The sequence below is a fragment of the Oryza brachyantha genome, chromosome 4 (assembly GCF_000231095.2).
Source record: "Oryza brachyantha chromosome 4, ObraRS2, whole genome shotgun sequence".
Classification (NCBI taxonomy): Eukaryota; Viridiplantae; Streptophyta; class Magnoliopsida; order Poales; family Poaceae; genus Oryza; species Oryza brachyantha.
In genome coordinates this window covers 8833532-8892180 of record NC_023166.2, presented here as the reverse complement: position 1 = coordinate 8892180, position 58649 = coordinate 8833532, and the positions used below count along the sequence as shown (strand labels likewise).

The window sequence follows — 58649 nt, the reverse complement described above, 5'->3', positions numbered from 1 at the left end:
AAGATATATTAGTTATCTTGGTGATACAATTAATTAGATAATACTGATGATCGACTGGCTACTTTTTCATATTTATATAATTTTTTTTCAGTCATCTGGCCGGCTGATGAGTGATGAACTGATGATGGATTAATTAAGCTGAAGCAACAAGCTAGTTTGGAGATAAACAGTGGGGTTTATTGTCTAGGCTATAATGAGTCAAATCTAGGTCGTACAAGTGGCCATCTTTAACGATTTTTCTGACCTGAATTGAATCATTTTTTTTATGTCTGATCCAATTGAAACTTGATTAGCTAGCTTCTTGTCGTACTAATTAAGCTTGCACCGGATGGCAAGGGATTTATGTCATCTTTCAGCAACTGGATCATAAATATTGTTAAACACCGATTTGCAAAGGGATCGAATTAAATTATAGACCATTCACACCTGAACTAACTGATGTTGTAATCTGTATGTGCAGTTACTCAGAGTGTACTAAGCTTTTTTTTTCCACTAAAAGAACGTGTAATTTTCTACCTCTTAAAATAGGGCCACTCTTTGGTGCACTTTACTACATAGAAAAATGTTATTTTGTATTTTGTTAATTGCTAAATTTTGTAATTTTTTACAATAAAGATCACAACAAAAATGATAATATTACCCTTCAAATTTCTAGTACACCTAATATTATTGGTAGTATAATTTAATCACAACTATCCGATAAAAATAGATCAACGATATGAATTAAATTCTACTGCCAATAAAATACACTGTAGTCGGTCCCATTAAAATAATATACAAGTAAAGTTAAGCCTGCACGATGAAAAAAATAATCAAATTTCCACTCTAATTATTAATTAATGTGGTTTTCTAGTTAGTGCCCTAAGGGGAGATGTGATCGTTTGATACGGACCTGAGGTGTTAAGTGGACGAGAGCTTCACGCGTGGAAAGGCCTACAGTAACCTGACAGCATCATCGACGGATGGGTTTAAGCTTCGAGAGTTAACTGACGCATGAACACGTGTAGATGCTAGAGAGAGAAATTTAACAACATTCGACCGGCCTGGATCATTCATGTCCATTTTGGCACAGGGATCCTCTTTCCTTTTCTTCTAAGGTAAAACATTTGATGGTGCAACTGAATCATATCTTCAGGGCCCTTCCAGGTATTTCTTCTCATCATCATCATCATCATCATCATCCAGGGGAACAACAGAAGGCCCCTGTATTTGTCCATCATAATTATACACAAAAAAAAGAACGGAACCGATGCTTAACACCAGCATGAAATATTTGTTCATGTATCTCTCGTGGGTCCCTCTCCGGTGTATTTTACTGGTAGTGTTATACTAGCAGTAGAACTAATCTCAGTCATTGATTGAAAAATGTATTTTTGTACTTTGTTAATTAATTGATTAGTAGTATTTTATAATTTTGTTTTTTTCTAATAAAGATCACAATAAAAAAAGGATGATATTACCCCTTAAAATTTTTACTACACCTAATATTGTTGGTAGTATAATCTAATCACAGTATCCGATAAAAATAGATCAACAGTGTCGATACTATCAGTATAATGCACCGGAGAAGACCTCATCTCACATGGTGTGTTTAGGAGGGTTTTGAACCTGACAGCTAACACAGATTTTGATTTGAATTTATATTACCTTCTGATGTCATGACAAATATCAAAATTGAAAATCAATAAATATGAATCTCTTCTAGGGGGGCCTCAATTTGTAGGAAAAACATAGTAAATTTGAAAGATTGGGTTCCTATAGTAAAATTTACTGTCTGATCATTTGAAACAAAGAGTTAGGATTTATAGAATTCTACGAAATTCCTATGGAATGGTTTAAGATGGAGAGATTTTGGTGCAAATTAACAGGAGCTCCAACCTGTCGGAAGCTTTCCATTGAGGCATTATCTCTCCTCTAATTTAATTATGTGGTTTTTCTCTTATCATATGAAACGGTCGTTCCTATGTGTTTCTTCATGCAATCCTTGCGTTTTTTAAAATCCTACTCCTCTGTCCCCAAAAAAAATACCATGTTTCTAGTTCGTAAAAAAATCTCTATTTTATTACTTACATCTCTTCGTTTTTACAATCCTTTTTACAATCCTTTGTTTTAAAAGGGCCTTACTGTTAGACCCAAAAGATAATAGGCAAGGATAGAAACATCAACAACAATCCAAAGGTGGTTTCGTGGGAACCCTTTTTTTTTTTAGTGTTTTAGCCCATGACCCGTGAAAAAAGATCTCCATTATTGATGTTTGGAATCAAATTATCTTCTACTCCCTTCGTGTAGTATTTTAAGATTTTTTGACATGTTTAAATTCATCCCTATTAACTAATTTACATGTTTACTGTACGTGTCTAAATTCATTAATATTTATAAAAATCTAGACAAGATTAGAAACCCCTACATTATAAAATTAAGGGAGTATTAAATTATATATATCCAAATTTCTGCGTTACAAACATGACCTAACTGGCGTTGGTTTGCCATGCCTACTTTTGTTATGTTTTAGGAGAGGATCGAAGCCATTTCCTTATCTAGCTAGGCATGATAGATCCATCAAGCTAATTAAACAGTCCACGAAAATAACGTTCGAGCAACTCCCAAGCCCAGCACTAATTAATTAACAGCAGCTATCTGACAAAACATTTATGTTGTTATTGCCAAGACTTTTAGACACGTGGACGGTTTCTGATTTTCTACGTTTTGATGCTGATGAGATCACAACTAAAAGTGAAATATTCTCTTCTCTTCTTGCTGGATCACGATCACCTACGACTGATTAGTGATTACCACGTGCACAAACAATTTTCAATAATTGGAAACTAGTTAATCGATCTATATGTCCCAAAATATAAAATTCCTAAGTTTTTTCATGACACTAAGTCGAAAGGTAAAATTAAATAAGAGATATTTTGTGGTGGTTTATATGAGAGAAATAAAATTTTAATGAGAGCATTGAAACAAAGGAACAAAAAGAGAAGTAGCTATATTATTATGAAACAAAATTTAAACGCCCATTTGAATGAAAGGATTTGTGAATGAATATTCTTAATATTCAAATCCTATAGAAAATTTCCCTATATAGTCCTTTAAAATAAAGGATTGGGATTTTCTAAATCCTATGAAATTTCTAAGAAATAAAAGAATGCAAATATATTTTGGAGAAAGTTAGTAAGAGCTCTATCCTCTTATGAAATTCCTTTAACTCTATATCTGATCTGATCGCTGGGTTTTTCATGTAATCCATTAATTTAAGTGACCATTTCTATTTCTTTTGTGTGTTTTGCGATCTTTTAGTTTACGCTTGCATTTCTATCAAAATCTTGTGTTATTTCTATTTTGATTTGTTCATTCTTGAATTTTAAAAGAACCCTAAATATTGGAATTAGCCACTCCCTCCGCCCCAGTCAAAAAAATTTGTTCTAAAATTAAGGGCATGGCCAATTATTTCACCTTTTTTTTTTGGGGTAGCATTAGCATATATTTCTATTACCAAAATGGTTAAATAATAGTTAATAAATTATGGTTAAAATAGTTAATAATAGGGGTATGTAGATTGTTTTACTTGAGTAGCACTAATTTATCAAACGTGCTAAATTAGTCATTTATTTTGGGACGGAGGAAACCAACAGAACCATAATTTAATTATTTCCTAATGCAATAATTTCACTTAGGGGAAGTTAACCTTAATTTTTGTTTAGAGAAGGGGCTTCCCAGATTAGAGAGACAGCCGGCTGAAGTCAACTAAAGTCATAGCGAGCTCTGGCTTAATTGACGGGGTTGCTGACGTGGCGTCGGCCGACAAAGCTGTATATTTTTAGGGTTTAGTTATATGCTTTGGCGATGCTTCATCAGCAGGCACGCCCCGGCCCGACAGCATGCTGAGCTAACTGACAATGACCCTGCCCTTTTTAGTACTACGACTAGTAGTAATATAGCTTGATTGATTACTGCTAATTGAATTGTCAACTGGCCAGTTAATGTAACAGCAATTACTTCTCTATTCAAATGCTGTTTTCAAAATTCATCTTTAGTGCAAGACAGGGATTGTCTGTTGCTTTGGCCATTTGTGCTGAGTTTTCCAAACATGTGCACACTTTGTAGTGTCCAACTCCGTTGTAGCTACTAATATTTTAAAGTGAAAAAAAATTTGAATTACATCGCTAAACTATTTGGTGAATACGAATTACGTCCTGACCTAAAAATCGGCCATTTTCCATCCTTAACTGACAATACCAGACGGAGAACCGTCTTGAATAGTTTTGAGGCCAGTTTTTGTTTAGATTAGTATATGTAACGGTTTTTGAATATCTGCGTGTTAATCTAAACCAAAACCGGCCTCAAAGTCATTGGAGTGAGTTCTACGTCCTGTATTATCAGTTGAGGTGAAAATATCTAATTTTTAGGTTAGAGAGGAGTGTAATTCATACTCGTTAGATAGTTTATTTATGTAATTCGTTTTTTTTCTCTCTCTTTTAAATGACGAATTACACATCGTTGGCTTTTCTTTTTAAAGGTTTTATTTAGATCACCGATCACCCAGTAAAGCATGTTCTCACTTCAAACCGGTTTCTGTCACCAAGTGTTATAGTTTAGACAAGTGGTTAAAATAGTAGGAGTGGAAAACAAAGGGGACAATGACGCAAAGCCAAGGAAGACGATGAAAGAGTCTGTGACCGATCGAGCAATTAACGGAGGTCATCCCTGTCTCCAGCAACCAACTCAGAGTCTGTGTTACGAGGCATACTCATGGCTAGGTAAATGTACAAGGGCCTCATCTTTTCTTTTTAGGAGCATAGACAAAATTGCTTATTAATAATTAAAAAATAATTTATAGATAAAAATTATAGGGTTAATTAGATTCATGTCACTGTAAATTTGCTAGTTTTGAAATATGTCATTACATTTTCCCTAATGGTAAGGATGTCATTATGATTTTAGAACTATTTCAGATATGACATTCTTGGACCATATCACCCTTTGCACATATCAAGGACACAGTGAGCAGTATAGGGGTATTATGGTCTAAATTATTTTAAAAATACACTGAAGGGGTATGGAGTAACATATTTCGAATAGTTCTAAAATTATAATGACATTCTTATAATTAGTCGAATAGTAATAGCATATTTCAAAACTAGCAAATTTATAATGGCATGTTTCTAGTTAATCCAAAATTATATATATACGTTCTTAGGCCCTGTTTGGCCGTTGGTTTATTAACCGGTGAAAAAACATAGAAACTGATTAGTATGAGATTAATTAATTTTTAACTATAAAAATTTAGAGAAATGGATTAATATGGATTTTTTAAGCAACTTTCATATATAACTTTTTGTAAAAATTATACCAAGCAGTTTGGAAAAGATTCGCATAGAAAATGAAGAAATATGAGTTAGTAGTTCTTATTGCCGAACGCGGCCTTGGTAACCTTAATAAAACTAAAAAAATAATCAACTCTAAAATTAAGTGTAAAATTAAGATTTTAGCTTATAAGTACAAGTGAAAAGACGAGGAGAGCATAACAGAGCGTGCGTATACGTATCTTCTATGCAATTATCGAGTAGAAAATGAAACTACTCCAAACTATATTGCAGATTTAGTAAAACAAAAGATTGCCCTATTATAAAGGGGGTAAATTCAGGTATTATCACAAGAGGTTCAAATTGGTTGCATTTTCCAAAGTTGACGAAAATGAACAAGCATTTACCAATGTCGTCTCTGCCGTATCTATCCAACCACTACGTCACGAATACGTCACCTTTCACGCGGAGCCGGAGGAGGGAGAAAACCCTTTATTTTACGCAATCATTAGGGTCAGTTAGCTAGGAGTAGTAGCGCCGAGAAAGCAACGGATAATATAAAAAACATCAGTAAGGTCATGTTTAGTTCTGAGAAGGTTTCTTAAAAATATCGTATCGATTTTCTTATAATTAAATAGAACATTAAATATATATGAATATTAAAACTAATTATACAGTTATGGGGAAAATCGTGAGACGAATCTTTTAAGACTAATTACTATGTGATTAGTATAAGTGCTACTGTAACTTATATGTGTTAATGACAGATTAATTAGGCTCAAAAGATTCATCTTGCAGTTTATTGGTAGAATCTGTAATTTATTTTATAATTAGACTACGTTTAATACTTCAAATGTGTGTCCGTATATCCGATGTGATGTTTTTGCAAAAAAAAAATTGCAAACTGAACAAAACCTAAATCTCCCAATTAGACATTATTAGTACCCCTCCTAATCTTCAGTCTGAATTGAATTCTTCTAGTAAGCAGCAATACTTTTCTTCTCAAATTAAGATATGATCTTCTCTTGTGACATACTAGCAGATAAAAAAGTATGGATTGCTGGAGTGGTACTTGCTATCTTTTGTACCTGCTTGCCTTCTCTCAAATGGTTATCTGATTAAATGAGGTGTTAGTACGAATTAATGATTTTTTGGTATCAAATGCGCAAGAGGCCAAGTGATATATTAACAGGACAGAAAAAAAAAAAGAGCCCCAGATCAAAAGCACAAGAGGCAAGAAGGAGTAGCCTAAGTGGCCAAATCACATGACAGCATCAAGCGTTATAAAATTTGATAATGCAAAGGTATTAGTTAAATTTTGACACGTGAGAAGGTTAGTTTGTAAGGATAAGATTTTTCAGAACAATTTGCAAATGATAAAAATTAAGAAGCACATCGGATTTCAAGAGGCCCAATAATTAATTAAATATTAACTTCTTAGTAATTATTCTCTATGATTAAACATGTGCGCATATAATATAAATAAAAAATTGTTACATGATGATAAGCACATACACATGAAGAGATTATTAATTATTCGGATAACCCAGATTTGGTGCAGATACTCAGATTTGTTTTCGAGCTGTGCAAAGTCCATTTCTCCTTAATTTCTCTTATCCATACCTCTGTGAAATACTGACTTACCTACTTGACAGTGCTTACAAGCTTTTTTAAAGTGGTTTTATCGATCCATATTTTCTTGGAAACTCTCTCGATTTTGCTGAGAGTTTAATCCTAATAAATTTCTAAAGAGTTTAGGTAATTAATTAACTCAGTGTCTATGATTATTACTAGTTAGAATAAATGACACTGGCAGTCCCTTCTAATCACTTGTGTCTAATCCAAAATATGTTTATATATACCTAGGAGATGAGATGATGTGTATATGATGGAGGCATGGAGCTATATATATATATATAATATATATATATATATATATATATATATATATATATAAAATATTGATGATGTCTATACACAATTAAAGTCTCTTGTGCCCTCATAATAATTGGAATCACAAACACATTAATTAAAAATATGATACCACTAGCACCTGTTGCAATTTTGTCTGGAAAAAAGAGGAATATGTCCCTTCTCATCTTCTCTAAGCTACCCTTGATCGCTTTATCCATTTAGGGGATAAGAGAGTGGATAAGAGAGCCGGTTTTATTCATACAAGGCGCTGCCACGTCAGCTGATCCTGGTATGGTCGCTGTGGCACAAGGTTAGTACTCCGTATGTGTGTGTGGCTGGGCATGATCCAGTGGTCTCCAACTACTTCCATGCATGTTATCACTGAGATCTTAATTCTTGGCTAATTTTGCCTTACTGGATTGACAGGATTATCCATCGAATTATCTAGTTTCTATCCCTCTAGCTTAGTTTGTATTTTTGATATGGTTAAAATGAGAAGAAGGTTAAATATCTGGCCATTGCATAGTCTACCATATTTGGGCACAATTTAACCTTTTAGATTTTATAGCAACCGAAGGAGAAAGTTGCTGAGGCTAGAAGCTCGCTCAATTAGGCTCTTAACTAATAATCTCAAACAACCCTTCATCTATAATAGTCAGACAAATCATTCAGTTTCGTAATTCTTGTCATTTTGGATAATGACATGGTTTTCTAAATATATATCTGATTGATAAACTATTATATAAAAAGAAAATAAATACTTAGTTTTATTAACATACTTCTATGACTTATTTATATGTATGGTACTAGTGTTTTTAAACTAAATATTTTAAAATTTATTTATAGTCAAAGCTTTAAAATTTTGAAAATATATTTGTCAAAACGACATGACTGAATTATGGAACCGGACGGAGTATCAATTTTCATCGTTTCTAACTACTTTTTAGTTGAGAAGCATTAAAGACCTGGCATACATTTCTAACAAAGAACGCCTAATTCGTTTCTGGTGATTATTTTTGATTTTCCTTGCCATGCGTGGCATATTAATTCCACCCCCACCACATGCAGCTGGCCACTCGTATATAGCCGTCTTTTCGTTTTTGATTGCGCTTATAAATCTAAATTTTTTTTAACTTTAAATTTGGAGTAGATTTTATGGTTTCTTCATGGTAGTTTATTTTTCAGTATTGACATTTAGATTGCCGAGAACACGTATGTAAAAGTTTTTTCCACAGATAACTTTTGATTTGAAAAAATGTCATTTGTTTTTCCACCAAAAATAAATACCCCACAACCAAAATTAAAGCTCTAAAACTTAATCTCAGAACTAATTTTGGAGCTTTTATCGTAACCCATATTCCAGCAGGCTCGTTTAAAACGCTAAGAACGCATTGTTTATATATAAACTTTTTTGTACCACAAACCATTTTTCTACCGCGAAATACGCCGTTTGACATAGCACCAACGATTGCCCAAACCTGCTCGTTGGCATGGCAACCTATGCCCCTTTTTCCATGGGTGTGAAGCTGTGACACGGCGGTTCTTGGAGGAGAGTTTGGAGGCCCATTGGAGGTCCAAGGGTCACTGTTCGCAAACCACAAGTCTTATTATTATTCCTCGGAACAATTAACGGATATGCTCATCTCCATCGGTCCATGGACCATGCACACGCGATGCTGTGGCCCCACCTGCTGACGTGTCCGTGTACACGCATGGAGGGAGACTGTGGGCATGTTTGGGAGCTTCTCCCAGTGTAGTTTTTCCCAAAAGCTGTTTCTTCTAAAAACTACCCCAAACGATCCACAACTTCTAAGAATATGTAGTTACAGATTCTGAAAAATAAAATGAGAATCCAGAAGCTGGAGAAGCTATGTTTAGGAGCTTTTCCAGATTCTCAAAAGCTGGCTACCAAGCAACTGCTTCTCAGAAGCTAAAGCTCTTCCAAACAGACTATGTGTGAGAGAGGGACTCGCAAGGCCGTGTGTGGTGGCACTCGTCCATGTAGGCGTCTGCAGGCCACGCGTTGCTTGCGTGGAGCTAATGAAAAGACCATCCCGTAGGCTTTTGGATAAAGGTATAAAATTTAATAAATGTTTTTATGGGGGTGTTTTTTTGAGAAATTAGCTCTTAGCACTTTAGCTCCCCCATCGGGTTGTTTCTCTTGGGGGTCTCTGCTGGAGGTCGGTCTGGCCGTATGCGATGTATATCAACTCTTTTTTTCTTCTAATATATTGATGTGTAAATCTTTTGCGTATTCGAGAAAAGAATAAGATAGATTGATATTCTTGGTACCATTCTAAAAACATACATGTTATATCATGACTTCTACTAGTTGTGAGAAAAAATAAATTTAACAATGAGATACATGAACTAGTCACTGCTTAATATGTTTATCTGCAAAACTTTAAACTATATTTAAACTTGTGCGTTTATAAAATGATATATCACATATTAATCAATTTTACTAATTTTTTTAAAAAAATTATAACTATTTAGATGACATATCACACCAATACGTTAAAATACTCTCCCTATTTATATTATTGAATTTCATATTTATGGTCACTACAAACTATCCCACTCCGCAACGATCCCGTGGACAGATTAATTTTATGCACGCTTATGTGCCCATCTAGACACACCACGAGATAATCAAAAAGAAGAAGAAACACAAAAAAGCACACGCTTTTCATATACATTAGGATGTTCAAATGCTTAGCTAGCTGCCACGGTGGCATACAAACCCTAAGGAAGATCACAGCATAAATACAAAAGTACATGTGCCGTGGCCCGGTGACGAACGTGTCCGCCTCCTCGCCGTGCCTCCATTATCCGCCGCCACAAGCCCACACCCACCAGCAGAGATGATTCCATCGTGCACCATTCTTAGGATCTCGCTCAGGCTAGACCACCGACGATGGCGACGGCGATAACAACGGTTTACAATAGAATCCACACGCACGATCTATCGGTCGATTCGTATCCGTGTCCACATCCGCCATCATCCACACCAGATCGGGTGAAACACACATGTCTCCACGAACGAGTACCCCAAAAGCAATCCCCTCGTTCTCGATCGATCGATCCACGATGTTGCTGCCACGGTCACGGTGCATGGGTTGGGAACCTGAGAGCGACGGACACGGACACGGGTCCTTGGGGATAAGCACGAAACGGAGCTTGAGATATATATGTTGGGAGAGAAAAAAAAAGAAAAGTAAAAAGAAAAGAAAAAGAGGAGATTATTTTTTTAATGAGAACTCAGTATACAACAAACGCTCATAACGCATGCCAACTCTCTCCTAAGAACTCACGCGCGTAAGCTCCTCCTATGAACACCTCTGAAGACTGATCGGTAAATCCTAGAGAACACTGAAGACGCCACAGGGGTCTCATTGTCGATGGGCATGTCGTCTCTCGCTGAAAGAGATTATTTTGTTTGATCGGTGTGCATACATATGTATATACATATACATATACATATATGTATAAACATATATCGTCTCGATCTACCTATCTGCTGCTAGAAGAGTAGAGTAGTACTCCCTCCATTCCATAATATAAGGCATAACCACTTTTTTTTCTTTGTCCCATAATATTAGGCGTGCATGCGAATATGCATTAACTAACACATTTTTCATCATCAAAACATCCAATCACATTACATGCATGCTTACATGCAAGATAGTCATAACTCTTTTTTAGTGTTCGGGTTAGTGGTGATTGTGCCTTATATTATGGAATGGAGGGAGTAGCTGTGTCCAAGTTGGAGCAGTGGCGACAGTGATGAGCTGCTTAATTAATCACTTGCTTGTGGTAATTAATTTCGGTGCTAATGTGTGTTGATTGATTGAAGTTAATTAATCACTTTTAGCAGTATATAGTTAACTAATCTCTTGCAAGAGTGCTAGTTCATAGTGGCTTTCAGATGTTGCTTGGGCCACTAATGGTAGCTACTTTTTTGTGCTTAGTGAAGATGGTCGGTTAATCTGACGTGTGAATTTTCTTGCTTACTTGCCAAGGCAGCTAGTTAGAGGTGAGATACTTTACTTCCCGTGCATAGCTGGTTGTGGTCGAGAATCTCAGCAACTTTGACATACTCCCTCTATATTTTTAATTTTTATGTATGGTACAGTTTGACTTTTAGAATCATATTTGACCATTCGTCTTATTTAAAATTTATATCCAAATATGTAAAATTATAATACATAATTAAAGTTTCTATAATAATAAATTATATTATAACAAAATAATTAATAATTATATAATTTTTTTTGAATAAGACGAATGGTCAAACGTGGACCTAAAAGTCAACGGCGACGTAGTACAAAAAGTAGTTAACTATGGAATCCGATCAGCTAATTAAACTACGGCTGATAAACCGTAATAGTATAAACAGAACCATAAAAGTGTCATGGATAAGCATATTTTTATATGTGTATTAATACTATTTATTCTTGGTTGGATATACATTAGAATATGATTAAAACACGAAAACTAACTTAAAAAAGATGAGTTTTAAAATTAATTTTTTTTAGTTTTAAATTTCAGATTTTGGTTGTGGCCCGATCAGTTGCATACTTGTCAGAAAAGGATTGCTCTGACTATGCATCGATACCTTTCGCGTATTGGGTACTACCTTTGATTTTCTTATTTAATGGGATCTACGTTTAATTATTTATATTATTAAAAATATATAACTATTAATTATTCTATTCTAACTTATTTTATTATGTAATACACTTTAAACATGATTTATAATTTTATATATTTATAAAAAATAAATAAGGCAAATATTAATCGTAAATCTAAAAGTCAGAAATACTAAATTTAAAAATGGACAGGGTATTGATCCGTATGCATCTGATGTGAACGTCCACGTAGGATATCTCTTGCCGATGGAAATATCTTTGCTTCTGTTTGACTTTTCAAGTGTTGAAAGTGGAGAGGTTTCACACCAGCACGCCGAGACTGGGAGATTGATCGACCTGCCCGCCCTGTTGGACCCAGGGGAGCACACAAGGGTGGATTAATCTCGCTGGTTGGAGTTAATTAATTCACCATTTGTCCAAATCACTGGGACTAATTAGTGCTCTTAACTACAGACCAAACAAGTGAAAAGCATGAATCGCGCGCCCCCTATACTTTGACGAAGGGCATATTTGGCAAGTTTTTTCTAACTACGGCTTTGCTGGCGGCCGTTTCTGTGAGAATCTATCTTAAACAGTTCACGGTTTCTAAGAATTTGTATTTACTGATTCTGAAAAATAAACTAAAAAGGTAGAAGTGGGAGAAGATGAGTTTCAGAGTTTTTCAGATTCTCAGAAGTTAACTGCCAAACATCTATTTCTCAAAATCTAAAACTTCTCCAAACCGACCGACCTACCTTCGCAACGACAAAATCTTCCCCATAAGTCTTTATTTAACTAACTAGCGGGTTTTTCATATACTGTAACAATTTTTTTCTTAAATAAAGCACTGTTATCATGGATATCTCTCACATCTTAATTTATGTATATACTTTCTGTTAGGTTATGACTCAAATATCCTAATCTTAGTCGTAGTAGTAGTCTTAATCTTAGTGCTAGTCCTATTCAATGCTAAAAATATAGACCACCCTCGTACCTGTAATCTGTTATTAGTTTGATTTATCTCCCGTGGTTTTTTCTCTCTATTTTAGAGAGGATTTTCCATGTTAAATCTTGTGCCTTGATCTATTATTCCTACCACTTTCGATCAATAGATACACGATGCAAAATTTTCCGATTATGAGTTTTTCATGTTTGGGGAAGGAGGTGGGAGGGAGCCAAATATTCACCATTCACCAATTAGTATACCGAACATGTTGATATTATAGAACATTCTTTAAATTTGCTCGTTTTCAAGAATTAACAAGTATTTTGTCAAAAAATTAGGATAATTAAATGACAAAATTTTACACGCACGCAAGTACAACATGGCAAAGTCATATGTCACATGTCGGGCTCGTTCGCAGCAGCAGGTGCGGACGTACCTAATCAGGACACACAAAACGTGAAACATCATTAGCATGTAATTAAGTATTATCTATTTTAGACTTAAAAAAATAGAATAATATGATTTTTAATAACTTTCATATAAACTTTTCTAACAAAAAAATATACCATTTACTACATCCGTTTCAAATTGTAAGACTTTCTAGTCTTGCGTAAATTTATCAATTAATGAATATATATAATTTATATATGTGTCTATATTCATTAGTATTCATATAAATCAGGTACAATAGCAAGCTATAAGCCAGCTACACGCATATTTTAAAGAGACAAGAGGGGAGAGAAAAGAGAGGTGAGCCACTAATTTATAGCCAGCTGCACGCGGGCTCCCAGACAAAACATGTGTATGACATGTGGGACCATATATTAATTTTTTGTAGTTACCTATTGTATGAATTAGTTATTAGATTATATAGATAAATTGGAGATAATAGTTGGCTATATTATTAAACTTGCTCTTACATTGTAGAACAGTGGAAGTAGCAATTTAGGCCTTGTTTAGTTCCCAATTTGTTTTTTCCAAAAACATCACATCGAATTTTTGGACACCTAAATAAAGCATTAAATATAGATGAACTAAAAAACTGATTACACAGTTACGTAAGAAATCTTGAGACGAATCTTTTGAGTCTAATTAGTCTATGATTAACCATAAGTGCTACAGTAACCAACATGTGCTAATGACGAATTAATTAGGCTCAAAAGATTCGTGTCACGGTTTCTAGGCTAGCCGTGAAATTCATTTTTTCATTCGTGTCCGAAAATCCCTTCCGACATTCAGTCAAACGTTCGATGTGATGTTTTTACTTAAAAAAATTTTGACAACAAAACAACACCTTAAAAGACGTGCATACGGAAAAAAAATACATTAGTCCCTTGGAAAGCACCCCTCGTAAGTCTTATCACGTCGCCGCCGCTGCCGCCGACCCCAACCGTGGATGCATTGTTCCATCCATATTCCCCCATGTGGCCATATAGCTGAAAAAAGAAAGCCAAAAAAGAGGATAAAATCAATCTCACGGCCGGATGGATCTATCGAGCTGAGGAAGAAGCGATGAGGAGCATGCATCGCTTTGTCCGCGGAGGATATGTCATACCTCGCGCGAGGCGAGGCCGCCAGCGAGCGGTGGCCGATGGCTTGCCTGACCAGATATAATGAATTGGATCCATTGATAAATTGATAAATGAATGAATGAAACGAGTGTAATTTTGATATTCTAGTTTTTTGAAAAACTTATTTTATAAATAAATCTTTTTAACCGTATCAACGTTATTAGCGTCGTCCTCTGGCCAAGATGAACACAACATTATTATTTGGAGGATGGTATAAATATCATTGATGTCGTCCTATAAAACGACGACGCCAATAACTTTAGCGTGGTCAAAAATATCCATTTATGCAATTAAGTTTTTTAAAGATCTACTTGTAAAATAAATTTTTAAGCCTAAAATGTAAAAATTCCCGTGAAACGACGCGGGGGCAAAAAAAAAAACACGGAGGTGCAGTTCAGTTGCTTGCAGTCTTGCAGAGCTGCAGCAGCCAGCAGCAAAAGCACATCTGTGTCATTCGTCACCCTCGCGTGAAAAAGAACACCCAAACCACACAAAAACACAAGCAAAAACAGTCCAAAACAACAAAAAAATACTTAGAAACGTGCGTCTGCCGGGAGTCGAACCCGGGTCTATTGCTTGGAAGGCAATTATCCTAACCGTTGGACTACAGACGCTCACCTACCTGCTAAAATACCTAAGGCTTATTGGAAAACAACCTCCGACACCCACGGCAGCACATATATTAAGTATTGACCATGTAACCAAAAATAACAGACGTCTCTGGAATTGTTTAGTCACCAAAATTTTTTGAAAAAAAGATTAAATTGAATGTTTGATCAGATGTCGAAAGGGTTTTCGGACACGAATGAAAAAACAAATTTCAGATTTCGCCTGAAAACTGCGAGACGGATCCTTTGAGTCTTATTAATCTATCATTAGCATATGTTGGTTAATTTAGCACTTATGGCTAATCATGTCTTAATTAGGGTCAAAAGATTCATCTCACGATTTCTCTAATAACGGTGTAATTAATTTTAATGTTCATGTATATTTAATGTCTAAAAATTCGATGTGATGTTTCTGAGAAATTTTTTTTGAACTAAACAGAGCATCTATATCGATGGATATGTCATGTAACATTGAAAAATAATTTTCTGCAAGTGCGAGAGCTCATGTCAGTCCTGAGTGTGCAGGTTCCATGACAATGGGCATTGCCAAGTTTTTAATGAGTATGGACGTAGAGGTTGGATAACAGTATTTGGTTTAATATCATACTATGCCAAAAAAACATATGTATGTGGGGGTATTCTAAAAAAATGATGGGTTAGCATTTCAAAGAAATCTCATCTGGTTTACTATCCTACAAAAAATTAAATTCCGGATGATTTAATCAATCAAACAGACAAAAGCCTAGAAAGCAATGGTCAATTTGAGCCCAAACATACAAAAAGCCCAGCTCGTCCATGCAACCTTATATGGCCTGGTAACATATCATGTTTTCTTTTGGGCCATAACACAAAGCCCATCTCGGGGCCCAAATTCCTCACTGACGACTGGGACCCACATGTCATCCCCAACGCGCGGCTTCTTCCTCTTCCTCCCAAAACCCCTCCTCCCCTCGCAATTTCCAAATTTTGGAGGGAAACCACGAATACCGATCAAAAAATCCAAAAAAAATGCGGCGCCGAAACCTAATCGTCACCTCCGACTCCGACGACGACGATGCGGCCACCCCCGCCTCCGCCTCGGCGTCCGTCTCCGTCGCGAGCGGTAGCGGCGGGGCTGGACGGACCTCGCCGCTAGACCCTAGACCCCTACCCGTACAGCCCCCCTTCCCGTCCTCGCCTCCCCCTTCCCCTCCCATTGAGATTTCAGACGAGGAGGAGCTCGAGGAGATCGAGGACCCCGATGGGGACTCCCCCTTCGTCGACGCCCCCGAGGACCTCTCCCCGCCGCCTCCCCCGCCTCCGGTGCGGACGCCGACGCCGACGCCGACCACAACCCCAGCCTCCGCTCCCCCGCCAGCGGCCCCTCTTCCGGCCCGAACCCCAACCCCGACCCATACTCCACCGGTGGCCCCATCCCCAGCTCCGGCTCCATTTCCGGCCCGAGCACCGACGCCGTCCCCAATTCCGCCGTCTGCGATGAGCGGGCCGCTGCGGCCGGTGGGCGAGTTCCTGAGGGGGCTCGGGCTGCGGCTGCGTCCGGAGTGGCTGGAGTCCTGCGCCGCGGGGGTCCCAGGGTTCTACAGCCTCGGCAGCGTGGAGGCGAAGGCCAGGCGGTGCTTCGAGCAGTTCCTATTCGCCGACATGAACGCGTGTGGCGCCGGCGTGCTCCCGGAGGGCGTTGGGAGCATGCACTGCGCCGTCCTTGATGGCCCCTTCGTGCTCCAGGTTTATTCGTCTTCTCTACTTGGAATGCTCCAGGTTTATTCAGCTGTAGGTTCCCCCGTATCCACTGCTGCGGTGCCGCCTTGTGCGGCATATTTGTGCTATCTATGAAATTTCACACCAAATGTCTGCTAGTTTTTTTTTCAGTAAATAAATATATGCTTCAAACTTGAGAACGATGATGTTTATTTTATTTTAGTTCAGTGGTTCATTGTTCATCTGAAACTCACCATAGTCGAAAGCTTTGCTGTGTCTCTCCTTTTTGTATATCAACTTATCAGTTGTGCCAGGAATGCTCAATTTCGTAGCAGAAATGTTGTATAACGCTGAAGTAAACTCGATTTTGATCACACATATGACATCCAATGGGCTATGACATCATTCTCTTTGACTATTGATATTGAATTGCTTACTCATTGTTTCAAGAAAAATGGTTGTCAGTTGCTGTGTATTTCTTTTCTATAACTGATGCCCATATATGTCTTGTATGTTCCATTTCCAATCTCCATACAGACATGCACTAGTTTCATTCCGTATTCATTTTTTTTAACTTTAGCATACCCTAACTGTACATTATCTCAGTTATGCACATATATTCAGATAACATGTTCTGGGGTTTTCCTTTTCTCCCTGTGGTCTGACTCTTAAGTTTTTAAGGTTGATGAAATTGCCAACTTGTCAGCTCCTTTAAGGGAAAGATATCGCGATGCACATGCGGGGCCCAAAAGATGTTTAAAGTTATTAATGACAGATGGGATCCAACGCATATATGGAATGGAATACAGGCCAATCAAAGATCTGGAAGTTCTTGCTCCTGCTGGTTTTAAGGTCATTGTTTGCTCTGCTCATTTTTCCTCAGATAGTTCTTGCTCCAATGCTCCTGCTGGTTTATAGATTATCAGTGACATTTTTTATGCAGACATAGTTAGATGCATTCATTAGCTTTCAATGTAGCAACCAATGATCACAAAACCATGGCTTCTCCCTACTAGATAGTAACTACCATGGCCACTGGTGCTCTGTTAGACTCTTAGACTCCCTGCCTTTTCAATATACTTTTATCTTAAGAAATGGTAAACGATAATGCAAAATAGTGTGTAATTATAAGGTACAATTTCCATTTGGCTATTTTTTTTATCAATAACTCATAACCTGTCAGCACATCTCAGATTGTTATAAGAAATGTGCACATAAGGAGAGGCCTTTTTATGCTGGTACCGGAGGTTATTGAGATACTTGGGGGTGTCGATGACGAACTGGAAGAAGCACGTAATAGGCTTGTCGTGGAAGTAAACAAACCACCACGTGGCAAAAGGTATATGTTGTGCATTATGATCCGGCAGATTTACGTACATGGCGTTTCATTGCAATACATGCTTCACGCTTGATTTTAAGCAACGACTTGAAGGTTATTCTTTTGAATCTCCTAGTAGTTGGATAAATCAGATATTTTCAAATGCAAATGTGCCTGTTTAGGATCTGTGTTTGTGGCCTTTATGAACAACAGAACTTTCTTTACCTTCTATTTCCTTTCAATTTCATGGAATTTAGTTACCTTCTAAGTTTAAACAAAACTAATACTCAATGTTCACATTTATCCAGTCAGCTGCATGTGAGAATTTTGTTTCTCAATGTATATATAACATTTCTTGACAAGACACTTGTTTGTTCACAAGTTACAACTGTTCATGTGCAGGAAACAAGGTGGATTACCATTGTCATCGAGAGCCACTCTAGCAGCCTGGCCAACTAATGTCAATGTTACAAATGATGCCGAGCAAGGAACCTCAATGCCAAGAACAGTGGATACCCCTCATCCAACAGGATCAGGTATTATTTGGATTTCATTGTTAGATCAACTGTGTGGCAGGTTAGCTTTTATTCTTAGAAATAATGAACTAAATTATAAATGAGTACTGTCTGCTTTGCTTATAACACCCATCCCAACTCACAGGGAAGCAGTCAACTTCAATAGTCCATGCATTTTTTCACTTTAAGTTGATTACTTTATTTGCTTATTGAAACTATTCTGTGGATAGATCTTTTACACCTATAAATTTGTTTACTCCAGCAGCATAATAGCCACTGAGTTAGCTTCCTAGCTGATGTGCTCCTCCATATATTCTAATATTAGGTGTATGTCCTATTGTTCCGAGCATTCCCATAACATGTATGGTTTTTTCATCGATCGCCTTTCCATGCTAAGTTGGGCTAGTTTGGTCATGATTGCTGCAACAAGCCCTCTTAGTAGCCTACCTGGTAGAAATTTTACATTCCCCATTCATGTGGTATTGACGCACTGTGCTTAGCCAAAGTAAATGGGATTAACATTATAAATCCTCAGTTTTATATAATATGCTTCATCATGTATCGTGATCCCAAAATTTCAATTTACAGGCAATGCTTCCCATGCTTCTCAGGCTGGTGGAACTACACGACCTATGGTGGCCAATAATTTTAACCATCATGTTGTAGAAAGCACTGCCCAAGGGCAAAGCCGTCATGTCCAAGAAATCAGCATGCAGGGCCAATCTACTTCTCTTAATAGGCACAACAAAGAAGCTTCTGCATCTATTTCTTATAGAAATAATGCCCAATACAGCATTAGTGGAACTACACGAGCTATGGTAGACGAATATGCTGAGCCTTCCTCTGTGGCTAACAATGTACATGAACAAATGCAACGTGTCCAAGATATCGCCATGCAGGACCCTGTTACTGCTTTTACTGGGACCAAAAGGGAGTTTTCTGCGTCTACCCCTTCTGGATATGATTCCCGACTTGGGCCACATGGTGTTGGAAATACTGGCAGAAACAGTGTGGAAGCCACACGATCTTCAGGCGTGGATGACGGGATCAATAACATTGAACATCCTATCAGTCTACGTGGTGAAAATGAAAAACCTTTTACTTACATATTCAACATGTTAGCTGATTGGGGTGTTCAACAGGATACAATTCCATATATTCAAGTAAAAATTAAGGTTTGTTTGCTTCTTAGTACATTAATTGTTTATTTCTGAATGGGTTTGTTGACCAAAATTGTTTTTGGAGTACTTAAACTGCATCAGTTCCATGTTTTTCAGTTTGACCAAAGTAGTTTTGAGTGGCTCAAGAATGCTGGAATGTTCTCTTCCACTCATATTATTTTTGTATAACATATGGAAATGAGTAAACTTGATTAATGACAACTGTTACAGGGTTTGATCACTTCGGTCAAACAGTTCCAATACAAGCAATGCATGCGATATGATCTTTATGTCTACATAGATGATGGAAGTTTTATTACAGAGGCCTTTGTTGACCGTGATGTGAGTAAATCTGTTTGTATGAGTAATTTATCCTAGTATGCTTGTGATTGCGACCTTACCTTGTTGCATCATCATGTGTTCTGCTGTTCTGTTTGATAGATTGTACGGAACATGATTGGTCATTCCACTGAGGAGGTTGCAGCTGCTATTTCTTCTGGTGGCCCAGCACAAGCAAATATAAGAAAAGCTATGAAAGGATTTGAGCATTTTCTGATGAACTTTGAGGTCAGTTTATTGCTCACATATTCTTGTGCCTGTTCTCATTGTGACATTATTGCATTGGTAAAAACTTGCATTCTAATTGCGGGTGCTCATCAACCATACTAGTTGAGCACCGTATACAAAAGTGAATACATAATCTTTCTTTGTCCTATTGAAACAGGAATAGACGACTATGTTGAGCTATTTCATAAAAGATTCTTCATTTTTCCTTGTTCAGATAACATAGGTGGGCATAGAGATAGACATACTTTAGCGAATTGAAATTGAAAGAATGCTAATAATACTATCTCAGGCTTTGGAAAGAATGCTAATAATACTATCTCAGGCTTTAGAATTTAAATGAATGATTTAGAGTTTTTTAAGAAATTATTTGTTAAGGATATTAATAATACCAGCACACAGAACCTATTTGTTGTTGCTTATTCTTGAAGAAAGCCAAATCTGATCATCTTATAGCTCATAAGCCCAACAAGCTATTTCGATTAAGCAAAGCTCATAAACCCTTGCAAACTTGCATGGTTGATATAATTGCTGTCGGCTCTTTTTGATGGACTGCTTGCATTATTCATATATGAAGTTTTCAGTTACTTCCGTACCATGCCTGAACCATTAGAATTCTCCTGCGAGTACATCAATATCATTTCATTACATGGAATTTTAGGCGTTTAGTTTTGTCCGTAGCATTTTGAAATATGAGATGTGTTTTGAGCTCCACTTCCCTCGATTATAGGGCATAATGCTTATTGAGTTGAACAGAAACTCTTCTGTTCCTATTGTACGCGAGATGAATAAAGGTTGTTCAAGTTCTGATGCATGGCTGCTCCTTCGGAGGGTGAAGACATTTTCTGGTCAAGGCTACATGCGAAGTCTGGATTTTATGGATACCACTCCATGAATATATCGTTCAGCTTCTCTGACACTCTTTGCAGAAGATAAGATCAGTCATACGATTGTGGCCTTTATATGCCAAGCCAGGTGCATCTGAGACTGAGAGGTACTCTGTTCCAGCATTCAGCGGCTCTGTTTCTCGGCTCCTTTTTTTGGGTATATGCACTTGGCTCAATATTATGTCTCCATTTTGTTAGCTAGGTCCTTATGATGTACTCTTCTCGAGCAGCAGTTGCAGCGGTATGCAGAGAAGCTGGAGGATTGAGTAACGGGATGCAGAGAAGCTGGAAGACATTTGGACAAACATGTGGTGGGCAAAAGGGTGGCCATCGAAAAACGAAATCGGTAATCGACGGGTATGGCACCAAACTTGCCTTTCTCTACATCAAGAGATCTCTCTGCTACGATGGCTATTTTCCCCTCAGATGCCATGCGAAACATTGTTAAAGACCAAGTGTTTTTATCATGTCCTGGTTAGTAGCTACCCTCAACTCTAGCAGTGTCATGTATACTCCTTCTGATGAGGTACTATAAGTACGGCTGGGTCAGCACTTGGCTTTTCTCTCAAAAAAAGTGAAACGACGTATTATGCAAATAAAAAATAATTTATAAATAAAAATTTTTATATACATGTTCTTGTCGATCTAAAATAAAAAACAACATAAACTGTAATGAAACAACTTCAAAATTAATTCTAAATTTAATTTTGAAAATTTAAATTTTAGCTCTTAAGTAGAAGCAAAATTAATTCCAAAGCGACGTCGACTGTGGTGGCGGCCGAGAACAGCCGGCGACGACAACGATAATGATGACGAGGATTCGACGACTTTTGGATGGTATTAACCGAGTATCAAATGTTACTGTATTAGTATCATTTGGTTAGTGTGGTATCATATCTGATACTAATAAGGTAACATGTTTGATACCTGGTTAAAATTATCTTGTTCTAATATCAGATCTGGTACTAATAAAGTATCATGTTCGATATCTTGTCGGAATCATCTCGTTTTTGGTATTAGATCTGATACTGATGAGGTATCGTGTTTGATACTCCAAATCGTCTATAGTCAATTTAATAGTCAATTCACACAATAGTTATCTATGAACATATATCACACAATTAATATTTGATCCTATATATCATACACATATGTCTTACAGTTTGTGCTGTAGTTGGCTACAAATCCGTAGCTGCTGTTTGTCTCTCATCTTCTTAAAATATATTAATAGCTGCTTATAGTCTACTATTGTACCTACTCTTACCCCCTTCGTTTTGTTCTGATTTGGTTTATAAGTAAATATTTAAATTTTTAATCTTAAATTTAGAGTTAATTTTATAGTTTTTATAAAGTTTATTTTTAGCCTTAGGTTTTAGATAGTTAAAAATACGTATATAAAAGTTATTCATGAATTATTTTTCTTTTGACAATATACTGCTAGGTTTTTTCATGAAAAAACTAAATATTTTTCTTTTGTAAATATATCACTTCAATCAATTGCTAGATTCAAATCCTCGTATTTACCAATGATGGAAAGTCTTACGTAGGCTCACATGCGTTGTTTATTCGTAACCCTTGCTAAATATGAGGTGAATAGGATCTTTCTTTTAGTAGTATGTGGATAGGATATTGCAAACGGAATTGCTATATCTCATTCGAATGAAATTTGAGGATAAAATCTTACAGATTTTGAACCATTGGATGCGTGCCAAGATTCGTGCATGGGCTTCTCTCCAACTCCGGTGGGCTCCCCTTCTTCGGCGTCGGTGACACCCTCAACTCTGGCAGGGAGCATACGGGTTAGGGTTTGGGGTTGGGAAAGAGGGGGTTTCCTCGAGGCTTAGAGGGATGACCGTGGACGCGGTGGACTCCGGTGGGCGGTGAGGGTGCCACCGGGATGGAGGAGGGCGGTGGGTTGGTGTTGGCGGCAGGGGCAAAGCAGACGTGAGATTAGGTGGCGGCAGCCAGTGGTGACGGATCCGGCAGCAGAGCAAGGCATCTCGTCGTCACCGCCCTAAGAAGAAAGAGAGAACGGAAGGGAGAGCGGGGAGTAGGAGGAGGCTCATCGGGGAGGAGGGCTCGTCGGTCCCGTTAATTCCTATCGATCAGCCGGCGAGGCGGGTAGCGGCGCAGGGATAGGGTGGCGAAGGCGTGGGGGATCAGGGACGCATGGGGGTTGGGGCAAAGTTAGGGTTTAGGGTTTGATGCACGGGGGTTGGGGCAAAATTAGGGTTTAGGGTTTGCACGAATTTTAAAGCATATCCGATGGTACAAAATTTAAATGACAGGGGTTGGGGCAAAGTTAGGGTTTAGGATTTGCACGAATCTTAAAGCATCTACAAAATTTGAATGACAGGAGGTGGACGTGATATATAGACAGCCCCTGTTTCAAAATGCTACTATTTCAAAATGCTAGAAGTTCATCAACTGTAGAATGGAGGAGGTGGTTAGAAGAAAATGACGACCCGTGGCATTGCTTATTAGTGCTAAACACCGTTTATTGCAACATTTTTTACAGCAGATTTGGAAAAGGTAGCAGAATTTTCGTCCATGCAGAAACATCAAAGGCTCCGGATATCGCAACTGTTTCGACTGAAACCATATCACGCGGTTTAACATAAACTTTTTAAATACGTACATAAACATCTAGGTACTCATTATTACAGAAAGATCACCAAAAGGAATCCATGTATTTATTGTAACCCTGCAGGGGACAACAGCGATGCACAAACCCTGCAATAATAATCCCGGGGGTCCGGCCCTCCTCACCGCGCCTTGATCTCCGGCGACCGGAGCGACGCCGGCTGGGCGAGCCAGCGCTGGCCGGGCAGGCCGAGGAGCCACCGGCCCACCGTGTCCGTCGTCGCCGGGCCGACGCGCCTCACCGCCAGCAGCCGGGCGCTCCACTCCAGGGCCTCCGGGAGGCACACCCTCAGCAGGTACGCCGCCCTGTACCACCGTGGCTCGAACACGTGCCTCTGCCCCCGGCACGCGCCCCGCACCGCCGCCCTCGCGAAGTCGCCGGCGCGCTCCGCCGGCGCCGTTCCCAGGATCGCCTGGTGAATGGTTTCATCATCACAATTCTCAAGTACGCTCAGGTAAAGAAGATGATCACAATGCTTTGTGTGATTGAAAGCCACACGACAAAAAAAACGTTTATATATTTATTCTCGATGATCTAAAATTAAAAGTCTTAAGGTTGTAAAATACACTGGAAAAAAAACCTAAATCAACTCAAAATTTAAGTTCAAAATTCTAAATTTTAGCTTAGAGAAAAAAAAAGCGAAAACATAGAGGGTACGTGCTGCGCAAGACGGGAGGGACGTACGTCTCTCTCGGCTTGGTCTACTGCCATGGCGCCGTCCTTGGTGAGCATCTTCCCCTTGGTGATCTCCGACTCGACCACCCCGGGGACGACCTCGGTTACGGCGACGTCGCCGGCGAGCTCCATCCTCAGCGTGTCGTAGAAATTGAGCACCGCCGCCTTGCTTGCCTGCGGCATATATACACACCAGCCGTGCGTTAGCAAAGCCGATCCCATGATAAGAATTTGAGGGTATAATCTGAGTGCAGAGTACACGTAGACCGCTCGGCGTGATTGGTATAAGTTAACTTATAAAATATTACTACATAATTAATTAATTATTAATTATTAAAAAATATAATAGATTAATATGATTTTCTAAAAAAAAATTTTATAAAATTTTTTTAAAAAATACACCGTTTAGCTGTTCAAAAAACGTCCGCGTGAAAAACGAGTTATATAAGTTTACTTAGCCGGCTTGCCGAACACGGCAGTAATGTATTACATTGTAGAAGGTGTTTCTTGGTATGAAGATGTAGGACGAGTTGGAGGTGACGCCGACGATGCGGCCATGGGTCTTCTTCAGGTGAGGGATGGCGTACCGGGTTGGATACACGTGGCCCCAAAAGTTGATGTCCTGATTAGTGGTTAGTGCAACAACAGTCATCAATTAAGACTCAAATCAAAATAGCCACCCCCCAACCCAATTTCGTGGGGGAAATTGAGCTTACCGAGGGTTTCTTCCCGGAATTTTATTAAAATTTTAGAGAAAACAATTTAATTCCTTAATTTTTTCTCAGAAATCCTTCAAACCAAATATTTCTCTATTTTTTCTCGGAAAATCCTTCGAACCAAATAGACCTATCGAACGAACCATCAGTTTTCTGAAGTGATTGACATCGGTAACCTCTTCGAACTTGCCAACCTGCCAGATCGCCGCATTGTTCACCAGGTGATCCACTGCAAATAAAAAAAACGAGTTTGTTTAAGAAATTAAGCCCAGCTCATTAATTTTATTTTAGAACTACTAATCAGCTGGTTAGTCAGGTGCATGGCTAATGTGAATTCTTACATCTACCGAAGTAGCGGATGGTGTCGTCCACGAACTTGCGGCAGTCGTCGGGGCTGGAGACGTCGGCCGGCGTGACGAGGACGCCCGGCGAGCCGAGCGCCGCCGCCGCGTCGCCGACCTCCCGGAGGCTCTCCTCTCTCCTCGCCACCAGCGCCAGGTACGCTCCCCTCCTCGCGTACTCGTAAGCCAGATGCTATACTATATTTATAAATTACGCGCCAAAAAGAAGTGCAACAAAACCAAGTGCTGGTTCTTGAAAATTTTGGACCTCGCCGATGCCGGAGGAGGCGCCGGTGATGAGGACGACCTTGCCGGCGACGTCGTCCTCGTGCAAGAGCGCGCCGAGGAGGGAGGCCGTGAGCCTGTAGACGCGGTAGGCCGGGAGGAGCAGCGCCAGCGCCGCCGCGAGCGCCACCCGCAGCGCCGCTCCGGCGAGCCTGCCCGCCAGCTGCGCCGTCGCCGCCATGGCTGCGATCGGTCGTCTCTGGCGCCGTGGAGTGGCAGGGAGTCGGAAGAAGCGCGGCGCTATATGTGGCGCCCGAGGCGGAGACGCGACACGTGGAGGGGTGCGCCGCCACGTGGATGGACACGCGGGCTGCCGCTGAGCTCGCCCCGCCGCTTGCACACATTTTCCGTTAAGCTCGGAATATTTTTTTTTATTTTACAGTGAGGTCCCAGGTATGTTATTTTAAAAACACAACGAACGCGACGCTCACAGTACGCACACACTCCCCTCTAAAAACAACAAACCCTACCCCTAACAGTATCTCAGAAACTGGGCCGGTACATGTCACTACAAACGTCTCACTGTTGGTGAATATGTCGACTATCACTACCAGCACAAAGCTGTTAGAGATCTGAGATCAACATCTCAGAAGTCAGACCAGTACATTCTAAAGATTAATGAAGTCATGATAGATGTTTCGTCCATCACTGAAAGCAGCTGTTAGAGGAAAGCAGCTGTTAGAGGGTCAAGATGTTAGGGAAATCTTTGGGCAACAGTGGTAAGTTGTAAATTATGTACGTCTGAATAGGTAAATATAATTATTGACGTATTTTGGCATTTTAGGTTTACGGATCTTCGGCTTGCATTGATATTTTCGCAAGGAGGTGAGAAAAAAATTTCGGAAAAACTACCGTCTCGTCCTGGCGTCAAGTGTGCCCGTCTTTTGGTTTTTTATAGGAGTAAGCGAAATGATGTGTTTAGCTAGTAACATTACAAAAGATGAGCAAAAGTAAAATTTAGATGAAATTTACTTGTAATCTTAAATACAAAATATTTCACATTACAAGCAGATAGATACTACAGGCGCGTACATATTTTTAACCACATTTTATTCTTTTCCCCCAGCATCAAACGTGCAGCCAGCAGCATGCAAGAAGCCACCGCCTTCGTCGTCGTCGTCGACTACTCCATCTTGATCTCCGGGCTGCGCAGCGACGGCGGCTGCAGCACGGCCTTGGCGCCGGTGGCCTCCAGCGCCCTCCTCGCCCTCATCGGGCCGCCGCCGCCGGAGCTCCGCCGGTAGAACAGGCGCTGGCAGGCGCCCGCCACCTCCGGCGCCACCGCCCGCCACAGGAACAGCGCCCTGTACCACGCCGGCACGGTGACCCGCCGCCGCCCGCGCGCGACCGCGTCGACGATCGCCTCCGCGCACCGCTCGCCGCGCTCCACCGGGAACACCCCCACCTGAGCCTGCAGTGCCAGTGCACCACCAACACGAACTCAAAATCTCTCAACGGCGAGTGAATTTTATACAGATTTGGTACTCACATCCCTCACGTCTTGGTCGACCTCGACTGCGCCATGGCCGGACAGGTGCTTCCCCTTCGTCATCTCCGACTCGACCCACCCTGGCGTCGCCACCGTCACGCCGACCTCGCCGTGGAGCTCCACCCGCAGCGTCTCGGCGAAGCTGAGGACGGCGGCCTTGCTCGCCTGAGACATGCATATAGACAGAGTTCACGTCTAGTGCTGCTGTCCATGGCGAATGGTTTTAGTCTGAGTTCATGCGATCAGTCACTGAACATTGTAGAAGCTCATCCTTGGCATGGCGAGCTCCGCCGCCGCCGACGAGTTCACGAAGATCTTGCCGCCGCTCTCCCTGAGATGGGGGAGGGCGGCGTGTGTCGGGTGAACTGTGCCCCAGAAGTTCACATCCTGCAGCAGCCATGAACAAGTAGAGTACATTAGCTCAGTCGAACAAGAACAAGTTCTTGCCACATGGATCTCTGAACATACATGCGTTTCTCAATGGAAAATGGTAACATGGTAAATTCGTACTTGAAACTGCAAAGATTTATATAGACAAAAACTTCGATTCATTGGCTCGGTTGAATTATGGAGCAGAATAATACTATTTATGTTCGACTTGTATAGTTACAACATTCGATAATTCCTCTTATTTAAAAATTTAGTATAAATATAAAAATAACACGGATGATCAAACATTTTATATTATAAAACTATAAAACGAACAATACATCTTACATTATGAATATATTATAAAACGGACAACATCTTATATTATAAAACGAAACAATACATCTTACATTATGAATATATTATAAAACAGACAATAAAACAAAACATCTTGTATGTATTATGAAACGGAGGGAGTAGTACCAAAACTTGCTTGAAATTAGCTACATCCGGCACATCCTCGAACCAGCACACGTTGGCCAAGCCAGCATTGTTCACAAGATGATCCACTGCATGAACACCAGAAAAAAAAAGATAAATTGAGACTGTGAAATTCAGGCAAATATATGCAGGCCAGGTCAAGATGGTCTGTGAATTCAGGCAAAAACACATTCAAAAGAAACGACTTACGGCGGCCGAAGTGTTCGACCGTGGCCTGGACGAACCGCCGGCAGTCGTCGGGCCTCGCGACGTCGCCGGGGACGACGAGCACGTCGGGGGAGCCGAGCTCCCGAGCCCTGGCGGCGACTTCCCGCAGGCTGGCCTCCCTCCTCGCCACCAGCGCGAGCCTGGCCCCTCTCCTCGCGTACCGGTACGCGACCTGCTCGCCGATGCCCGAGGAGGCCCCCGTGACGAGGGCGACCTTTCCGGCGACGTCCTCGGGCGCGGCGGCGGCGAGCGCGGAGGAGGCGAGCCTGTAGGCGCAGTAGGGCGGCATGAAGACGGCGAGGAGGAGCAGCGAGCGGCGCGCCGCCCAGTCCATGAAGGCGTTGACGAGGTCCGTCGCCGGCGTCTCGCTCCGCAGCAGGGTGTACCCGACCTTGAGCATGCTCAGCGTCTCCATGGCGCCGCAGTCAGTCAGTCAGTCCGTCGGTTTCCTCCTTCGATCTCTTCTTCTTCGTCGTCGTGATGCTGCTGCTGATGCTGCACTGTGCAGCTCGCTCGCGAGTGCGGGAGAAGTGCCACTGCATGAGCATGCAAGCGTGACACGTCACGGGCGTTGGAACACGTGGCGCTGTGTTTCGAGACGAGCACGGCGAAGCTGTCAGCTGTGAGCTTCTACAGTCTACGCACAAACAGGTGTCGATGTTTGATCAGATCAGATCGGGCTGCGAACCAACGAATTAATCTAAATAAAATGCGATCTTTTGTGCGACAAGATTAAAGGATGGTACTCCCACCATCAGAATTTATCATTTAGGATAATTAAATTTAACTAAATTTTATCCTAAACTGTAAATATTTTTTACTAGAAGTTATAACCTGGTATTACTTCCGGTCTCGAGATAATTGTAGCCTAAATTTATAGGGCAAACATCGTACTCCCTCAAGTCAAAAGTACTTGAAGGGAGGATAAGATTCGATCAAATTTTTAATATTTTAATCATCAATTATCTCTTAAATGTTTAGTTTAGATACAAAATAAATAATATATATATATATTCCTTAAGTTATAATATCCTAAATTTATTTGATTTTATAAATTTATTTTAATAATAAATAGTTGTCAGAATTTTAAAGTTCGATTAAATCTTTTCCTAAAGTATAAATATTTTTGGCCGAACAGATTACTGTTCTGAGACATAACACTCGGAAAATATAAATATATTGTATCTAGGGAGAATAAAACCGGTTTTTTCAACATGTTTTCACTATGTATCGAATGCACAGACACTTGGAGGACCAGAATTTCTTGAAAATAAAGAAATCTCAAATGAATACCTTTTGAATTTAAACAGTTATTTTCTATTTTTACAAAAAAATCACCCGGAAACACGTCATATGACCTATTAAACCTGAAATTTCCGTTTGAAATTATGGAACCTGGTTTGAACACAGGTAGTGACAGCGGCAAACAGCCACACATTCATAATGTTGCTAACCCAAATAAGCAATTTGATAAGAGTTTTTTTATCATTCTTAAAAAAAAATATCTTAAGATGTGGTACCAAAAATTTGTACTAAAATTATTATTATTTTGAGGTACTTTTTAAGAATGGTAAAAAAACCCATTCAAGATAAATGTACGGTTTGTGTAAAATCTGATAGCAATTCTTAGTCATAGCAAATTCTAATAAGCAATTTATCTGTGAGTCTGTGAGCATCGTTTTTATAAGTACTTCTGTAGAATTAGATTTAAAAACATACTACTATTGTTTAACTATTACTTCTTATGGAACGATACGTAAATTTTATTGGAAAAAAAATGTTTACTTACAAACTAGAGAAGGCCGGAGATCTGAAACAATTGGAGAAAAGGCCTGTGGGTGTATTTACATGTACAACACATCGCTTCATTCTGCTCAATAGGGACAATTCTAATGGCCCATGCTCTTCACAATTGTACACCGAAGAAGAAACGACGAACTACACTAATCTACATTGTATGAGTGACCCAACAGCAACAATCAGTCATGCAAAAGCATGACCTTGGCACGGAAGCTGATCCATTCCTCTCACACGGAAGCTGAAGTTGGCCTGAAGTTCATGCAGATCGGTGGATCAACTCTCAGGATGGACAGAACAGCAGCTGGGATGCTCCAAACCCTATCTCCACAGATCAAGCCGGACGCAGCAGCGACCGCGTAGCCGTCGGCCTCTCTCCGGTTCATCTTCTGCCAAGCGAACAAGATCAGAGTCCCCATGAACATGTCCACACCGAAGTAGGCGCCAATGTAGAACGGCACGGCCATCGCCATCGGAATGGGGATAAAACTGGAGACATGGCTTGGCGTAGCATCCTTCAGGAGGCTGACGATCAGTGCAGCCAGGAAGAACACGCAGCAGATCTCGAGGCAGTGCTTTGGCAGCGCCGCGAAGCCCTCGATGCCGATGATGGCCATCTCCCTAAAGATGACGGCGAATGGAGCCTTGTACTCGCCATCGGGGTCACCGATGTCGAAGGCGGTCCAGAAGAGCCACAGCGCGAGTGGAGCGATGATGCATCCAATGGCGACACAGATCATCTGGAAAACGAACAATGAACGAGGCGAGGAGAGGGTGAGGTAGCTGCTCTTGAAATCCTGCATGAGATCCGCTGCAGAGCAGACGATCGACATGATTATGCCACATGCTGCAAGGCCTGCAATGACGCCACCATCGCTGCCGACAAGCGAGGAAAACACGAAGAGGGCAATCTTGCCATAGGTGGGTGCAAGGTTCAAGTTTGTGAGGCCCATCCCATATGAGTTGCAGAAAGCAATGGCAGGAGCAAGGAGGTAGCAGGCAAGGACAAAATACCACTTCAGCTGGGGAAATATGATCGGCACAGCCACAGTAGATATTACTGAAAGTACAATGTAACCTGAAACCACAAGCCAAGTAGGTATGCTGTCTTTAAGGAATATCTCGGTTTGAAGTTTCTCATCCACTAGTCACATTTGCTATCCATCAAATGCTTGATTTTGAGATCAGCTACCAAACACGGGCTAAACTGCTGGACGGGCGGGGCGAGTTAGTTTTTTTTGACCGGCTTTTTCTGGATCGGGTTTTTTCCTGGATCGGGTGGGGCGAGTTAGATGGGCTGATGGTATGGCCCCTTCGGCCTGGCACACCGCTATTTTTTTTTTTGGAAGATGGGCGGTCTCGGGAGGGGTAGAGTGGTTACTGTAGGACACCTCCAATGGTTATTGCATACTGACGTGCTTAACAACATAATTAAATTAAGCACTACACGTAAGTATCTTAATTATAGTGTTTAGCTTAATCATGTTGTTAAGCACCCCACTAAGCACTGAAGGTGCTCTAAGACCCGTGGAGGGAGGCATCGGTCTCTTCGGTATTCGAACCGAGACCGAATCTATTATTCTCGTTTCTTCCGGTCGGCTCCATCTATATCTCTCTTTTCACATCCCATATATGGTGAACCAGATTTATGTTTGGTTGGATGGATGAGACGATCTAATGTTTTGGTTGGTTGGATGGATGAGGATGGATGTGATGAGCATATTTAATTGCTAATAAATAATAATAATAATTAATTAACATAAATATTATCCTAATTAGTATAAATTAACAATGAAATATATATATCATCACTAATTAACGCTAATTTAAACTTGTTAATTACTAATTAATAACAAATCACGTTAATTATCACTAAACAATCACTAATAAACACTGTTACTGAAGGTGGATGAGCTCATCGAACCAATTTGACCGGATACACCCAACCAGTATCTTCATAGAATATTCTTCTCCTGTACCACCCTATCCAGCTTCGCTCGCGAACTAAACACATCAAAATACTGGACGACCATCTCTCATCCAGAGAAGTCCAGCCAACCAAACACATCCTAAGTAATTTCATGTAGCACTGGAAGTAACTTTTGCACAACGTAAAATATATCATGGGGATAGGAATGAATGAAAGCTAATTTACATGCTGGTCAAAATTGTAGCTAATATGTGTTTGCCAGCATAATTTTTTCTGTCATTGTAGAAGATACAGATTTTTGTAGGACTTTGCAGATTTACTTAATAAACCTTAAGATTAACCTACATATTTCTAAGAGTAACTGTACATATTTCAGGTATATGTTTGAAAACATATACAAGTAATCATGTAAGAGATTCAAAATTTGCAATATAATCTTTTCTCATGGTAGAAGTAAAGTTTTTAAGAGTTCTGGAAGTATGTTTAGCAAAATGTCAAAAGTAACTTATATGTTTCCAGGAAGTAACTTTTTATATATGTTTAAGATTAAACATAACTTACAAGTTCTTGTCCTCTTTTTTATTGTCTAATGCAGTATTAGAAAGGCAGATTAAATTTGTGATGTATTGTACATAACCTTGCAACTAAAAGGATTCTGGGCAGCGACGGATGCAGAAAAAATATTGAAAGAGGCTAGACGAAAGAGAGTAAAGATACATGAACGGTTAATGTCTACTTTCAACCCTTATTCTCTTTAGTAATAAAAAAATTTTGTTGGAGGGCTTCAACGGTGCCGACCGGGTAGGAGGGGCTGAAGCCCTCCTAGCCTCGGTGGTAAATCTGCCGCTGATTCTGGGTCCCAAGATGTAGCTTGATTTTGGTGGTTTTGATGGTTGTTTGTGCATTTTTTTTTCATCAATCTTATATAGATATATGAATCGAGGGGATGCAAACCTACACGTAAAAGTTCTGCTTTTACTCTACTCGTTGATACATTCTAATTTAATCTGATCAATTTTTTTACTCTTCCTTTCTTCATTGGATTTGAGTATGCAACCTATTACTACCTCCGTCCAAAAAAAATATTATTTTTCAGTTTTTTGATAAAATGTTTTGACTCTTCGTTTTATTTAAAATTCTTTTGTAATTAATATTTTTATTTTCACTAGATGATAAAACATAAATAATACTTTATGTGTGACTAATTTTTAAGTTTTTATACAAATTTTTTAAATAAGACGAATGATCAAAAGTTATTATGAGAGAAGGTAGTACCTTCCTATGTTATTACTCTTATCATCTGACTTGTCTCTGTAATTGATTTGTCAAGGGCTCCAGGTCAGCCTAGCAAGGAAAATTAAGGCTATGTGTTGGCACATAGAAGGAAAAACACATGAGCTCTGCTCGTTCTTTGAAATGTCCTTCGGAAAGGCACGCGCAGGAGGGTTTATGCGGCGTGGTGCCCTTTCGAATATATGGTGTCCTTTTTCAGTAAAACGGGGGGTCACTGATTAGTACGTACTATCGGGTGCACGCGCGCGCTGTACCTATAAAATCTGCTCGCTTAATTTGGGTCCGATGACGCTGAGAGTTTTACGTAAGGTTGTGTTATATACAACGGTAACGTACGTACTGTCTCCTGCCGTTGACTTGAGGATTATATCGTACTTAAACACCAATTGTGACTTGTGAACGGGTCTTGTGTTTGTTTAATTTGTCATTTTCCTAGGTGTAATATCACGTACTCTATCTGTTTCAATGTTTTGTTTTCTATATATATATTCAACAATGTATATATATATATATATATATATATATATATATATATATATATATATATATAGATATTTATTACTCCCTCCATGTTTAAATATATGACATTGGTTTGAACTAACCAATGTCATAAAAAAGATTAATTAAATCTATGCCATTAAAAATATACCAGTTTAGAAAAATAGCATCACAATTTCTGTATTTGTATAGATGCCATTACAAACTTTCCATTTTATACGGCATGGAGACCATTGGACCCACGGCCAATCTAATTTCGTATTGCCTAAAATACCCCTGTCTCCCGCTCCCTGCTGCGTGGGCCCTCCCACACAGCCTAGCCTCATCTCTCCGCCTAGCCCCGAGTCCACGGCGGCGCCCGTCGGCGCGTGCTTTTGGGAGGAGTCCGGAGCTCGCCGGCGAGGGATCCAGCAACTCCGGTGGCAGCGACCACGAGCGCCCGAGCCCGCGGCCTCTCCGGAGCAAGTCCTCGAGCGGCGACGACGCTGCGCAGTCGGTGGGGAAGCGGAAGGCGCCGGAGGCGGGCGGATCCGGCCCCGCGGCGACGAGGGAGGCTGCCGCATCCTCGAGCGGCGACCTTGCTGACATGTGGCGCAGGTGGGAATGGCAGAGGGACCCTACGCCGGCGACGTGGCGCTGTCGCTGCAGGTGGTGTCGTTCCCCTGCGGCGGCTTCACCGTGGCGTGGGGCACCAACCACGTCGTGGTGGACGGGAGCGGCCTCAGCTTGCTCGTCAGCGCGTGGTCCGAGCTCGCGCGGTCCGGGTCCGGGATTGTTGTAATTTTCATGTGTCTAACCTATCAGCTGCTGCTCTGGTCCTCTGCTTTCTGAAGATTGAAAGTTTTGGAACAGTAACCGAAGAACATACAACGATGACACACAGAAAATTTTGTGCTGCGTAAGTGGCAACTTTTTGGTTCATCTTGCTGTTGTTATTAATACTCCAAACTCCAGGAGTTAGTTACAACTAAAACTTCCAAAAATCCCACTCAGATCTGACTGGACCGCGCCATCCCACGGTCGATCCTCGCAGAACTTCAGCTACGACTTAATCACCGAAAAACAGAAACAAAACTAAGACTGACGGACTAATTCTACGTTCTGAAACTTTCTTGCGAACACAGCGCAAGTCAAGCTTACTTATTTGACTAAAGCAAAAACAAGTTAGCTACAAGATTATACATCAGGTGAGCTCGCCGCCGGAGCCAGGCCGAACCACGACCGCTCCGTGTTCTGCCCGTCCGCCGTCGTACCGCGTCTCCCTCGACAAGGCGTTCACCCCGTCGATCGGCGAGCGGCAGGTCAACGTCTTGACGATCGATGGGAGCTTCGTCATACGCCTGTACTACATCGAGGCGTCGGAGATCGCCCCCGCTCCGTGAGTCCTCGCTTCCCCCCGACGGGAATGGCCGCCCCTCTCCGGCGGGGCCGTAGATCTGGCGAGCGTGCCGCGCCGCTTCTACCTTCCGCCGCCGCAGCACCACACCACCGTCTCCCCGCCTCCCCCCTCAACAAGCGGCGCTTGCCGACGGTACACACACTGTCAGCGCCGCTCTGCCCTCAAGCGCGAGCGAGCACCACTCCTCCCCCTCCTCCTCCTCTCACGCTCCAGCTGGGTGCGTGGGGCGTGCGCTGAGTGGTAGAAGAAGAGAGGAAAGTGTGTTGAAGCGTGGGAAGGGGATGACGGAGCGACGTAGCTGGCCGGCGGCATCGGGGCTCAAGTCCGTCGAGGAGGAGAAGAAAGGAAAGACAGGCCCACGTGTCAGAGATGTTGAGATAGGGGCATTTCGGACGATACGGAAATACAGTGGACTGCATGTGGGTCCAGTATTGTTTACGGCGTAGAAAATGGCATATTTAAGATAGAGTAGGAATTGTAATGGCATATCTATAATTTGGTGAATTGTAATAGTATTTTTCTAAACTCGTAAATTTATAATGATATAGATCTAATTAAACCTAAAAAAAGGAGTAAGTAGAATATATACATATAAATCTACAAAATACCAAAATATGGCCCAAAATGGTGGTATAAGAGCAAACCCAACCGCTTATCTAAATTTCATCATCATATATATTATCATTTGAATGATCATCCGAAATAGATTATCTATTTATACCATGCATCACTTCAACAGAATATCTATTTTGCATCATTCATGTATATTTTATTAATATTTTACAACCATCTAATCTTATGTTGATATTGCTCTCTTTTCTTGTGATTTGATATTGAAATATGGACGGAGACGAGAGGGCATCCAAATTTAGAAGGTCTCTTTCTAATTTGGATGACCCTTTATTTTTGTACGATGGGATGATGATATATTGAAGCATGATGGGATATATGAGTTGTTGGATTTGCTTCTGATACCTTGTATCTTTTAAGAAAAGGTAAACGTAGGTAATTAAGTACCGTGTAATGATGATGCAGGAAGCTTTCTTGGTAAGTTCTGTTATAAGAATGAAGCTTAGCTAGCTACAGGCCTACAACCAATGAGCCAAGTTAATACCATATCAAATGTAGGTCGTCATTTTAAATTATTAATCTGCCCCTCTTTCATTGGAAAATAAAAAGGGAGAGGTGAAGTTGGAGGGCAACTTAGAGCAAGTTTAATAGCAAGCTATAAGCTGGCTATATGCTTATGTGGAGGAGAAAGAGGATGAGAGAGAGTGCAAACATGCTGTTAGCTTGTAGCCAGCTTGGGCACAAGAACCAAGAAACTCTATGAGAGTGACATGTGGGTCCTGCATTAATGATGAAGAGCTAACTAGTATATGGGTGAGCTAAGAGAAAACTATAAAAAGTCTTGTAGCCAGCACGTTGGCTATATTATTACTTATTTGTAAAGACAGTGAGAGCGCAACATGTTTTTATTAAATTAGGAAGGTACGCACTTTAATTAACGTTGACTAGACATGAGGAACGACCTTTAGCTAGACAAGCAAAACCGAAGGATTGAAAAATCAAATGCTTGCTTACCTGACGTCCTCATTTATTTTTCTTTTAAAAATCAGCCTAATTGTGGTTATCCAATCATCAACGCCACCACCACTATATAACCAGCGAAGTGGATCAAGCACAACCAAGAAAACGGGGAGGCGACAAGAGCACCAGAGTAGAGACAAAGGGCAAGGAAGACAGACTGAAAAATCAAGGTGCAAATTACTTCATTACATCTACTCTCTCTCTCTGTCCACCTAAACATTTAGCATATCATCACCAGGGAATGCGCACCGAATGTTAGAAAATGGCTTCCATACCTTCGTAATATCGCCATGTTGCAAAATCTATGTCACGTCTTACAACTTTTGCTTATGTACCGTTATACTCGTTCAGTTCCAAATATAAATAACTTTAGGTTATTTAACAAAACCGGTAAGTAAAATGGTTGTCTTAGTCCCTTTACCGACCAAATTTTGAATTCTTAGTTACTTGGATTCACTTTTCAAATACATGATTGGCAGTAGTTTAATGAAAAAGTCTATTATACTCTCTCCAACTATTTCATCAGACTATTAGAATTCCTATACTGTTTTAGAGTATCTGTAATAGTGATGCATCCTCATCGTTGACACTTGACAGGATAGGTGGAGGTAGGTAGAGAAGAGATAGGTGTCGGTGGTAGTTGGAGAAGGGAGGAGAGGGTAGGGTGTTAGAGTATCCCCAACAGCTCATCTAAATTTGGTCTCTATATCTTAGTTTGGATGATCATCTAAAATAATTTTATCCTCTATATATATGTGTGCTCTAACAGATCATCCATATTATAGCATCTATATTCTAGTCTATTATTTTTATTGATACATGTAACTACCATGCATTTGTTTTATGTTACATAGACTCATAGTGGCCAAAGTGGGGACAATTGAGTTTTAGATGATGGATAGAGAATATCTAAATATATATATTCTCTCTCCTGATATAGAGGACATCTAAAATAGAGGATGAAATAGATGTTCTGTTGGAACACTAATTTTACCCTTCAACATATATTTTTAGGATAGATGATGGGATAAAAAAATTATTAGGATGCTCTTAGGATAGGCCTCTATCCGTGCGACTTTTATGCCAGTTTTTTACGTAGTCTCTATGTTGGGCCGGCCTCTTATGTGCCTTTTTTACTAAGAACCGGCATACATAGCAACTTATATGTGCCGCTTTTTAATTTTGGGTTTGGGGAGAGCAGAAAAATCAACATATAGGTCGGTTTTAAATGATCCAAAAACACATATAACAGCGTCCCCTGTAACGTTTTTTAAGTAGCCGCGACCATAGATGCAATAATTTGTTGCCATTAGTGGAGTTGATAATTAAGTGCGTGCAATTAATATGGACTACTTGTTCCTCTAATTAAAGCATTCTCTAACACAGGACAATATAATGTTGATCCCATCCTGGACCGAGATGTCGTTACGACGACGAGTGCCGGTGCTTATCATCCTGAGCCTGATGCTGGCAGCAGGAGCCTCCTGCAGCTATGAACAAGAAGCACCGATCGGACTTCCTGGATGCCTTGACAAGTGCGGCAACATCAGCGTGCCTTTCCCATTCGGCATGAACAGGGGCTGCTTTCGTCTAGGCTTTGAGGTTGAATGCAACCATACGTTCCAGCCGCCTCGCCTCTTCTTCGCAAAGGGGCCATGGTCTCCAGGCAATTACGGTCCTACCCAGGAGACTCGCGACTGGTACACCCTGGCAGGCCAGGAGATACAAGAAATTGAGCAGTTCTTGCCACTCGAGATCCTAGGCATATCCCTCTCGGAAGGCCTTGTACGAACCCACGGCGACATCAGCCTCGACTGCAGCATCAACGAGACTTTCATTTGGGTCAGGGGCCAGCAGACCTACCTGAGCGGGCCGTACCTCCTGTCGACTCGCAACGTCGCCACGGCCATCGGCTGGAGCTTCGACGCCAAGCTCACGCAGTCGCTGCGCGGCTCGGGCTACATGAAATCGTGCAGCGTGCGGCTGGAGGCCTCGAACATGGGACGGAACGGGTCTTGCTCGGGCGAAGGGTGCTGCGAGGTGACGGTGAAGGAGAACCTCAACTCCGTCTCCGTCTTCCTCGTGCAGACGTCCCCCTACCCGGGCATCGAGCCCAACTCCTGCTCCTACGGCATGGTGGCGGAGAGGGGCTGGTACAACTTCTCGACGCCGGACTTCCATGGCTTCGCCTTGCTTCACAAGTACCCGCGGGGCGTCCCTCTGCTCGCGGACTTCGCCATCAGGGATGACCTTTGCCCACCGCAGGGACAGGGCCATGCTTGTGTCAGCAGCAACAGCTTCTGCGTCAACGTAACCAACGGGCCGGGCTACATCTGCAAGTGCCACCACGGGTACGACGGGAACCCTTACATATCGAATGGATGCCAAGGTGCGTCCCCCACCCCCCTCCATATTATATAAGACTTTCTATGTTTATCCATATTCATTCATATATTAATATATATGTTTAAATTAATTAGCACACATATGAATCTAAACAAGAATAGAAAGTCTTATAATATAAAATAGAAAAATACTGTCTTAAAATTAATAAACACCAAAACAAGGGAATAAAGGTGATGGTATTTGAATCTGCCTTACTATCTACTTATATAATATATTTTACAAATCTAGGAAAATATATTTTTATTTTCTCTATATTTTCTTTTATCCGTAGCAAAGCATGGGTATAATACCTAATTAGCTAAATTTATTTGTCTTTGCTCTATATATATATTATATATGCAGACATCGACGAGTGTGCTCTCCGAATCAAGCATCCTGAGCTTCAGGACATATATCCTTGTTCGAGTGGTGGAATCTGCAAGAATACCCCAGGAGGCTATGATTGTCCATGCAAATCCGGATTGAGAGGTGATGGCAAATCAGGAACATGCACAGAGAAATTTCCTCTACCTGCGAAGATTGCTGTGGGTAAGCTAGCATGGGCCATCCTGTTTTTCTTTTCCCGTAAAAAACACTAGCATCGACCATCTTTTCTGTGCACTTGATTTAATTGCATGAGATGTGCGCACATGATCTTCATGCACACGTACTGGGGTTCACATCCAGGTGTGCATATCCACATGCAGTCGTTGCATTTTAAAAAAATAATAATAATTCAAAGCTTTGCTGCATAGGCTGAAAGTTTCTTATATGTTATCGAGTTTGAAGACTTGATCATCTCGTTGAACTTCGTGTGGGATAGTATTGGGTTTTTTTGGTAAAATGTTTTTCAAGGATTCAATAATATGCACATTATTGCTGGCTGATTATCAAACCATTCGAGGAGTATATTGCGTAGCACTGCAATTTTAAGTGAATTAAAATTTGCAAATTTTCAGACACCTGAAATCTAACAAATATCTTAAATTAAGTATGCATTTGTATTGGCAACTTAATTTCTCACGCAGGGCAAGTTGGCAATTCATACGTCAAATTAACGTGGATCTGCATATGCTTTTGTAACTATTCGGCGACATGCTCCATTGATTTAGTATGACACTGTGATCTAACGGATTATTACATAAAATATTTTTACGTATAGTAATTCTAACAAAGTGTTGCGGCAGAAAGTAGTCAGAAGTAACACATAACCATCTTCTTTATTCCATAACTAGGTTTTTACATTAGGAATGGGCATTATTTATTATAAGCCCAACTCTAACACGGACACTTCTAGTGTTTCAAACCTAATTTACATAAGCACTACTTTGTAGGCATAGTCCTACAATCTCCTTGCCCTCAAAACCTTCATCTTTGGACTATATATATGTTGAAAGGTTTGTCTGGTTCTTGTGGCATCTAAGGACATGACCAGATAAAACACATCATCTAGCCCAAGTTGAAAGATATGATTGGAAGGCAAAAGGAAATAGAGAAAGGAGGTGAGTACAAGTTGTACTCGGTAAGTTAGAGGAAAAAGAAGTTGAAATGATATCTAAGTTAAGAATATTTTTTGTAAAATAGATTTATAGGAAAAATATCTTTATTTTATGAAAAGCTATATTCCACCTATCCACGGACCAGATTCTCTTAAAGGTCATTTTCCTGTCAGGAATGTAAGTTTCAATCTAATAATTAATGAGTGGATATCCATATTTTAGAATGCAGCGAGGTACTACTTTACCCATATATAGCTTCTCGCAACTTTTCACCAACAAGATTTCATGTTCTATCTAAATATGTAGCCTAGTTAGAGAATATACTATTTTTCACAGTTCATATTTCTTAACTTTTTCCCAACATAGTGATAACTGTGTTGCCTCTAAGTTGACTATAATCTTATTACACTATCATGGTGGAATTACTATAAAAAAATCCGATATATGACATTCCGTGAAATTCATACATCTACACGCTACAACTCGTCCATGAGAATATAGAATACAAAACTAAGATATTCGTTTAAATTGGGTGTACTAAAGTTGTGATCAGTACAAAGATACATCATAATAGAAATAGATGACAACAAGTTTTCAAACTTATATTATACCCTTATATAAAGGATCATTCTCCACCCAATATCACTCGTGCCAAGGTCTTCTCTATCAACCAATATTATGAGTATGGAATTTCCTTATCCAAACTCGCAACATAAAAAAAACTAGCAACTTCTATGTATTGTGTAAAATATAATATTTAATGCATGATATAATAAATTTTAAAAGAACTATGAAATCATAAGAAATATGGTCAAGGCCAACTTGCCTAAACTCCTAGTAATTCTTTCAGTTAATAAAAGATTGTTCTAAAATTTTTATTTTTTTCCAGTGTCTTGATTGCTATCGGCAAATCATATCAATTATATATATAAAGTAACAGAAAAAGAAGACACCACGTTTACTCGTGGGCTAGAAAATCCCACATTAATCGAAGGAAAATAAGAGAAAAAAAAGAAAAGATAATGATTTTGGAAAGAACGTGAATACTGGAAAATCAACTGACGTTCTATAAGATAAGGAAAAAAAAAGGAAACAACGTGAATTTTGGAATCGGACACTGGGAGGATTAGTGTGAGGAGAGGTGGTGGCACTGGCACCATGGGACACGGACACGTGGATAGCATGTTTTGTTTAATTTTTTTTTATACCATGTTTGACTCTATTTTAAAATCTCATATTAATTGAAGTAAAATAAGAGAAAAAAATAATGATATTTTGGATTGGACAAGGAGTTTTTCAATAGAAACATATGAAGGTATCATACACTGTTTCTGTAAGAGAAAAAAAAAGAAAGAATTGTCTCTCACGGGTAAAAAATTTCGAGATATAATCGAAGAAAAAATAAGAAAAATAAATCAGAAAAACAAAAAATATCAATCAGAGAGATCAATTGCAATAAAAAAACACGTCAATCAGACATAGGAGGAAAAAAAGAGTCGATGCATCAGGTAAATGGGGGTGTTCCTTGCCCCTGAATTGGATGCTTCCACTCCCTTCTACCACCTTCGTTTAAGTGCATTTTTAAAATTTAAATTTATCTCATAAAAAGTATAATTATGAAGTACTATGTCTAATCAATCACCTCATATTTAAATTTCTATCTATTTAACCTCTACCTACCTCTCACCCTATACAATCTCCTTATTTAATGAGTGATATTTAAATCATTCTTTTTACGACTAATTTACCTGAACCGTATTAAAAATACATTTATATTAAGATAAAGGGAGCATTTTTTTCTTCTTTCGGATGGATGGATAATCATGCTGCTTCCAATAGATGCTACTAGTTTCGGGGTGAAAAACTATGGGTACACAAGGTTTTGAAAGTTTCTGAAAAGTTCTAGGAAATTATAGAATTGAGATTGTTTGAAAATGGCTTTAGCAGGTTCTGAATGTGAAAGAAAATTCTAGAGACCCTAATGAGGGCTTAGGGGATGAAATTTACCAAATTCTAAGTGTTTTTTTTTTGTCAAAAGAGAAATTTGGAAGAAATGTGGGCTCAGTGCAAAAGTTGCAATTTACTCCCTTAAAAAAAAAACCAACTTTTCGGTTTTTGTCTCGAACATTTGACCATTCGTCTTATTTGAAAAAATTTTAAGAAATTTTAAAAAAATTAGTCACACATAAAGTACTATTCATATTTTATCATCTAATAAAAATAAAATTATTAATCATATATTTTAAATAAGACAAAGAGTTAAATATTATATTTAAAAACTGAAAAGTTGATTTGTTTTGGAATGGAGGGAATAAGTAGGAATTATCGGGTTTGGTTGGTTTGTGAAGATATCTAATACCCTTGGCTTGTGCAAAAGATCTTCAGAAAATGTCGGATGATGATACCTGAAATTTTGCGAGGGTTTAAACGCCCTAATTGATTGATTTAGCACTAAAAGGGTCTGACAGTAATTTTCAAAAGAAAAGCCTAATTGTAGTGTTAAGCAATTCAATTTTGCCCTAATTGTTAGAAATTGGGTATTTTGATGAGCTAGGTTTAGTCGCATTCCTTTCATACTACAAGAAAACTTATCATATATTGCCATGATTTTTATTGTCTGGCAATAGATAATTTCCTAGTAGTGTATTGCATTGTTGCCACAGTATACTTCTGTAGTGCATATAATTCTAGTAACTGTAGAAGTTGGATTGATTTTTCATTGCCCAAAAAAATGGTGTCTATGCCAATACTAGAAATGATACAATTCATTTGTTCTCCATATAGGTTCAATACTTGGACTTCTTGTCGCCGCATTCTTTGTGTTCCTTGTCCTTCTCCAGAAAGAGAGAAGGAAGATGGAAGATTTTTTTGTAAAAAATGGAGGACCTACTCTTGAGAAGGCAAAAATGATAAAGATTTACAAAAAAGAGGATCTCAAGCCTATCTTGAAAAGTAATAATTTTATTGGAAAAGGTGGCTTTGGTGAAGTTTACAAAGGATTTCTTGACAATCAACTAGTTGCAGTAAAGAAGCCCATTTTTAGTGGCAATGTGACAGATGTCGAGCAATTTGCAAATGAAGTCATCATCCAATCTCAAGTGATCCACAAGAACATCGTCAGGCTCATAGGTTGTTGCCTAGAAGTTGATATCCCAATGCTGGTATATGAGTTCCTCTCCAAAGGTAGCCTCGATGATATTCTTCATGGAAGCAGCCAAGTTCCGTTAGATTTGAATGCACGTTTAAATATAGCTGCAGAGTCAGCAGAAGGCCTAGCTTACATGCATTCAAAAACCAGTAATATAATCTTACATGGTGATGTTAAACCAGCCAATATACTATTGGATGATAATTTTGTACCAAAGATATCTGACTTTGGTATATCAAGGCTGATTGCTGTAGAGAAACAGCATACCAATTCTGTCATTGGTGACATGAGTTACATGGATCCAGTATATCTGCAAACAGGCCTGTTAACTGATAAGAGTGATGTCTACTGTTTTGGAGTTGTGCTCTTGGAGCTTATTAGCCGGAAAAAGGCCAGGCATTCTGACAACAACAGCTTGGTTAAAGCTTTTCTTGATGCTCACAAAACTCAGAAGGGGGCAACTGAGCTGTTTGACAAGGAAATTTTAGAACCAAAAGATTTGGAGTTTCTTAATAAGATCCTAGATATTGCTGTGGAATGCCTAGATCTTGATGTGGATAAAAGGCCAGAGATGACAGAAGTAGCAGAGCGTCTTCTCATGTTGAAGAGATCTCGAAATAAATAAGAGTTACAAGTCAATTCATCCATTAAAAAGCATGCTGCAGATAGTTACAAGTCAGTTGGCAGTGAAACGGTGAATACTATATTGTGTGATTGTGTTTGTGGAATAAGTTAGGTAACTATCGGTGTGATTGTGATCTAAGGTTGAAGCAATGGATGTTTCCTGGAGTCCCATGGTTCAAAATAAGTGTAAGCTAGTGTTGTGAGTTGTTCCTCATTCAGTACACTTGTGCAATTATTGATCAAATGTATTAATCAGTCTGCGCTGTTCTCTACATTGGAATTTACATGAACAATATGTAAATGTTGCTGTTGGTTGCTAACAAGCAGTGTAATGAATATGAAACCATACAATAAACAACAAATAAAATCTCTCCTAAATGCCTGTGTTGAATGCATTTACAGAGACGCAACTATAAGCTGTACAAGCACATTACCTTGGCTGCTTGACTGAAGCTTTGATCCATCATATCACACAGAAACTGCAGATGGCCTGAAGGACATGCAGATCGGTGGATCAACTCTCAGGATGGACAGAACAGCAGCTGGAATGCTCCAAACCCCATCTCCACAGATCAAGCCAGACGCAACTGCAACCGCATAGTCGTCAGCCTCTCTCTGGTTTATCTTCTGCCAAGCGAACAAGATCAGAGTCCCTATGAACATGTCCACACCGAAATACGCACCAATGTAGAATGGCACGGCCATCGCCATCGGAATGGGGATAAAATAGGAGACATGGTTTGGTGTAACATCCTTCAGGAGGCTGATGATCAGTGCAGCCAAGAAGAACACACAACAGATCTCAAGGCAGTGCTTTGGCAGCGCCGCGAAGCCTTCGATGCCAATAATGGCCATCTCCCTAAAGATGACAGCGAATGGAGCCTTGTACTCGCCATCGGGGTCACCGATGTCGAAGGCAGTCCAGAAGAGCCACAGTGTGAGTGGAGCGATGATGCATCCAAGGGCGACACCGATCATCTGGGAAACAAACATTGAACGAGGTGAGGAGAGGGTGAGGTAGCTGCTCTTGAAGTCCTGCATGAGATCCGCTGCAGAGCAGACGACTGACATGATTATGCCACATGCTGCAAGGCCTGCAATGACGCCACCATCGCTGCCAACAAGTGAGGCAAACACGAAGAGGGCAATCTTGCCATAGGTGGGTGCAAGGTTCAAGTTTGTGAGGCCCATCCCATATGAGTTGCAGAAAGCAATGGCAGGAGCAAGGAGGTAGCAGGCAAGGACAAAATACCACTTCATCTGGGGAAATATGATCGGCACAGCCACAGTAGATATTACTGAAAGTACAATGTAACCTGAAACCACAAGCCAAGTAGGTATGCTGTCTTTAAGGAATATCTCGGTTTGAAGTTTCTCATCCACTAATTGTCTGGAATTGTCATCATCTGAAAAATACCAACCAACAATTTCAGTGCTAAAAGCTAGGATAAATTAATGATGATATTCTGCACGAAAATATATGCAATGTAAAAGCGGAATAGTGTAAAACTTTTGAATTAGTGGGAAGAAACGCCAGAAGCAATAATTGATGTTACCTTGAAGTAGATCATGAAGAGGCAAGTCACATTGTTTTGATTGTGCATTACATATTTCCTTTGCAATAATAAGAAATATTTTTAGCAAGTTGTAGAGGCCATCACCAAGTATGACAGAAATCGCTATGAAAACCTGTGGGGATATAACACAATTTTGAGAAAACCAAGTATTATCATTTCCACAATTTTTTAATTTGCAAAGTCGCCAAATAGATCAATGCAAAAAGGATTCTTTGCAGCCCGTATTACTGCAGTTGCACTGACTACTAGCAGTAGGAATCTTGGTTGCCAGGATAATCTTTTCAAAGAGATACAGTGAATGATTTTGAACTTTTAACAGTAGTTGCAGATGCAGCTAGCAAAACTGACTCAGATAGAACCATCATCAATTTAATGGATATGAGAATAAATAGATGTACCTTATACCCATATAGGCCTCTGAAGTCGGTGCTACTAAGGTTATCTGGGTACCAATCACCAGCTTGCTTAGCAATAAATGGCCAAAGAAAACCCCAAGATATCACTGACCCAAGAAAAACAGAGCAGTTGACAATATGGGGGGAAATAAGACCATACCCAACATAACTAGGATTAAAATTGAAATAAAACCTGCCAGCATATAAGACAACTTCAGGCAAGTAAGTCATACTTAGTTTTTTGAGATATGGGATATTCACCAGAAAATGTGCATGATTATATCATATGGCAGACAAGAGTCATTGACTCATTGATAATGCACCTTCCTTTTTGTTTTCAAAAACAAAACTAGTACAGTGCAGCAATAAATTGAACAATCAAGTATGCACATAAGGAATTCTTCAATTGTTTTTTCTAGAAATGTTTAAAATGAATTAGTCCATCTGAGTTGTAAATATTATCTAAAAGAGTAGTGAGTCTGGTGATCACAGATATCCCTGGTGAAAAAAAATGTGATATTACAAATAAATGGTAGATATAACAGCTAGCAATAATAAGAGCATCCAACAAGCATCATCCTAGCTTATTGCCACTAACCAAGCAATTGAGGACAGTCACGTCAACAGTTAGTCGAGGAGAATAGAGAAAAAATGATATTGAGAACATACGTGTTCTTAAAAGCTTCAATTCCAAATGATGGGAGATTGTCAAACCCACAAGAATCACCAACACCACTGAAGAACCACTTAAAGAAGCTCCAGAAAAAACTAAGACCCAAATACTTGACAAGACAATGAACTTTCCTTCTGCAAAACAATGGAATAACAGGTGTAAAACAGGGGAAATGGCTAAAGAACTGATTAGAGCATCATTTTATACAACAAACATGCACCAAACTTTTTTGAGTATAAATAGTTCCCCTCCATCCATAAATATAAAGAATTTTGGAGTACTACTTCCCCCACCAACCACTGAATTTTGTTGCTACTAGTGCTAGTAGTTGCACTTGCATCGGTAGGCATCATCTTTCCCAATCAAGTAAATTCCCACAGACATGATCAAAGTAATTTCACCTCAACCTTAAAACTCTACTAAACAACTTATAATTCATTATATTTGTGAACGGAAATGGTACTTTGTTTTGTCGCTAGTGTAAAAGAATTCAGGCTCAAATACTAAAAGTTCTTATCTGCGCATATTAATTCAAATGTTCTTGGCCAGTGGTTTATAAGTGGTGCCTGACTGACTGGCACTTAAATTGATTTGACAATGGAGAAACTAAGTTAGACCTAAGGAATATCTATAAACTACAAAACATCTTTGCATTTGGATTCTGTAGATCTGTTCTACTCCAATTGGATATGACTGAAAACAGACCCAGTATGAACAGTGGAGGTGGAACAGTGTGCAGTGAAGAAGTATTTCCAAATTCCAATTAAGCAAATATGTTTTCTTTGCATAAATATGTAGCCATATCTAAAATTATATTTTTCTTTTTGAAATGGGATAAGACATGGCTTCTACATCCACTGGTGGGACACCCAGGTTATGCGATCACTTAGGATCGAACCCAGGTGGGTTGCGTGCACGATGGGTATGCTAGCCAAGTAAGCAATGCCTGGTTCCCCATATCTAGAATTCTAGAGGCAGCAGAGACAAGTTTGCATGATTTTGCGCCAAACACTAGGTTAGAGGATTCAGAAATCATGTGTCATGAATGACACGTCATACATATTCGCATGACCTGTTCTCCAATGTAGAATGAAAACATACTTGCAAAAATAAAGTGTAAAAGAAATGATGCCCTATTCTAAAAACTTTCTTGAGTACCCATTGCCTTACCCTGCAAGATCAGCTTCTGCTTTTCCATGCAAGCTATTGATCATTAAAGCTGTTGCAGTCCCACCAGGGAATGCGAGCTTATAATCAATTACCATTACCTGCAATAGTATACTGAATGCCCTGATTACTAATAAATAGAATTTAGAATCGCACAATGTAGCAAAGGCCTAAGAGGTCAAAGTTCTATTGTGGCATCTTCACAAAGCACTAGAATGTACAGGGTAACGTGTATGAGCATGCTTTGTAGCAACAACAGGTAGAGATCATAGAGTGGATTATTCGATGCTATCCTTTCCTTATATTTCATTTGCAGAGATTTCTACACAGGTAAAAATTATACCTTTCGCAGCATGACGATGCTAAATGGGCCAATGAGACCAATGAGGAACATGAAACTAATCATCCAGCTAAGAGAAGGATTTCTGATGTCCTCCGCGCGGTTACCTGGATAGTCTGGCCCAACGAGCTCATATGTCTTCCTGTCCATCGCAAAGATATACGACGACGAGCACCCTAACAAGGAAGAGCACATTCTCTGTAATTATACCCTGCATATCCGTTGTAAAATGCAGCAGCCAAAACTAGTACTACTACACTAGAAAACTCATCCAATTCGTAGTAATACCTCACAAAATCACTCTAAAATATAAACTTTTTGCAACATCCTAAGTAGCAAAATCACTCTAAAATATAAGATTTTGCAGTCTCCTAAGCAACAAAATAACTCACAAGATTGTCTTAGAAGATATGGGAGAATGAAGGTAACAAGGCCTTCTCTCGAGCTAGCGAATAAGATTCATGGGGAGCGAGCACTGAGGAGTGAGCGGGGAGACGCGCACCGCTGAACGCCAGGCTACCGCAGGCGATGGCGCAGGTCTGGATGACGGTGTTCTCCTGCCTGGTGAACGGGGCCCCGCGGCCGAGCCCTAGCCTCCCGGCGGCGGCCCGCCACGCCGTGGCGAGGAAGAAGGCGAGGAGGCCCGACGCGACGTTGAGCGCCGGGATGACGCCAACGGTGAGATTGAGGCGGTGGATGACCACGCACAGAAGCGACCCCACGACCGCCGCGACGGCGACGCCGCGGACGGTGAGCTGCTCCCGCCATGGCGGCGGCGGGGGAGGAGTGGGCGAGGCGGAGTCGCGGCCCCGCGGAGGAAGGAGGAGCGGGGACGCGAGGGGGTGAGGAGAAGAAGGAGATGGCGCCGCCGCCGGCGAGATCTCCGGCGGCGTCATCGCCGACGGGGCGAGGAGTCGCGCTGCTTGCCTTCAACTGCTTAGAGCATGTATAACTAACTGTTTATTAGCCGACTCTAGAACAGTCACGTATGCAAATTGCTAGCATGATGGAAGAAAGAGAGCGGAGGAGATTGAAAAACGGTTGTTACGTATGACAATAGTTTAAAGTCGATTTTTAATATATATTTAAATTTTTTTAGATAGATTAAAAGAAAAGATGAATAATAAAAACATAGTTTATTGTATCAATGACTTTAGCTTTGTACGCTAATAAAATAAATTAGAATTACTGAGGTAGACGAGGTAAGAGTGGATACTAGACTCTACCTTTGAACATGCCTTTATAAATTAAAATTTAAAATTTAAAATTTAATTTTGAACTTAATTTTATGGTATTTTTATTATGGTTTATTTTACCGCTATAGATAATATATAAAAGTTTTACTTAAAAATTATATTTTTAAAAAAAATGGTTTCGCTTATTCCTACTATGGAGCCTATATCACGCGAGGTGATTGCATAGATGATATTTTTAAATAAAAAATAATTAGCGGTATAAAAATTATGCTTGAAAATACACTTAGTTTAAAAAGTCCAAGACGAAATAAATTTTGAGTTATAAGCCGAAAAGACAAGCTACAGGATGGTGATCTTTTCGCTTATGTCTGCGTGTATAGAGTGAATTTTACTTCACCACACATTTTGAGTCAGTCGTAACACAAAGTGGCAGTTTTTACTATTTACCACAAGTTTTGCGGCAAATTAATTTATAAAACCCCATATTCATGCTTCAATCATGTTTTGGCTATGTTAGGGATGCCCCAAAACATGTGCTTTTATGAAATTTTAAACCAAAATTTAAATTTTTAACATTTAATTTAAAGTTGATTTTGAGAATTTCTTTCGTCGTAGCTTATTCGTTAGCCTTTGCTTCTAGGTCACTAGAAACCATGTATATAAAAAATTTATTTATAAATTATCTTTTATTTACAAATATGATGTTTGATTTATTTTCTAAAAAATTCCAAAAAAACGACCCCTCAAATTTTCAAATATTTGAAACTTTGTTGTTTAGGATTTCGAATATTATTGCCCAGACTTATTGAGACCCTAGACTTTCGTATAAACTCATAAAAATCTCAGTACATACAGAACACCGTTCAATTCCGTAGAATATGACAAAACTACGCATTTTAAGAAAGATTTTATTTCATTATTAGAAACAATATGAGATAAAAATACCACATTAAGAGACTTCTAAAATCTTTTTTCCATAAGTGGAAACGTGAAATAGTTAGAATTACAGCTTATGCTTATAAACCAAAATTTAAATTTTCAATCTTAAATTTACAGTTGATTTTATTCATTTTCATCGTAGTTTATTTTTCAACATTTTTTAAGATAACCAGAACACATATATAAAAATTTTATAAATTATTTTTCAATTATAAATATGTCGTTTGTCTTTTTGACAAAATGACAAAAGATAAGGACCGTGACAAACAGTATACAAATTTAATCATATGTATACTACTCCCTGCATCCGTCCTAATATAATCATAATATATAAAGGATTTAGATAAGATTGGTGTTTGTACATATTTACCCTTATCCCTTACATTTAAGTACAGAAGGAAGTAACAAATTACAAATCCTCCATTGACATCATCTCTTAATGGGAAAATTGTGCATAAGTTCACCTTTTCTGGCGTCTCCTGCCATCTACACAGGAGACTAGTAGTGGTTTGATCTTTTTTTTTACACAAAGAGGATTAGCAAAACAGAAACACCTCCACATCAGGTCTGATGTGGAGCTGTTTTATATTTAATCAAATTTTGGAAAGCAAAACATTTAATCAAATTTGTATGGACACTTTCTTATTTGTACAGCAAAGCATGAATCATAAGCAGAGTCAAACACCAACAGAATGAACAAAGCTACTGCACTTTTTGCGCAGTCTAATTTACACAGACTAAATATATATACACGCGCCATTCTGTTCTATCCTGGCATCCAAACCAAACAAAACAGCAGATTTCGCTCCAATCTTCTTCAGCTGGAAAGGGATGGCTTGAAGTACATGCAGATCGGCGGGTCGATCCTCAGGATGGACAGTACCGCAGAAGGAACGCTCCAGATCCCATCGCCGCAGATCAAACCGGATGCGATTGCACCTGCAAAGTCCTCAGATTCCTTGCGGTTCACCCTCTCCCAGACGAACAGGATGACCGTGCCGACAAACATGTCGATCGCGAAGTACGCTCCGATGTAGAAAGGAATGGCCATGGCCATCGGGAGCGGGATGAACTTGGAGACGCTCTTTGGGGTGACGTCCCGGAGGAGGTTGATCACCACAGCCGCAGCAAAGAAGCCATAGCAGATGGACAGGCAGTGCTGGGGAAGCGCCGAGAATCCTTCGACGCCGAGGATCGACATCTCTCGGAAGATGACGGCATATGGAGCCTTGAACATGCCATCAGGGTTGCCGATATCGAACGCGGTCCAGTAGAGCCAGAAGGTCAGAGGAGCAATGACGCAGCCAAGGGCAGTCCCGATCAGCTGCGACACAAACATGGACCTCGGCGAAGAGAGGGTCAGGTAACCAGTTCTGAAGTCTTGCATGAGGTCGGCAGCGGTGGATACGATGGACATCATAACACCGCAGGCTGCTAGGCCGGCGATCACGCCGCCATTCCGGCCAACCAAGGAGGCAAAGATGAAAAGGCCTATCTTTCCATAGGTGGAAGACAGGTTCCAGTCTGTGAGGCCAGCACCATACGAATTGCAGAAGGCAAGCAGGGGAGCTACCACATAGGCGCAGAGGACGAGGTACCACTTGACCTGTGGGAAGATCATCGGTACAGTTGCAGTTGAGATTGCTGCAAGGCCGACATAACCTGATCCTGCTAGCCATGATGGAATTCTGTCATTTAAAAATGTCTCATTCCGAAACTTCTCCTCAGCTGATAATTTAGAACCTTCATCACCTGAAAGAATGAAATAGAAAAAAAAAATCAGATCTCAGATTCATGGTATGCCATTATGATTTATATTTGATAAGCACCATACGGAAAGAACATGGCTTTACCATCCTGAACCTGCACAAGGGGAAGTTTTCCTTGCTTCGATTGTGCATTCATTATTTCCTTGATAGTAGCATAGATGATCTTGATGAGATTATAAAGACCATCTCCAAGTATCACAGATACGGATATAAATACCTGGATGGCAGCGGCAGAATTAGAGTATTTGCTGAGCAAGTCACAAAGACTGATCAGTATATGAACCCAAATAACATTTCCTTAAAGTTCACTCAGTGTACCATCTGTATGTTCTTTGGTATAGACATTTTTTTCCAGTAATTCCATCTTGGGGTTCACAACATCACCATCACTATGTCACTATGTGCACCCATAAATGCATAACAGTAAGAAAAATGCCAGTATTACTCCCATGTTCACATCAGCAGCTACCATTTATTCAGATTTAGTGGGTTTGTAAAGTATGAAGAGGTAAGAAGTGATTATCTTCTATGAAAATTTTTGGTCATAATTTCATCATAGATCTATCAAGAAAAGAACAGTATTGATGGATTGACAAGATGCAGGGATGCACACTGAATTTAAATATAATCATGACACAAAAAAATTAAAAAAAAATCTTATGGCAGAATACCTTGTATCCATACAGCCCTTTGAAGTCATTGCTTCCTAAGTTAGCTGGATACCAATCCCCGGCTTTTGTAGATATATATGGCCAAAGGAAACCCCAAGATATGATAGCTCCAAGAAGCGTGGAGCAGTTAACAATATGTGGGCATATAAGACCACATCCAATATAGGTTGGACTGAAATCAAAATAAAACCTACAAAAGTGGAACAGGTAAGTTTGCAGGTTACGGGACAGGCTGTCTCATTTGATAAGGCAAACTATAGGAAGTTACTTTAGCTATCTAGTGAGTTTTGAAGGAAAAATAGGAAAGCATAGTAACTGCAAACTTACGAGTTCTTAAATGCTTCAAGTCCCAGAGATGGGAAATTGTCGAAGCCACAGGAGTCTCCAACACCACTGAAGAACCACTTGAAGCAGTTCCAGAGAAAACTAATGCTTAAATACTTTCCAAGACAGCTAACTTGCTTTCTGCAACCATAAAAAGATAGTGTGGTTAAATTCACAAACTGCAGTAAATGAAAACTCTACTATCAACTGATAAAGAAACAATATAAAGACATGACAGGTCATTGCAATTTGCCAATTTTGCAAACATATAAATCATCTGCATGCGCTGTACAAATGATGCATAACTTCTAGGCAAAGTGATTGTGTAGAAGCCAGTGCATTGCTGAAGGAAACTGGCATGATGAAATTCTAAACATGAGGTAAGCACAAGGTTAGGGTGGACATTTTTATGCCTAGTCAACTTATCTTAATGTCTTTATAAAGAAACATAAAAAAAATTTAATGTGACTTCAACAAAGTAAAGTATATTATCTACTTTGCACCTTAGATCAACCATCTCAAGCCTAGGCTTCATGTGAGAAGAGAGACTTAGAAATTACACTTAAGGGGATGAACTTTACAAGATGTATAGATATGTATCAGGCTCAAATAGTGGCTGAATTCCTAGTCTAAAGTCAAAGGAAGTAACTGGCAAAATAAAACTGAGACATCGGGAAGTGGCTGGCAGATAAATAGACATATATATGAAATCTTGTGATCAACACATCTAATTCATATTGCTTCATGTAAAGTATAAAAAGAATGTATTGCGCATCACCCAATCATACTGATGCAAAATTCAGTTCAGGTATACTACATTACTACTGTATGAGGCTAGATTTATCGACAGATGAAAATGCATTTATTGGGCAAAAGCTATTTTAAAAATAGCATTAGGAAGTTAATAATTGACACTTTTATATGTATAAACAACATCAATTAGATTTATATGGCACCCACATAATTGAAAGATGACCAGTTGATGGTTGCGAGATGCAACTAAAAATAGATAATCGATGGTAAAAGATAGCTCCACTTGTACAAAGAGTAAAGGAGCACAGCAACCATTCTTTCTATTATTCAGTATTTACAATGCATTGACATTCTAAAGCCATACCTATATTTATTACATCTCAGTTGATTGACTGATTAGGCATGGACACGGTCGTGAAAAGGTGAGAATCCTAGGTTATAATATATTATTGTACACATAGTAAGAAAATGTAAATTGAACAATGAATGCCTGCAATGCACATATATTTTATTTTGTACAAAATCTTTCATGCTCATCTGATCATTATGTACAAAATTATAGAACAGCGCTTATCTTTATCTTACTCTGCAAGCTCAGCCCCGCTGGTAGTGTGGAAGCTATTTATCAGCATAGCTGTTGCAGTTCCACTGGGATAAGTCAACTTGTAATCAATTACCATGACCTAACAAGCACCAATAAAAACATACCTTAGTTTATGATATTAATTAAACAAATAAGTATTTCATTGAAAAGGAACATCTATTCAGATAAACATAATAATGATACATGTTTCCAAGATATGAGTATGAATACCTTGCGGAGTGCAACAAGACTAAATAGTCCAAGAAAGCTAACAACAAACATGAACCCGATCATCCAACCCAATGAAGGATTCTTAACATCAATAGCCCTGTTACCAGGATAATCTGTCCCAATAAGCTCATATGTTTTCTGATCCATTGCAAGAATATATGACCCAAAGCCCCCTGCGTCAACAAAGAAATAGCAATCATAATATGAATTCAGCATGAAAGGATCGACTACAGCATCCGACACTACGCTACAGTGACACATATATATTATAAATTTATGACGCAAAACTTAAGACTTTCTCTCTGAATATATGCTACCTGCACAAGGGAACCACAACTTCACACCAAGAGCAGCACTCATAAACTGGTAAATTGAAAAAAAAAGAAGAACTGTCTTCTAAAGTTATATTCCCTCCTTCCACAATTGATAAGCGTATTTCATCTAGGCTCCAAGACCAAGACAAAGAAAATCTATGCAGTGATGCCTCCCTGCATGCTCTGCTCATGCCATCTCGAGACCTCGCTTCACGGCCGCCGCATCATCTCCACGTGAATCCAGCTGAAAATACATCGGCCGCATGTACACATTGAGCCTGTTGATTATGCATGCAACCGAGCAGACACATCGTCTTTCTCCACATGCAAACATTTTGCATGCAAGACATTCAATTGTGCTTATCATTTGTGGATTTTTTTTTTCTTTTCAAATTGCTTGCGCTTATCAATTGCGGATGGAGGGAGTATCACTTTTTGACAACTCAACGTAATCTAGCCACATTTAACAGACTACAGCAGAACACAAATTAAAAGCATTTTCACGGCACCTGAAACTAAAACATGACAAACAAAGTCCGACCTTTATATATGGTCAGAACTCCAGCACATAGATTTTGAACACACAAACATCAAAATCCCACATAACACGATGAAATTTACTCATCAATACTAACTATACCCATCAATAGTTCAATACCAACTAAAATTATGTCCTTAATGCTAACTATACACAATCAATACTAACTCTATATTTAGGACAACTTTAACTAAATCTATATTTTTTGTTCCATCTGAGCAATACACTAAAGAAAGAGAAAGAGGTACGACAGCTCACAGCTCGGGCGGTCAAAAGAGAGACGGCGGAACCGCATCTCCACCTACGCAAGCAAAGGCTCGGATTCCCCCACACATACCGCTGAAGGCGAGGCCGTAGCAGGCGACGACGCAGGTCTGGATGACGGTGTTCTCCTGCTTGGTGAAGGGCTCGGTGACGACGCCGAGCCCCCCGAGCACCGCCGTCCACGACCGGAGCAGGAAGTAGCCGAGCAGCCCCGCGGAGACGTTGAGAGACGGGATGACCCCGACCGTGAGGTTGAGCTTGTGGGTGATGAGGCAGAAGAGCACCCCGAGGATCGCGCTCACCACGATCCCGCGCACCGTCACCTGCTCCCTCCACGGCGGCACCCTCTCCGCCGCCGCCGCCGGCGGCCCCGCGGTGGCACCGCCGCCGCCATCGCCTTGACCGGCGAGGAGGGGCCCCGTGATCTCCGCCTCGTCCGCCACCGACCCCATCAGCCGCCGCCGCCGCCGCCGGCAATGCCTCTCCGACCCCCCAACCTACTCTCTCCTCTCCTCACCTCACCTCACCTCCGAGATTTTTTTTTCTCGAAAAAAATTCGTCTTTTTCGCGTGTGGTGAGAGGTAGACGATGAGGTTGTTATTAATACCGAATAATTTAATCAATTATAATCCGAAGTGGATTAGTCCATTTTGCACCCTGCTGTACTCTACACGTCAGGATTACATGTGGGGCCCCGAAACCCGCGAGATTCCGGGGGGAACACCTATGGGCCCACCTGTCATCAGGATAGCGGCGCCCGTCGCGGTCGGTTAAAATGCCCGCGAGAACGGAGTGGGCTCCGAATATACCGGGGCCCCACCTGTCAGTATCCCGGGTAGGGTAGGGGATGGGAGGGAGTTGGGTGGACGATGCGGCAAGATTCGTGCCACGCGCGGAGGAGAGACGGGAGGGGATGGGATCTTCGTGCGCCGGTCGGGCGGGGCCCAGCGGTCAGTGTGAGGGATGGGGTTGGTGGGCCCGGTGGGCCCGTTGGTGGTGGCGTGACAATAGGGACTTTGGAGAGGGCGTACGCTTGGACTGTTTGGTAGCCGTGGTGGCACCCTGGTTTACGCTACCACGGACAACTTCGAAACCGCCGTCAAGTGGAACGTGATTGTTTTGTTTTTTGAACAGTTCTTTTTGTCACGATAATTATTGTTATCACGATAATCATCGTGCCCCTGGCAGTTTCTGCACAGTGCCACCAGATCTATTGGGTTTTTATATTTAACGTTCTTGACTTTTTTAAATCATGTTTTATTATTTATCTTAGATAAATTTGTATGTCGATATATAGGTCAAGCTTAAAGTTTTTTTTTTAAAGTACTGTCAAGAGATAAAAGATGTTTCAGTAGATAATGCATCTCATCCTTTAAAAATAAGCATCCTCTATATTAAAAAGTTGAAGTTTCTTCCTCCTTACTCCGTATATCATCAGCTAATCTTAATCTTAATAGTAGAGAGCAGTAAAAACACGTCAGGATATGGTTACAAAATATTACTAATAAATATATATGAAAGATGTAATACGAATGTATTATTGAAGTGGTGACTTACACAAATAGGATCTATTTTAGATAGTTATCCAAATATCTAAATAACAATATAAATAATTAAATTTGAATGAGCTGATAGGATGGAATGCTCTTAGTAATAAATCAAACCACAACAAATTAAAATAGAATTATATAATTTTTTGGGTAAAATGGATGGTCAAACATAGACTTAAATCAACGACGGTAAATAAAAATACAGAGGTAGTATATTGTTTACCAACTCTTCTTTTATATATAAAATATTACAAAACAGCTATATATTATTTTTATTTTTATAAATACAAATTGTCTCAAACAATACTAGCATACATATGATTCATAGCCAAGCATGGCTATTTAATAGTAGATATTTAATGGTGTAATGACCGAATTACATGCTATAAAGTTTAAAATCTATTTTTAAAAGCAAGATTTAATAAAATTATATATATATATATTTAAAAAAACATTGTTTAGTAGTACAGGAAAAACGCAGCCGCTTTATCCGGGCCGGGCCTGGTCACTCTTCGCCGCCAGGTGGGCTCAGATACGAGTATGACACCCCCATTTAATAAGGTTCACGTCAAATGATTTACTACACCACCTAAGTATTCCCTCCGTTTTAATATACGAGTATTTTGAGATTACCTTAATACTATTTATATAAGTTTTCTCTATTGTTAATAAATTGTAAATTATTTCGAACCACATAATTAGGAAAATGTACGTATTTAGCATTAAAATTCCTACTCTTGGGTGATTTTGGGTGAAAAAAGCATATACATGATTTTTTTTTTTTATAAAACTGTTAAAACGTTGTTGCGAACTTGCGATATGGTGTGAGAAAATCTGGAATTTCTCTAACTCTCGTA

The 58649-nt window shown here is 39.9% G+C and overlaps 7 protein-coding genes and 1 non-coding gene across 10 annotated transcripts; 3 read left to right on the top strand and 5 right to left on the bottom strand.

The window, feature by feature from the left end:
- Positions 1-14910: 14910 nt before the first annotated feature.
- On the bottom strand, positions 14911-14982 carry TRNAG-UCC. The gene has a single exon. It is a non-coding gene; the product is annotated as a tRNA-Gly (tRNA).
- A 978-nt stretch (positions 14983-15960) lies between these two features.
- LOC102718647 (recQ-mediated genome instability protein 1) lies at positions 15961-21697 on the top strand. Of its 3 annotated transcripts, none has more exons than XM_040523552.1 (9): positions 15961-16701; positions 17356-17526; positions 17868-18013; positions 18395-18528; positions 19096-19682; positions 19899-20009; positions 20109-20234; positions 20962-21225; positions 21352-21697. In XM_040523552.1, exons 1-8 carry the CDS (start codon positions 15985-15987, stop codon positions 21124-21126), a joined length of 2157 nt encoding a protein of 718 aa, XP_040379486.1. In that variant the 5' UTR covers positions 15961-15984; the 3' UTR covers positions 21127-21225; positions 21352-21697. The 3 variants fall into 3 exon arrangements, with proteins under 3 accessions (XP_040379486.1, XP_040379485.1, XP_040379484.1); XM_040523551.1 differs by having other exon boundaries at positions 21349-21697; XM_040523550.1 differs by having other exon boundaries at positions 21321-21697.
- Positions 21698-24311: 2614 nt separating this feature from the next.
- LOC102718361 (11-beta-hydroxysteroid dehydrogenase A-like) lies at positions 24312-25970 on the bottom strand. The gene is made up of 6 exons (XM_040523184.1): positions 25763-25970; positions 25495-25687; positions 25297-25382; positions 24928-25059; positions 24420-24611; positions 24312-24329 (listed from the first exon to the last, which is right to left on the bottom strand). Exons 1-6 carry the CDS (start codon positions 25958-25960, stop codon positions 24312-24314), a joined length of 819 nt encoding a protein of 272 aa, XP_040379118.1. The 5' UTR covers positions 25961-25970.
- An 819-nt stretch (positions 25971-26789) lies between these two features.
- LOC102718080 (11-beta-hydroxysteroid dehydrogenase 1A-like) lies at positions 26790-28824 on the bottom strand. The gene is made up of 5 exons (XM_006653275.2): positions 28328-28824; positions 28121-28206; positions 27524-27655; positions 27269-27433; positions 26790-27190 (listed from the first exon to the last, which is right to left on the bottom strand). Exons 1-5 carry the CDS (start codon positions 28758-28760, stop codon positions 26903-26905), a joined length of 1104 nt encoding a protein of 367 aa, XP_006653338.2. The 5' UTR covers positions 28761-28824; the 3' UTR covers positions 26790-26902.
- A 1548-nt stretch (positions 28825-30372) lies between these two features.
- Positions 30373-34451, bottom strand: LOC102717796 (probable metal-nicotianamine transporter YSL5). The gene is made up of 2 exons (XM_040523183.1): positions 34175-34451; positions 30373-31286 (listed from the first exon to the last, which is right to left on the bottom strand). The coding sequence occupies exons 1-2, from the start codon at positions 34449-34451 to the stop codon at positions 30373-30375; spliced, it is 1191 nt and encodes a 396-aa protein (XP_040379117.1).
- Positions 34452-34466: 15 nt separating this feature from the next.
- Positions 34467-35245, top strand: LOC121054186 (omega-hydroxypalmitate O-feruloyl transferase-like). The gene is made up of 2 exons (XM_040523182.1): positions 34467-34640; positions 35051-35245. The coding sequence occupies exons 1-2, from the start codon at positions 34467-34469 to the stop codon at positions 35243-35245; spliced, it is 369 nt and encodes a 122-aa protein (XP_040379116.1).
- Positions 35246-38271: 3026 nt separating this feature from the next.
- Positions 38272-44518, top strand: LOC102717521 (wall-associated receptor kinase 2-like). The gene is made up of 3 exons (XM_015835942.2): positions 38272-39241; positions 39601-39786; positions 43521-44518. Exons 1-3 carry the CDS (start codon positions 38272-38274, stop codon positions 44507-44509), a joined length of 2145 nt encoding a protein of 714 aa, XP_015691428.1. The 3' UTR covers positions 44510-44518.
- On the bottom strand, positions 44474-56831 carry LOC102712627 (probable metal-nicotianamine transporter YSL6). The gene is made up of 13 exons (XM_015835941.2): positions 56316-56831; positions 55127-55299; positions 54898-54995; positions 53563-53700; positions 53236-53425; positions 52649-52781; positions 51693-52547; positions 48664-48836; positions 48324-48421; positions 47150-47287; positions 46484-46673; positions 46065-46197; positions 44474-45914 (listed from the first exon to the last, which is right to left on the bottom strand). Exons 1-13 carry the CDS (start codon positions 56692-56694, stop codon positions 44977-44979), a joined length of 3636 nt encoding a protein of 1211 aa, XP_015691427.2. The 5' UTR covers positions 56695-56831; the 3' UTR covers positions 44474-44976.
- Positions 56832-58649: the final 1818 nt, after the last annotated feature.

Coding starts and splice junctions, on each gene's coding strand:
- LOC102717796 (XM_040523183.1), bottom strand. CDS start 34,451: ATGTCAGCAAGGTCGCCGCTCGAGGATGCGGCAGCCTCCCTCGTCGCC. Junction 31,287..34,174: donor GAGAGATGAGGCTAGGCTGT/GTGGGAGGGCCC, acceptor AAATGTGACTAG/TGGATGAGAAACTTCAAACC.
- LOC102717521 (XM_015835942.2), top strand. CDS start 38,272: ATGTCGTTACGACGACGAGTGCCGGTGCTTATCATCCTGAGCCTGATG. Junction 39,242..39,600: donor CATATCGAATGGATGCCAAG/GTGCGTCCCCCA, acceptor TTATATATGCAG/ACATCGACGAGTGTGCTCTC. Junction 39,787..43,520: donor ACCTGCGAAGATTGCTGTGG/GTAAGCTAGCAT, acceptor TTCTCCATATAG/GTTCAATACTTGGACTTCTT.
- LOC102712627 (XM_015835941.2), bottom strand. CDS start 56,694: ATGGGGTCGGTGGCGGACGAGGCGGAGATCACGGGGCCCCTCCTCGCC. Junction 52,782..53,235: donor AAGGGCTGTATGGATACAAG/GTATTCTGCCAT, acceptor GCTGCCATCCAG/GTATTTATATCCGTATCTGT. Junction 48,422..48,663: donor GCATCGTCATGCTGCGAAAG/GTATAATTTTTA, acceptor ATACTATTGCAG/GTAATGGTAATTGATTATAA.
- LOC102718080 (XM_006653275.2), bottom strand. CDS start 28,760: ATGGAGACGCTGAGCATGCTCAAGGTCGGGTACACCCTGCTGCGGAGC. Junction 28,207..28,327: donor GGTCGAACACTTCGGCCGCC/GTAAGTCGTTTC, acceptor GTGTTCATGCAG/TGGATCATCTTGTGAACAAT. Junction 27,191..27,268: donor TCGACCAAGACGTGAGGGAT/GTGAGTACCAAA, acceptor CTGGCACTGCAG/GCTCAGGTGGGGGTGTTCCC.
- LOC121054186 (XM_040523182.1), top strand. CDS start 34,467: ATGGCAGAGGGACCCTACGCCGGCGACGTGGCGCTGTCGCTGCAGGTG. Junction 34,641..35,050: donor GGTCCGGGTCCGGGATTGTT/GTAATTTTCATG, acceptor ATTATACATCAG/GTGAGCTCGCCGCCGGAGCC.
- LOC102718361 (XM_040523184.1), bottom strand. CDS start 25,960: ATGGCGGCGACGGCGCAGCTGGCGGGCAGGCTCGCCGGAGCGGCGCTG. Junction 25,383..25,494: donor CATCCGCTACTTCGGTAGAT/GTAAGAATTCAC, acceptor TTTTATTTGCAG/TGGATCACCTGGTGAACAAT. Junction 25,060..25,296: donor ATCACTTCAGAAAACTGATG/GTTCGTTCGATA, acceptor ACCACTAATCAG/GACATCAACTTTTGGGGCCA.
- LOC102718647 (XM_040523552.1), top strand. CDS start 15,985: ATGCGGCGCCGAAACCTAATCGTCACCTCCGACTCCGACGACGACGAT. Junction 19,683..19,898: donor ATATTCAAGTAAAAATTAAG/GTTTGTTTGCTT, acceptor CAACTGTTACAG/GGTTTGATCACTTCGGTCAA. Junction 20,010..20,108: donor AGGCCTTTGTTGACCGTGAT/GTGAGTAAATCT, acceptor TCTGTTTGATAG/ATTGTACGGAACATGATTGG.